This window comes from Leopardus geoffroyi, chromosome B4 (assembly GCF_018350155.1).
Source record: "Leopardus geoffroyi isolate Oge1 chromosome B4, O.geoffroyi_Oge1_pat1.0, whole genome shotgun sequence".
NCBI classification, from domain to species: Eukaryota; Metazoa; Chordata; class Mammalia; order Carnivora; family Felidae; genus Leopardus; species Leopardus geoffroyi.
The window spans coordinates 4,086,183-4,158,271 of NC_059341.1; the positions used below are offsets into that span (position 1 = coordinate 4,086,183).

General features: G+C 41.3%; 1 long non-coding RNA gene across 1 annotated transcript; it reads left to right on the forward strand.

Moving 5' to 3' along the window:
- Positions 1-23,822: 23,822 nt before the first annotated feature.
- On the forward strand, positions 23,823-32,019 carry LOC123591170. The gene is made up of 2 exons (XR_006709140.1): positions 23,823-24,004; positions 31,795-32,019. It is a non-coding gene; the product is annotated as an uncharacterized LOC123591170 (long non-coding RNA).
- The last annotated feature ends 40,070 nt before the right edge of the window (positions 32,020-72,089 follow it).

Genomic DNA, 72,089 nt, shown 5'->3' on the forward strand with positions numbered 1-72,089 from the left:
TGCCCTTGATTTTTGCTTGCCCACAATACCCTGTTCTAGTAGCAGCAAGAACTTCCTCCCTGGGAGACAGCCCGCTTCCATCCCACGTCATGCCACTGCAGTTACAGGCTGTCAAATGGAGGAACAAAAGCGTAACTAGGCTGCCACACATGCACATTCTCTGTTTTGATCCTTGTGTCTTGTCCCAAGCCTGGTTCAGAACAGTCAAAGCTGTGAAGTTCGTAAGGTATCTATCTGGGCCCCTTACTATCAGCTCAACAACTATCAATGTTGATTGGTTGGGATGTGATTTCTTTGTACTTTTGGTTTTGTCGTGATATTAGCAACAAATATCTATTGATCCCTGTTAGAATAAGGAAATTCTACAGGCAGAATTCTCACTATATATCCTAAAGTATTTATGCAATGCATGCTGTGATGGCCAGGGCTTGTGAGGAACAGACAGACTGTTTCATTCTGCTCTCCTTTACATTTTTGTGTAGTTTAAAATAATTTCAGAACAAAAGAATTTTTTAAAAATCTACCAAAGCCAAATGTATGTATTTTTGCTGGAGGAATTTCAGGGGAATGGTCCAGGGCCGAGGGACTTATACTATGACATCAATTTACTCCCTAAAGAGGCAGTTGTAAGTGAGCACTATAATTTTATGAATAGATTTATCTCATCATGCAATTTTTATTATAGTTTTAATATGTATAATGTTATATTTTTCTTTGGATGTCAGCATTATTACATGAATTTAAAAGTTTTGTGCTTTGAATTTTTAGAGTGAACATTTCAGTTCATATATTAATCTTTTTTTAATAAAGAGCTTCTTAGAAGCTTTTCTACAGCTGAAAATAATTAAATCCTCTCATAAAATTGAAGTGCACAAATTCCTCGGTAATACAAATAATTATTCTACAGACGACAATGTGTAGAATCTTGCCTTCTTAAATTCCAGGTGTTTCTGAAGTAAGCCTTACTTTAATCAGGTTAAGTTCCTCATAATTGAGAGTCAAATTTACAAAGGTAAAGTGAGTGGTCCCTCCTTGAAAAACAAGTATATAAAGAAACCCTATTTCAAATTTATATAAACGCTTTTAAGCATCTTCGAACAAAAGTGCACTATTTTTTTAATGAATCATATGAGGATAATCAAAGAATATGATTTATTTCTCTCATTAAGCACATTACTCTTTTACTACTTCAGTTGAATATTCATGAGTTCATTTTAATCACTGAATGTAAACTATAAGGAAAAAATGCCCTTTTAAAGGGCATTTATTTAAATTTTCAATAATCTATCGTGGAGATTAAAAGTATAGCATAGGGAATAAAATCAGTAATACTGTAATAATGCTATATCGTGACTGTTGGTAAGTACACTTACCGTTCTGAGCATTGAGTAATGTGTAGAATTGTTGAATGATTACCTTGTACACCTGAAACTGATGTAACATTGTATATCAACTATACTTCAATAAGAATAATTTTTCCAGTAAAATGATACCAATCCTGACATTGGTTCCCGGGTCATTTTCTTGGTTTTAAAATGGTCCCCCGTTTTTTGTTTTTTTTTTTTCAACGTTTATTTATTTTTGGGACAGAGAGAGACAGAGCATGAACGGGGGAGGGGCAGAGAGAGAGGGAGACACAGAATCGGAAACAGGCTCCAGGCTCTGAGCCATCAGCCCAGAGCCCGACGCGGGGCTCGAACTCATGGACCACGAGATCGTGACCTGGCTGAAGTCGGACGCTTAACCGACTGCGCCACCCAGGCGCCCCGACCCCCGTTTTTTTAAAAAGCTTTTTTTTTTTTTGTCCTATTTAATGTATACAGACTATCAGTGACTTAACCTGAGCGACATTGTTTCTTTTTTGTTTTTGTTTTTTGGTTGAAAAATAGATTCTGGTATAGAATTTACGTGATAGTATAAGTTAGCACTTTTTCTCATGCTTTCTTTGTTCCCTACAGCCTATGCCCACAGTTCAGAGGGGGTCTGCTTTTACCTTTTTATTTTCTTCCTTTGGGGGCATGGGGCAGGGAGCAGACTTGTATGTCTGTGTTCTCACCATAAAAGGCTCCACTTAAACTATACAGTTGAGAACATGTGATCATAATTTCTGTCATTGACAATCAACCCATGTGTCACCTTCTGATATCTTAAACCCAGCCCCTCTTTGTTTAGTCCCTTCTTCCCTGCGGGCCAAATCAGACATCCAGTGAAGGAGGCCTTGCCATAGGCTCTGTGCCCAGAGTGGATGTATTTCGATAAATATGTGAATGAATCAATGAATGAATCAATGAATGAAACAATAAATTGACGTCCAGACAGAGCACAACATGGAAAATTATCGGGGAAAAAGAAGGGCATTATGTAATGATTAAAGGGTCAGTTCTCAAAGAAAACATAGCAGTCTTTAACATGTAAGTGCATTTGACTGATGTCACAATACATGAGGCAAAAGCTGATCGAACTGGAAGGAAAAATAGGTGAAATTCTCATATGTGGAGACGTCCGCACCTCTCTCTCAGTAGTTGACAACTCCAGTAGGCAGAAGATCAGTAAGAACGTAGTTGAACTCAGAACCACTAAGGATCAACTGTATCTAATCGATAGTTCTAGAACTTCATCCAACAATAGCATATCACTTGTTCTTCTAAAGCTCTGATGGAAGACAGGTACCAGGATAGATGAGACACTGGACTATAAAATAGACCTTCAAAGGTCAAGACAATATTGATCATGTGAAGAATGCTCCCATACTAAAATGGAATTAAGCTTGAAATTAATAACAGAAAGATAATTAGAAAATCTCCCAAGTATTCGGAGACTAAAAAACATACTTGTAAATAACACATGGGGAGAAATTTGAAATGTTTTGAATTAAATGTAATAAAAAAATATAGCTTTTGAAAATTTGTGGAATGTGGCAAAAGCCTTACTTAGAGGGAAATTTTGGGCGTTGAGTGCATATATTAGAAAAGAAGATCTAAAATTCAGTGATCTAAGATTCTACTGTCAGAAAATAGAAATGGCAGAGCAAATTAAATACAAAACAAGCAGAAGAAAAAGAAAAAAATCATAGCAGAAATCAGTGGAATTGAAAACAACTTTCTTCATTTATAACAGCTTTATTTACAATTACCTAAAACATGGGAGCAAATAGGATTATTCTTATATGCATTTAGATTCACAGAGTGGTATATCCATGTAGTGGAATATTATTCAACAGTATAATAAATGAGCTATCAAGCAATGAGAAGACACACACACACACACACACACACACACACACACACACACAAACCTTAAATCCAAATTGTTACTCAAAGAATCCAGTATGAAAATCCATATATTCCATGGTTCCCAAAGTACGATTTCTGGAAAGGCAAAACTGTAAAGATCGTCTAAAGATCAGTGGTTGTTGGGGTTGGAGGAAAGGAGGGATGAATAGGCAGAGCTCTGGGGAATTTTAGGAGAATAAATCTATTCTGTATGATACTGGAAAGGTGGATAGATGACGTTTGTCAACCCCCACAACTGTACAACACAAAAGTGAACCCTAATTTATGGACTTTAGCCAATTGGCTCATTAATTTGGATAAATACACCACACCAATGCAAGATTTTCATAGAGAAGTTTTGTCAGGGATCAGGGAAATCATAGGGGACTCATTGTACTTTCTGTACTTTTTTTCTGTAAGCTTAAAATTACTCTAGAAAATAAAGTATTTAAAAAAATATTCCTTGGGGCACCTGGGTGGCTCAGTCAGTTGGGCCTCCGACTTCAGCTCAGGTCATGATCTCACAGTTCTGAGTTCGAGCATCGCTTCGGATTCTATGAAGCCTGCTTCATATTCTGTGGAGCCTGCTTCAGATTCTATGTCTTCCTCTCTCTCTTCCCCACCCCCGCTCATGCTCTGTCTCTCTCTCTCTCTCTTTCTCCAAAATAAATAAACATTAAAAACAAAATTTTTAAATATTCCTTAAACTGTATCCTTAAAGTGGGTACATTTTATATTTTTAAAGTTTTTTACCCTAAAAAAGCTGAATGAATAAACTTTGATCAACTCCGTATAGTTCCTGTCTCAAATTCCTAAATAACCACAGGCTTTTTGGTGAGGCGGAGGACAGGATATGGGAAGCTTGATATAGTTTAAAAGAAACTAGACCAAGGATGAGTAAGAAACACACAAATTCTGCAATTAAAAGTTCACCATGAGTTAAATAAAGTTAAAGACCATAAGGTTTCAAGAACTTGTCATATTTTGAAATAAAATCTCAGTGTGGAAATTTAAGGAATAATTAATACTACTAATTTAGGAAACAACTATATCAGAAGACACAGTTGAGCATTCAGAAAATAGAAACGTATCCCAAGTGAGAAAGAATCAGGATGAAGTTCTTAACTGAAGGCATTTGCAGCAACAGGGAGTGTGAGTTTTGGAGTCACGCTGTCTGGATTTCTTTCCCACATTACAGTTTACCAAACAGCTGACCTTTGAAAACTATTCAAAATCTCTAAGACTCTGTTGCTTTCCATATACAATGTGGAGAGTAGTAGTATCTTAGAGACATAAACAGTAGTACCTCCTCTTGGAGACATCAATGAAACAGTAGATTAAAATGCTTAACACATTCCTATTTTTAGTAAAACTCCATACACTGTGTTATTATTCATATTGTCATGAGTCTTCTTTTTAGTATGTCTCCTTCCCCCATAATTTCATGAGAAGAAAGGTTCAACATCTGCAGAAGAAGTGGTTGGCAAGTTTTTAGGAAATGATGATCAGTAGTGATTATAATGGAGCTGGCATATTAGGTATATAAATTTGATTTTTTTTCAAGTCAGATGTTTTATTTGAACTTTACCTACATGCTTTTTAAGAACAATGGCTTCTTAAGAAATTTCAAACATGATTTTTAATTTCTTATTATCAGTGACAGTCTAAACACTATGTTAGATAGGTACTTACATTTCTTTTTTAGTTTGGCATAATTTCAAATTTACAGAAAAGTTTCAAAAACAGTATACAGGATTTCCAAACACTTTTCAGAGTTCTCAAATGTTAGTATGTTACTACATTTGCTTTATTTACATTTACTACATTTTCCCCTTCCCTCTCCACATACGTTTTCATGTGATACTTCTGAAATTGTTCAGAGGAAATTGCATATATGATGATCCTTCCCTACAAGTCCCTGTATATTGCCTAAAAAATAGCATTCTTTCACAAAACCACAGTATAACCGTCAAACTCAGGAAATTTGCATTGATATGATACTACTCTCTAATATACAGGCCTAGTCCAGATTTTACCAGTTGTCCCTGTAATGTCACCTATAGACAATACCCAGGATGATTGCTTTCACTTGGCTATCATGTTTCTAGTTTCACTTCATTTGGAACAGTTTCTACATCTTTATAGATTTTAATATACTAATATTTTATAAAAATATTGGATACATTTTGTAATGAGTCCCTCTTGGCTTTGCCTGATGTTTTCTCATGATTAGATTTAGGTTCCATACTCTTGGCAGGAATACCACAAAAATGATACTGAGTTTTTCTTAGTGCATCCTTTCAGAAGGCAAATGCTGTCCTTTAACCCCATTACTGCAGTGTGAATTTGATTATTTGGTTAAATATTGCAGACCAGATTTCTCCACTGAAAAGTTACTATTTAGTCTTCTGTCATTAGTTACTTAGAGATACTAAAAAATCTTGTGACTCCTCTAACTTTCAGCCACTCATTTTAGCATTAATTGATGATTCTTACCAATGCCTAAATCAGTTATTATCATATTATGAATGTTTTAGTTAAATTTATCAGTCACTAAATAGCAGTGATCCCTCATAGAGGGGCGTAGCCCAAAAAGTCATCATTTCACAATGCAGTAGAAGTGGATAGGCAGACTCTTTCCATTGAGAAGGTAACTAAGCCCATCACACCTGTGTTTAAATTGTGACATTATTGGGGCGCCTGGGTGGCGCAGTCGGTTAAGCGTCCGACTTCAGCCAGGTCACGATCTCGCGGTCCGTGAGTTCGAGCCCCGCGTCGGGCTCTGGGCTGATGGCTCAGAGCCTGGAGCCTGTTTCCGATTCTGTGTCTCCCTCTCTCTCTGCCCCTCCCCCGTTCATGCTCTGTCTCTCTCTGTCCCAAAAAAAATAAATAAATGTTGAAAAATAAATAAATAAAAATAAATTGTGACATTATCATTTATTAGCCATTACCCTATATGCAAAACACTTAACCAATTCACAGGGTTGTGGTTTTTTTTTTTTTTTTCTGTTTAAGAGGAATAAAAACCTAATAGGTTTTTCTTTTCAGATGAGATACTTTAAAGAACTTGGAAGGCATTACTTATATGTAAATATGCTAGCTACTTTTTTCTTCTAGGTTTTATTTCACACTTAACAGGAATTTCGCTCTTTAACCTATCAATCACAGAGACTTTTGCATTGTATATTGCATGGGAAACTTGTTACTTTCACATTTATTTCAATTATACTGGAAGAACGTGATTATTGAGAATGAAAAAAGAAAGAAGTATGTTTCAACCCAGTTATTCCATTCAACTTCCCATTTTTCTGGACAAATTTCTCTGCTTAATTGAAGTCACAGGTTTTGAATCGAATCTAAACACTTAACTGGATCCAAAAAGATGTTTAGATATCTTTCTGTTCTTATCTGTTGTCTGGTTTCCCAAGATGTTTTAATGATATATTTTCAGAATGAAATGTAGTTAAGAAGCACTTATCCTTTGGGCTTTATGTTAATTTTATAACCGGGAAGATAAGTGAGAACCAAGAACTGTGCATGTAATCCCAGATTAGAATTTGCAATTGAAATGTAACTCTTTACAATACATTGAATCCCTTCATGATATGGATAGGCATATGAAACATCTAAATTTGTACACTACTGACATGTAAATTTGGTAAACTAACAGAGTAAACAACAAAATTCTTACACTAATGAGGTTTACAAAATTTTATGTTAATGGTACAGAAAATAAAAATTATTTTTACTATCTTTATAGTAGCAGCCCAATTAAGACATTTGAAATCAAGGAGACAATCCAGAACATTACAAGGAACATTCTTAGTGCTCAATATCTGGTTTTCAAATAAATAAGCACATGGAATAAACAAAATAGATTGCACTATTAATCATGTTTCATTGCAATTGAGCGATAACTTTTCATGAACTCTAGCCATGATAATAGTGCATGTGAATAAGTGTTGTAAATAGCACACATTTTTTTTAACATGAGCAAACTCACTAGAAACATACACTTTTAAAAACTTTTTAACTTTTAGCAGTGCCTGGGTGGCTCAGTCGGTTGAGCGTCCGACTTCGGCTCAGGTCATGATCTCATAGCTTGTGAGTTCGGGCCCCGTGTCGGGCTCTGTGCTGACAGCTCAGAGCCTGGAGACTGTTTCAGATTCTGTGTGTGTGTCTCTCTCTGCCCCTAACCTACTCACATTCTGTCTCTGTCTCTCTCAAAAATAAATAAATATTTTAAAAAAATTTTTTTAAATTAAAAAAAAACTTTTTAACTTTTAATCTTCATATTTTACATTTAGCCTATATATTCATACAAGGTACAAACACTTCTTATTCCACATTTAGAAGAGCAAATGTAGAAAGTGCGAACTTCATGTGTGTTACTATGGCCATCATATAGTATTATTTGATAGGCAGAAACTTTATACAAATATAAAACTGCACTGCTAGGCCTGGGTATTTAAACTTTGACATTTTTTAGCTTTCTGGTTTTTAATTCTTTAGTATTTTTTAAAATTAGCTTCTGCTGTGATCACAACACTACTAATTTGGGCAATGCACATCCATGTTTCTACTTTATCTGTGTATGTATCAGTACTTACTATCAATGTGGATATCTCTTGTATCTGGCAAACACTGAAATCCAAATGGGGCTTGCTTTTTGAGTTGGAATGACATTAAGTCTGACCAAGTTCTTCGTTTTCTCAGTGTGAGTCAAACACAACTGTTTTGTTGGAAAACAATTTTAAGTTTCTAAGTTTACCTTTTACTCTTAAAAATATATATAAAACAATAGAAAAATACTTTTCCCTGCCTGCTCTTTTGGGCTTCCCTGGAATAGCCTTCCGGTTCTGGCCATAGATGAAACCAGGAGACTCCCATTAACTTTCAGTCACTAACCTGTGAAATTGAAGACAGAAGCCCAACATTCATTCATGTTTCCGGTGGCAAGTTCTGTCTTCAATAGCTTCAACTTCTTCTTTACTCGTGACTAAATATTCAAGTTATATGCCATACTTCCTAAATGTAAATTTCTGCAGTCATTGTATCTTAAAATATTTTTATAGGTTTAAAAAGTCTGTATAGTATGGAGAAAGTCACCATCATGTTTTGACAAGAAACTAATAAAATAATGTAACTATTTGGTGTGGTTGATTCATCGAGGAAATCAAACCACTGGCAGGCTTTTCATAGTCAGTTAAATGCCACAACACATGAAATTGTCTGAAATTTGGACATCATGTCTAAGACTCAGTTTTTATATGTATTTTCTCCAATTCCATCTCTCATTCTGTTTCTTACAAATTGATAAGCTTGTATTTAAATGGGCTTCATTTTCAAACTCTGTGGGAATTATGAATCACTATTGAATGTTTTTCTTCTCAGAGCACCAAAGTAGTTGATCATAAATATACCCAATCTCCAGTCCATAAATTAGACAAGAGTCACATGACAGGAAGTATCCTCAAATAAGTGTATTTATCTATCTGCTTTCAAACAAGTGTAAAGCCAAATTTACAGAAAGATGGCAAGCTAATCTTCACACTTATTTACGAAAAAGAAAAATTTCCATTAGACTGTTTTGAGCTAATAACCATCATATATCATAGTTTGGATGAATTTTTACCTCAACCAGTGTACTCTCTTAAAAATTTAACATTTTGGCCTGGCCTTCTCTTGATTTCTCTCCACATTTTTAGCATCGTCCAAAACCAAGTATCTTATCTTCCCTTTGAAGACATGTTTCCAACTATGCTGATGAACCCTTTCACATCATATCACCGCAAGTCCTTGGAAATCAGACACAAGCTTCATGGCCCCTCCTAGTTTTGTTTGTGGTTTTGAATGGCACAGTACTAGGGAGAATTAGATTAGTCTTACAGAGTTTTTTTTCATAGAGCTACACTAATACACACCTACACATTAGAGTCAAAATCCATATAAATTGGTTCCTGAGTTTTACTCAACATAGACTTCACATACATGCCAGTAAAAACTCTGTTGTGGGAGCACACAGGTGGCTCAGTTGGTTAAGCATCCAACTCTTGATTTTGGCACAGGTCATGATCTCGCGGCTTCGTGGGTTTGAGCCCCGCATCAGGCTCTGAGCTGGCAGTGGGGAGCCTGCTTGAGATCTTCTCTCTCTCCTCTCTCTCTGCCCCTCCCCCATTCACACTGTCTCTGTCTCTCTCAAAATAAATAAATAAACTTAAAACAAAAAAACTCTGGTGTTAGAAGTAATCACTAATTTATATATGACAGGAAATTGTCAAATGTTGTTTTACAGAGAAAGCACAATTATAGGATACTCTTTAGACCATGCTCAAAACCGTTTACTTTGAATCAATAATCGAACACAAAGTGTTTCTTGCTCTTGAATAAAATAAGTGTGCTGTCTTAGAAGGATACTACATGAATGAAACAAACCATGAATGTTTGCACCCACGGATTTGACTGCCCATAGTTTCTTATGTATGTTTGCTTCATTTGAGTATTTTGATTCTTAGTTCTCAGGTAATCCTAGATACACTTCTACTAAAATGAGATGGATTTGAAAGAATGAACCACCTCCAGTTCACCTGCCACCCCTTGGTAGATAGCCCAGCACTTGAGCTGCTAGCCAGTGGATAATCCATATCTGCTCCTTGTATGAGTAAAACAGAATTTAAATACATCCTAAATGTCTTGTTTTCCTAAAAATATGATCAAAGGCTCTCAATTCTTTAAAAATGTCATCCTTTATTTTTTGTAAAGCATGTCACATAAAATGCATGCATGATGTGTGAATTCCATTTGTTTATTTATAAGCATCAGAGTCTTGAAAAGCCTGCTTTAGATTTCCATAGTCTTCAGTTAGACTTTTGGCACACAACCTCGAGTGTCTGCATTCGGAGGTGATCATAAATTTTCTGTTCACACCTTCAAGCAGCAGGGCCTTCAGCTAATTGCTGCTTCAGTCGGCCACCTGTGCCCCCAGAAGCTGAGCCGGCCCAAATGGACGCTGGCGAATAAACCATGAAATTGCCGAAAGAGGCACGGCAAACAGGAAACATCTCTGTGGACCCAAATCATGTGGGTCTTCTCAAAGCACAGCGTGGAAACATGGGACGGTAATCATAATGCCACATTTAGCCCTGAAGTCTAAATACCCTCCATTGTATACCAGATAGTCACGTAATTTAAAACACAGTATTTTTGTTAAATAAATACCAAACGACAACAAGGTAAAATTGGCAAATTGAAAATCAAATAACGATTTTTAAACAGAGTTTTCTTGGAAATATTAAATTTATATTTTAAGGAATGGGTGAATAAATGCAAACATGTAAAATATGAGGGAAAAAATGAATCCTATCATATGAGTACTGAATGTATGCCCAGAATGTAGAACATAATGCCTTCTATTTCAAGGTATTATTTAGTAGCTCTTTTAATGTTTTCTGTAACTAACAAATCTGTTACCCTGTATGAACTGTACAGACAATTAAAATAAACTTTGTCCTACTAGCAAGAGGAAACTTTAGATTTTAAAACCACTTCTACTTCCTGAGTCAAGATCTTACTGTTATCATAAAGGAACAATGGTTTAAGTGATCAGTTACCCGCTTGTAGAATTTTTCTTTTTTCCACTCACCAACTCAAACTTTGGTGTTCCAAAAGAATACTTCACAGAATGCAACACCCAAATGAGATATTTTGACTATGTTTCGGGGCCGCCTATGGCTTTGTGAAGAGTAATTTTGACTTTGGACTGTTTAATCCTTTTTAAGATGAAAAATAACTCTATTTAAAAAAATACCCAACAGATACATGAAGAAATGCTTGACATCGTTCATCATCAGGGAAATATATATCAAAACCACAATGAGATACCACCTCACACCTGTCAGAATGGCTAAAGTTACTGACTCAGATAATAATAGATGTTGCCGAGGATGCGGAGAAAGGGGAACCCTCTTGCACTGCTGGTGGGAATGCAAACTGGTACAGCCACTCTGGAGAACAGTATGCAGGTTCCTCAAAAAGTTAAAAATAAAACTACCCTATGACCCGCCAACTAGGTATTTATCCAAAGGCTACAAAAATACTGATTCTAATGGGTACATGTACCCTGATGTTTATAGCAGCACCAGCAACAATAGCCAGTTATCGAAAGAGCCCAAATGTCCGTCAACCGATGAATGAAGAAAGATGTGGTATATATATACAATGGAATATTACTCAGTGATCAAAAAGAATGAAATCTTGCCATTTGCCATAACGTGGATGGTAAGAAGTCAGTCAGAGAAAGACACCATATGATCTCACTCAATGTGGAATTTAAGAAACCAAACAGAAGAACAGAGGGGACAGCAAAGAAAAATAAAGCAAGATAAAAACAGAGAGAAAGGCAAATCATAGGAAACTCTTTTTTTTTTTTTTTTTAATTTTTTTTTTCAACGTTTATTTATTTTTGGGACAGAGAGAGACAGAGCATGAACGGGGGAGGGGCAGAGAGAGAGGGAGACACAGAATCGGAAACAGGCTCCAGGCTCTGAGCCATCAGCCCAGAGCCTGACGCGGGGCTCGAACTCACGGACCGCGAGATCGTGACCTGGCTGAAGTCGGACGCTCAACCGACTGCGCCACCCAGGCGCCCCTGGAAACTCTTAACTACAGAGAACAAACCGAGGGTTGCTGGAGAGGAGATGGGTGGGGGATGGGCTAAATGGGTGATGGGCATTAACAAGGGCACTTGGGATGAGCACCGAGTGTTACATGCAAGTGATGAATCTGAATTCTACTCCCGAAACCAATACTACATTATATGTTAACCTACTTGAATTTAAATAAAATTTTGGAAGAAAAAAAAGAATATTAAGTCTTCCAATCTATTAGAAAAAAAGGCCCTATTGAATTTTTACCAGTGAAAGTCATAAGAATATAGAGTCAATTCTTTTAATAGTTTAAATTTAATTTTATTTATTTCATTTAAAAATGTGCCAAATATTATATATACGTGGTAGTTAAATGGATGATTGAGAATGTTCTTTTAATTTAGCTTTGACAAGCATGTTTTAGAATATCTAACTTTTTTTTCCTCTGGAACTACAGAATTTTAGCTCTCTTTATACAGTATTTGTATTGTATTTAATCTTAGTATACAGCGTGTACATTACCCCTCATGAGTTGCATATTCTTTATTGCTTTATGTAAAAATGGGACTAAAAGTACCTCCATCATACGATGTGGAGATACTTAAATAGGAACAAAAAAAGGGTAAAACAGCTAACTGTACTATGTTCAGAAGTTTCAATTTCCTACTCCCTTCTTTTAAAGATGTATATTGAGAGTCTGCATAGGTGAACTCTTTCTAGGATAGCCTCATATTTAAAAACAACAGCCAAAAAGCAACTTCCCTAATATGAATAAGTACCAATGGAGTGCTTACTTTTTACCCACTGTTTCTGATGTTTTATATTAAGTCATCTTCTTTAGCCCTCAAAGTATCCCTCTGAGATAGATGTTAATCCTGTACTGTTTTGCAGAAGAGCCTTAAGAGGTGTGCGTCAGGATGGGCACTCAACCCCAGCGGCTTGCATGCAGGGGCCATGCTCTTAATCTGCGACGCTGTCCTGCCTCGCTGTCCAAGCTGAGGAAAATAAAGTCTGTTTCCAAATGTTGGGGAAAAAAAAATCTTGAGAATCGAAATCAGTGTTTTCTTCTCTGCAGTTTACCATTCCAGTATGATTTCTTTTAGACTAATCCATGCAGCAGGGCCTCACAGGGAGCATCGTGTCACAGATTCTGACAGATCAAAGCATTTCAGAAATTCTGAAGCCCCACAGCAATGTAATCCCTTCTGAGAGGGATGGCTATAGCTGGCCCATAAATTCAGGCAATTCTACTGGGAAAGAATGAGAAATGATTCCATTGGGCATGGGGGAAATGCCTTTAGCTCAAAGTCTAGGCTTTCTGTGTATATACAAAGTGCAGATTAAACCTCCTTTCGCTCTGTCCAAAAGAAGCACTTGCGTCGACACTCAGCTTTTCCACTTCGACAAGATGAAGAGCTAAACGAATACAGCTGGAAGCTAAACCGTTTGCTCCAGATGGTGTAGATATTTCAGACCTGTCGTTCCAAGGCAGTGGCAGCACACAGGATTTTACTCGAGGAGGAAGCAGTAACGTGTTTGCGAGGGCGACATTTACTTCTTTTTTTTTTTTTTTTTTTTTTATTTTATTTTTTTTTTTTTTTAATTTTTTTTTTAACGTTTATTTATTTTTGAGACAGAGAGAGACAAAGCATGAACGGGGGAGGGTCAGAGAGAGGGAGACACAGAATCTGAAACAGGCTCCAGGCTCTGAGCTGTCAGCACAGAGCCCGACGTGGGGCTTGAACTCACTGACCGCGAGATCATGACCTGAGCCAAAGTCGGCCGCTTAACCGACTGAGCCACCCAGGTGCCCCCATTTACTTCTTTGGTGTACGAATGAAAAGCACGTCGACTTTGGGAAATACATGAGCTCACAAAGCAGAGCACAGAACGGGGCAATGAAAAAGCGTGCCTTTGATAGGATTACGCTGAGCCCCTCCCCCATTGTTTGGTTTTGTTTGGTTTTTGGCTTTAATAATTTGCTTTTCGATTGCTTATTTCACGTCTCTTACGTAGAACAAGCATTACGGAAATACTCGCTGACCTGTGTGTCTGTGCCTGATTTTAGCCGTGTCCGTGTTCTGTATTTTGGGTACAGCGTGAGAACGAAAGGGTCCCATCTTTGTGCCCCGGCTGTCAGGGCTGCAAATCACTGAAGACACATCCACATGCCTGCAGTGAGATGGCCGTGTTGCCCCCACGTGGTTTTGCTCCCACAGCCACCGCCACCAGTGGAACTGCCTCCTGGCGTCACATAGTTATAACCACTGTGCGGGGGCCGTTAGCTGTTTGTTTGCAGCTTTTGTTTGTTTTATGTTTCTTTCAGATTTTTTGAGGTGGAACTGACAAAACTATAATACATTTAAAATGTACATCATGGGGGAAATCTGGGTGGCTCAGTGGGTTAAGCATCTGACTCTTGATTTCAGCTCAGGTCATGATCTCGCCGTTCGTGAGTTTGAGCCCCGTGTTGGGCTCTGTGCTGACAGTGCAGAGCCTGCTTGGGATTCTCTCTCTCTCCATCTCTGTCTGCCCCTCCCCCCCACTCTAAAAATAAATAAACTTAAAAAAATTTTGTTTAAATAAAATGTACATCATGATGATTTGATACACGTAACATGAAAGGAATCCTACCATCCAGTTTATGAACACATCTGTCACCTCAGATTTCTCTCTCTCTGTCTCTCTGATGAGAACATTTAAGTTCTGCTACTCTCGCTAAATTTCAGCTTTACAATCCATTGTTATCAACTATCGTCCCCTATTGTAGATCCTCAGACCTTACTCATCTTACAGCTGAAAGTTTGTACCTTTTTACCAGCCTCTCCCTATTTTCCCCACCCACTGGACTCTGGCAACCATTTTAGTTTCTGTTTCTATGAATTTGAAATTTTTTTTCCCCTTTAGATTCCCCATGTCAGTGACACCACACAGCATTTGTCTCTCTCTGTCTGACTTGTCTCACTTAGCATGATGCCCCTTCCCCCAGTTCATCCCTGTCATCACAAATGACAGGATTTCCTTCCTGCCCTCGGCTGAATAATATTCCTTCTTCTGTATGGATCCACCATTGTTGAAGTCCCTTGGGCATCGTCTCCATGTGCGCGGCTTCCTTCTGCTGGAGCCCTGCCTCCGGGATGCTGGGTAGCTGTGCGGCATCCTGAGTCTCACCCGCTCCACCTCCACTAGAGGTGGGTGGGACTCTTGTGCTTCTCCAAGTGTCTGTGGATCAGATCACATCTGGATTACTGCTCAACAGTGACCTGTAGGGGCAATGTCCACAAGCTGGGGACACTGAGTCACCAGTCGTAGAAAGCTCAAGGTCGCATTGCGTGCAGAACGACAGAACACGGTGAAGACTCTTAAGACAACGTGAGCCCTTCTGGTGTGTTGTTTCCCTCGAAGGTACTCAGGGTGAAAGTTCCCACCTCTCTCCTGGCAATTCACACGGAGCCTGGAGGAGGGGATGACGTGGCCAGAAATGCTTTCCCAGTCCTTCCTCCTTTCTTTGTCCTAAGCCTGAGAGTGACTTCCCAACCCCCTTTCCATGCCCCTTCCTATCAGGCAGAGTTGCACGTGGCTTAATGTAACAGAGAAGCCCCAAACAGCAGTGATTCTGAAAAGATGGATGTTTCCATCTCTCACAAGAAAGGACGCCCATCGGAGCCACCTGGGTGGCTCAGTCGGTTAAGCTTCCGACTTTGACTCAGGTCATGATCTCATGGCTCGTGAGTCCGAGCCCCCTGTCAAGTTCTGTGCTGACGGCTTAGAGCCCGGAACCTACCTCAGATTCTGTGTCTCCCTCTCTCTCGGCCCCTCCCCTGCTCGTGCTCTGTCTCTCACTCTGTCTCAAAAATAAATAAACATTGAAAAAAAAAAAAAAGCCCTTCATCTGGCAGTTTAGAGATGGTATGGCTGCTCCCCAAGCCTTGAAGTCTCCGTGCTTTCTGGGCTTCGGTCCGTAAGTGTGGGCCTCATGGCTCAGTGTGGCTGCTGGCCTTCGTCCGGGCAGCCAGGGTGGAGGAAGGAGAAGGTTGATCCCCTCCCTTTATAGAGTCTTCCTGAAACTCCCACACATTTCTGCTTGCACCTTGTTGGCCAGAGTGTAGCCACATGCCGTGACGAGACGAAAAAGAGACGGAACGTTTAATCTTCTGGATGTGTGTATCCTGCCCTGAATCAATGTGAGGTTCTGTGGAGGAAGAGAATAGATACTGTGTAGGGAACATTTACCTTCTGCCTCACCATCTTGACCACAGGAGGTCAGTGCCCCTCGTAACTGCAGCGAGGGCTGCAGGCCATGGCCCCACATCACTTAATCACAGGTTTGGAAACATATGCTATTCGCAGCACGATAAAACGTTATTGTGGTTTCTTAAATCATTCTCAGCCTTAGTTGGCCTCTCCAATCCCTCTTACCTCTTTTTCCAAACCTGTAAATGAAGAAAATAGTAACAAATGACTGAACTTACTTTAGTTGTGCTGACCCTCTAACTTGCCTTCACAGTGGGCTGGAGTGGCTCCTATCCTTTTGGAATTAGCCAATTTGGGCTCATGCAACCCATCCTTCCTCCGACCCACACCATGGTAACATCTATTATGAAACTTCCAATCTGGTCCCTTTGCTGTGGTAGGTCTTCTGGAACTTCCCTGAGTATCCCAAAGACAAAAGAATTGTCAATATAAAGATCTGTATTATTATTAGTATTAATTATTTTAATTCCGATATAGTTATCATACAGTGCCATGTTAGTCTTCGGTATAAAATATAATGATTCAACAATCTATACATTACTCAGTGCTCATCATAAGTGTACTCTTAATCCCCACCACCCCCAAACCACCCACCCCCAAACCACCAGTTTGTTCTCTATAGTTAAGAGTCTGTTTTTTGGTTTGTCTCTTTTTCATTTTTTTTTAATGTTTATTTATTTTTGAGAGAGAGAAACAGAGTGTGAGTGGGGGAGGGGCAGAGAGAGAGGGAGACACAGAATCTGAAACAGGCTCCAGGCTCCGAGCTGTCAGCACAGAGCCCGATTTGGGGCTTGAACTCATGAACCTTGAGATCATGACCTGAGCCAAAGTCAGAAGCTTAGCCGACTGAGCCACCCAGGCACCCCAATAATATGGTATTTCTGATTGCAAATGCATGCTGTCTGTGCATATACACAAAATAGTTCTTGCTAATGGCTTTGGGGTTGTTTCAGCCATTCCCAAGGTTTGCCACATTGTCATTCGATGTGTATTTTGTGTTTATTTACTGGCTTTGTGAATTGAGTTATTGAATATTCATGATCTCTGTTTCCTTGAGCATGAGCCAGGGTAAAGATGCCTGCTGCAGAGACATCCTGAACATCCCAAGTTTTGTCTGTGTCCCCAACACGTCCAAGCATGTTACCTCTCAGATACACGCAGTGCATGTATGCGAGTTGTTGATATCTTTCTGAACTAATAACACTGTACCTGTGTATGATTGTCTTCAAACTCATCATCTGCTCCTAGCTGAGCACTGTAAAAATGAGGCAGTGTCTTAAGTGCTCTGCTTTGAATTATAACTCAGTATATTTTAATATAATTGTACTTTTCCATTCAAAATAATCTCCTTTGGTTTATTTCATTTTATTTTCTAGTACCTAAACTCATTTGCTTTTCAAATGTTATATTCACAAGTATTTCTTTGTATTTTCCATTAGTTAGCAGAACGCTATGTATATTTTGAGAAAATACTATTTGTGGGCAAAATATTGAGGTTACTACTTTTTTCCCCTATTTTAAATTTAAAAAATATTAATATCTTTTTTTTAACATTTATTTATTTTTGAGACAGAGAGAGACAGAGCACGAACAGGGGAGGGGCAGAGAGAGAGGGAGACACAGAATCTGAAACAGGCTCCAGGCTCTGAGCTGTCAGCACAGAGCCTGACACGGGGCCCGAACTCACGGACCGTGAGATCATGACCTGAGCCAAAGTCGGACGCTTAACCAACCGAGCCACCCAGGCGCCCCAAGTATTTATATCTGTTTGATTGCATGCAACTGTTAAGGACTTATGTGACGTTTCTGCTTATTGTTGAAAATTTTTTCAGTTGGTATGCCCTCCTTATGATTCATTTTCTTAGGCAGATTCCAAATTTGTTAAATTATGACCACTTTTTCTACATATGATACTAATTGCCAGCCATTAAGATCCTAGAGGTGGTGAGAATTATGATTTAATATCTATCCTTTTATTTTTAGTTTTGCTGTGAGATATGATATTTACTATTTTCATTATGCAGCTAGAAATTTACTTTTGAAAATATAATCATTTATTTCCTTTGATCTCCTTCTAAATGGACCATTGAGAACCTCAGGGTATTTTTTTTTCTCATTCTGTTTCCCTTAAAAGATATTATATCCATTAGAACCACATCTCAGTATCTACCAGGATCTCAATTCTACAGATTCCTTTTCATTGAGCAAAAGATCAAATCTTTCCTTTCCTGTGTGATGATTTAAATTCTGCAATGAATTCCATACCATTATTTTCTTTGCTTTTATGTACTCATAGTGCTAAAAAATGGGGAAATAAGGACAATTCCTTGCAAAAACTTATGATAACAAGTATTAACCAGTCCTTACAAAATCAGTGAGAAAAGGGAAGCACCTCTTGCTTCTCACAACGGCGGGGACTGGGGAGTTGGACTCCCAGATAATTGCACGTCTCCTCTCCAGTCCTTTCTCTTAAACTGATGCTCCGGAGATGAGCTCGTCCTGGAACACTGCAAATCTAAATTAGCCTGAAATACCACAGGGGTTTCAGGGTTACATCATGAGTCTAGAGGAGAACTCGAAAATATCTCTATTTCAGGAAGCCTTATCTTAATTATTTTTCTTATCAATGTAAGCATAACATTTTCAAACAACGCACAACAAGCCTGAAACTTAAATACAGATCAGCCTGCTGCCTCTGTTGTCCACTGAGCTGCCTCCACAAAATCGTAGACACCTCCCCACCCCCCATGCCTGCCACAAGGAGATTTCTTTCACTGGTGTTTTGTTTTTCTGTGAATGGCCTGACCGTGTCTACAACCACAAATCTAACAGAAAATGATCGGAACTATTCCTTTATGATGAAATACTGCAAACTCATGGGTTGGAAAAAGGAGATGATTCAGTTCACTGTTGGGCTCATTGGTGAAACACAGAACATGCAGTCATGGCTGTCAAGGCAAAATGAACAAATTAAAAAAATATAACCATGAATGCAGGTGTATGAACTCCTTCTGGGAAGGTAATGCTGTCTGTGCTAGTTCAGAGGCCGAAAGTAGTACAGGGAGCTACCCAATCCTATTCGGAAAAGAAAAAGTGTCACGCACGTAGTTTCACTGGATCTACTGGGTGGATGAGTAGGCTAATTATTATTGCTGTATGCAGAGGCACCCAGGGGTGTTGTGAGGGATTCCCAATGCTCCCCGGATCCTGAAGACAGTGGGTGTTCTTCTCTCTCCTGTGGTCAGAGCACTGAATGGAAAGTAAAACATGAAACTGAAAATTGTCTTTAATCCATGACTTTCGTACATGGCACACATGAAATGACCTCTTAGCCAATCTATTCTCCCAATTTAAAATGAAGGCGATAAGACTTCCATTCGCTCCCTCGCCTTTCAGCTAAATAGAAGGCAGCCAGGGGCAGCGGACCCAATGGCATAGTCAAGAGCCAAGGAAGAGTGAATGTCACCAGCATATTGGTATTACTGATAGCAGATAGTGTGACCTTTTGCTTACAAGGTTAGTCTAATCACACACATGTAGAATAAAAAAAAACAGAAATGCACTTCAATTTGTAACTCACATTAATAGAAGAAATACAAGCACATACTTAAAAGCCATCAGCAGTACCATGATATTGGTTTAATTTTACTGCCTTTGACCCTCTTCCTCCCAGTAAATATTGCTTTTGCATAATATGTTAAATTTGATTACAAAAAACAAAAAAAAGCAAAAACAAAAACAACAAAACAAAAGAAGACAGGCCACAAACTGGAAGAACACACTTGGCAAAAGACACATTTGATGAAGGACCATCATCCAATCTAGAAAAAGAACTCTTAAAACTCACCAATAAGAAAACAAAACAAAACGGTTAAAAATGGGCAGAAGACCTGAGCAGATCCCTCGCCGAAGAAAGGATACAGATGGCAGATAAGCACACGGAAAGATGCTCCATGTCCTGTGCCGTCGGGGAACTGCAGTGAGAACAGCAGTGAGGAAAGACTGCGCACCTGCGGAATGATGAAATCCAAACCACGGAGGGCACCAGACAGGGGCGCGCTCCTGGGGCAGCAGGGACGCTCGTTCACCCCTGCTGCAAATGCAGAACAGGACAGCCACTCTGGGAGCCAGTTTGCTGGGATTGCTGGACCATATAGCAAATCTGTTTTTGATTTGTTGGGAACCACCGCGCTGTTCTCCATAGTTGCTGCATCACTTTACAGCCCTGCCAGCAGCGCCAGGATTTTAATTCCTCCACATTCTTGTTAACACTTGTTATTTTCTGGTTTCGTTTCTTTTGTTTCCCACAAGAACCATTCCAGTGGGTGTGAGCAACTCAGTATATTGCGGGGATTCTCAAACAACAGATTCTCTTATAACTATCCTTGTCTTTTTGAAGAGATTTTTTTAATGTAGAAATTCCACGTTAACTTATTATTTCCAGGTATTTAAAACGTAATTCATTTATCCAGTGAGTGCTTTGTAAACCGACCCAAGTGCATATGGAAACACATATAGTGGCCATAATATTTTTAGCACATTTCTAGGTCTTTTAAAAATGGTGTGCATGATAAATTCTTCCAATTACAGAAGTGGAAACCAATGAAATTAAAAGCAGATTTATCTTCTAAGCCCAGGTTAGGCAGTTCTGAGTCTCATGACAATTTTGAAAGAGGATGAGAATAGGAATTTTCATTTATCTTTGGTTATAATTGAAGCATTTCTCATTACTTTTAGTTTCCCGTCAGTTTTTGACAATGAAGTGATACCAAGGTCTGAGATTTTGGGTCATCGGGGAAATCCAGTGGGTATTCCTGTGTTGAATGCTTTTAGGACTTGCATGATCTCCTTAGGAGTCTTCAATTCCAGATTGATTGCCATTTTGCAAATTCATATTTTTATTATAAGCCCATATGTGAGTTTTATTCATATTTGGTAGATAGTCGAGATGAAACTGAAATATTTTTTACTTAAATTATGTTTTTAATTTTTTAACGTTTATGTATTTACTTTTGAGAGACAGAGAGAGATAGAGACGGACAACACAAGCAGGAGAGGGACAGAGAGAGACACACACACAGAATCCGAATCAGGCTCCAGGCTCTGAGCTGTCAGCACAGAGCACAACACGGGGCTTGAACTCAGGAACCGTGAGATCATGACATGAGCTGAAGTCGGATGCTTCACCAATTGAGCCATCCAGGAGCCCGTTTGTTAAATTTTTTAATGTTTATTTATTTTTGAGAGAGCGAGAACACAAGAGGGGGAGGGGCAGGGAGAGACAGGGACGGGGGATTCAAAGAAGGCTCTGAACTGTCAGCACAGAGCCCGACTTGGGGTTCAAGCTCATAAACCATGAGATTATGACCTGAGCTGAAGTCAGACGCTTAACCGACTGAGCCACCCAGGTGCTCCTTATCTAAAATTATTTTATGATTTTTCATCTTGGAAGCAAGAAAAGGGAAAAAGGAAAGCAGTAAGTGAGAAGTCTACCATTTCTTTCGCGATTCCACCAGAGACGCTTGTAATTCAAGGAGATTTGTGGAAATAACTGTCATGTACTCTTCAAATGTTCAAGGTCAGGAAGGACACAGAAAGTCTGAGGCACTCATCCAGATCAGGGGAGACTACGAGGCAGAACAGTTGAGTACAACATGCCTTCTGAATTAGATCTTCTGCCTTCCCAGAGGGTATTATTGGAACAATTGGCAAGATTTGAATGAGTAGATTAGATGGTGATGATGTATAATATTAATTTCCTGATTTTGACATTTGCATTTTGGTTACGTAAGAGAATGTTCTAGTGTGTGAGCATTACACACCGAAATGTTTACAAGTGATGGAGCATCGTGCTGACAGCTTATTTCCAAATGGTTCAGGAAAAACAAAGAGATTCTCTGCTGTAGTCTTGCAAATATCTTTACATTGAAAGTTATTTCTAGGTTACAAATTATCTAGACAAGAAATTAAAGATAAAATAAAGATCTTTTATTGGACAAGTAAATATTTTTGAAAACAGTGGAAATTTTTGTTTATCAAAAATTTCAGGGGCGCCTGGGTGGCGCAGTCGGTTAAGCATCCGACTTCAGCCAGGTCACGATCTCGCGGTCCGTGAGTTCAAGCCCCGCGTCGGGCTCTGGGCTGATGGCTCAGAGCCTGGAGCCTGTTTCCGATTCTGTGTCTCCCTGTCTCTCTGCCCCTCCCCCGTTCATGCTCTGTCTCTCTCTGTCCCAAAAATAAATAAACGTTGAAAAAAAAAAAATTTCATTTAGGGGCTCATCCTAAATGTGACTTGGTTGATTGAGCATCCGACTCTTGATTTCAGCTCAGGTCATGACCCCAGGGTCGTGTGATCACACGCTGCACTCCCTGCAGAGCATGGAGCCTTCTTCATTAAGATTCTCTCCCCCTCTGTCTGCCCCTCCCTTGTGCGCATGCCCACTAGCTCTGTCTCTCCAAAAAACATTTTTTTTTATTTAAAAAGCAAACTGATTTATTTTATTCCAAGACAACTAACCCAAAGTAATAATATTAGGTAACCTTATTTTAGACTTTGTATTTCATAACGGTCTGGAGATGGCCTGGGTGAGAGCTGTATGATCAAGCACAGACAAGATTAGACCTATGTCTGGTAGGCCCTTGTTACATGATAATAAAAAAATAATTGACTATTCTGTTAGAAGTTCTTTAACAGGAAGCTAGATAGAATATCTTGTCATTTTTGTCCCTTAAGAGCATCTTGTGTGAACGCTTCAACATGCAAAACTCACATGTGCCAAGGGAGCAAGATATAAAAAGGCATATTAATGCATTTAAAACTTGTGAGCAACAGAAGTGTCCTGTAGTCTGTCACAGATAATAGGGAAAAATGTGGTGGCTTCATGGTGCATCAGATTAATATAAGTGAGCAATTTCCCATAGCTTGGGGATACGCATGATAAAACCTTTCGTGACAAGTACATACTTCCCTTCTCACCTACCACCAAATGCGAATTCACAGTCACTATTAGACAGGGAAAATTATTTGATAAAGACGTTGCTAAGCCCACCAGGAATGCGTCACTTGATTTCCTAAAGCTGTTAGTGCTTTGAGTGAAAGGAGGGAAATGCTTCCTGCATAAACCCTGAAACCTCTTCCACCGTCCCCTGTCCTGTGAGTATATTTATGTCATATTTGAATTACTTTTAGCTTTGATGTTTTCGTCTCTTACAAATTCGCATTCCTGAACATTTGTTGTTGTGCTGTTCATTAAGACATAATGTGAATTTTTTGAGGATAGTTTACAATGAGGCATTACTTCCAGATTGCTCTAATGGTAATTTGCACTCATGAGTCTCTGATAATTCTTTATGTCACAAAACCCTTTTGTATCATACCTAACACACTTTATCTTTTTTTTAATGTTTATTTTTAAGAGAGGAAGAGAGAGAGAGAGAGAGAGAGAGAGAGACTGGAGGAGGGGCAAAGAGAGAGAGGGACAGAGGATTCAAAGCAAGCTCCATGATGTTAGCGCAGAGCCTGATGAAGGGCTTGAACTCATGAACTGTGAGATCATGACCTGAGCAGAAGTTGGATGTTTAACTGATTGAGCCACCCAAGTGCCCCATACTTACACATTTTTAAAACATATTTATTTATTTTCAGAATGAAACACTTGGAGAAGAAGAAAGGCAACCTGAATGGCAGATGCTTTGAGTTATTTTAAAGACCCATCTGGAATGAAAGGTCCTGGCAAAGACATCCTCTGTGGGTCGGCGTCATGCTTGTGTCTTTGCCACTGTCTTCACTCATCCACATGGTAGAGATCAAAGCTTCCAGAAGCTTCAAACATGGTAAGGATCCAGCATATGGTAAAGAAATCAGATAAGCCTCTTAGCCCCAATTGTGATTCCTTGGAAATGAACCTGTCGGTGGCCTGGTCTAATTAGGTGGGCCCCGTTTGAGGTGATTTTTGCCTAAACACAAGACCATCACAGGTGCTGGGAGTCACCCATGTGACCATGTGGATTTGTGCAAGGATCGTTTCCCAGTAAGAGGCGCGGTGTGGGGAGTAGACACATAATCCAATACTCTCGCTGTAATTATAGTGGAAAACAACATTAACGATTATGAAAACATGTCTGATTAATTAAAACACCTTTTTAATAGCATATTCAAAATATTCAAAAAATATGTTATTTGTATTAAAAGTAGTTTCTTATGGGGACATAAGATCTCCAAGTTTACATTTCTTCAGAGCTAACGTTAGTTTGAATTTCAAGTATACTTGTGGTACGACCTCAAAAATCTGCAAGAAATTAAACAAATATTGGATTTGGTGACCCAGAAGTTCATACCATAAAACTTAGTTCTCTCTTTCTATTCCTCTCCCATCTCAACAGAAAGTAACGTCTCGATCGAACTTTTGCCATAGACGTGTATGTGGTGGGAGCCGGAAGAAAGATAGTCCTGTGGGGGGGCCTTAGGAAATAAACCATGTCAGAACTGGTCTGGATTTGACAAGCAGTGCTAGATATCTGAGTCTTCTAAAATCTCAGCATGTACACTCATAGCAGTCTCGGCAATTCATTCTAGAGTTGAGCCGCCACCTCGTGAAGTCTGGCGTTATTTCTTAAAGAGCTTCCTTAGTACAAGAGTGACTTGGTCAATTGTGAGTGATGTTTTTGAGCTGCACACCCTTGCTTTCAACAAGACCATACATCTCGAGTGTTTATAGGCACAACTCATCTCCACCACATTAGAAACTGGATTCTTTCAGGGCGCCTGGGTGGCTCAGTCGGTTAAGCGTCCGACTCTTGATTTCAGCAAAGGTCATGATCTCACATGCCGTTGAGTTTGAACCCCACATCAGACTCTGCGCCGACAGCATGAACATTGCTTGGAATTCTCTGTCTCCCCCTCTCTCTCCCCCTCCCCCACTTGCCGTCTCTCTCTTAACAATAAATAAATACATACATACATACGTGCATACATACATACAAAAACTCGATTCTTTCTAGACCTCAGACATAGAGCTAATGGGCCTAATCCAGTAGCACCTAGGCAAGGGTGCCACGTCGGTGCTAATACAGCTGTGGTGTTGCTGTGAGTGGGGTTTGTTAACAGAAGAGTTAAAGGCATTTCCCAGGTGGATACAGTTCAGCATCAGCTCTGGCTCACCGTGTTCTCTTGGGCTCGGAAATCCTACTGATCCGCAGCCATTTCCTGGTTTTTCGTACTCAGTGAAATGGGGACGGGAGGGTAAGTGAAGTCAAGGCAACAGAGTAAGAAAAGAGAACTTCCCCTGAAAGTAATGCTAGCTGTTATTGCTAAAATCAATACTCTACGTTTATTTTCATCTGTATAATTTTGATTTGCTTATTTCCAAATTGGAGCACATATTTCATTATATTGGTATTTCAGCTAAAAAAAAAAATTTGTTTCCTTATTGTATTAAGAAGCAATATTGGGTTTCTGGAAATGTCAAATTATTTTCCAGGGCTTGATAGAAAGCTGTTAAATAAGAGATTATGCAAAAAAGTGTCAGATTATAGTACTTTCAGCTATTGAAATAAATGTGTGGATCTCCAGAATTGCTAAACTACAGAGTCATCTGTCCTGATCCTTTTGACCTGAAGCCTTGAATTTTGAGCTATATCTTCAAAGCAAGAGCTCCTTTTGAAAGATTCTGTGTGGAAGAAATTTCTAGAAATTTTACTAAATTCCTGGCAAAACCCTGGGCTTACAAAGCATCGACAGAACATACCCTTCATTATATAGCTTGTGTGATTTCTATTCCAAGATAAACTTATTTTTTCCTTTCTACATCCAAAGTGAAGACAAAATAATAGCTTGTTACCCTATCCATAGATAAACTTTCTGAAACTAAGAGGACTCTGGGTAAATTTTAATTTTTTTAAATTATATTCTTATAGTCCCTATGTTCCATTTCTGTGTACCCCTAATTTTGTTTATTTCACATATATTTTAAGGACTTCAACTGGGAACAGTTTTATTTTTTCTTTAATTTTTTTTCATGTGTATTTATTTCTGAGAGACAGGGAAACAGAGCAAGAGAGGGTAGGGAGGGAGAGAGGGAGACACAGAATCCGAAGCAGGCTCCAGGTTCTGGGCCATCAGCACAGAGCCTGACACAGGGCTCGAACCCACGAACCGTGAGATCGTGACCTGAGCCGAAGTCGGACGCCCAACCGATTGAGCCACCCAGGTGCCCCAACTGGAAATAGTTTTAAAACATAGTTTGGCAACAGTCAAATTAAGTCATGGTGTGTTGAGTACATTAGGACCTTCAAGACATTTGCAAATAGCTGAGTAGTTTCCCGATTAATAGTAAAATTGAGTAACAAGAAGTGTATGGGATGATACGGTTTGGAGAGTGAGCTCTGATACGCTCCATGACTCTTAGCTGTACATGGCAGCTTTGGTCTTCAGAGTCCAGACGAGGTGATTGTTTAGGTGCGGAGGGTGGCCCAGGATGTCCTCTGAGGTGTGGGAGGTGAGGGCACCTTCCAGTGTAGTAATGGACTCAGGATCTCAGCTTTCAGGGTGACAGCCTGACAAGTTCCAGCTCCAAAATGAGCCTATTTTAGGCAAGTTGCAGGGCTTCTCCTTCAGTTTCCTCATCTATAAAGGGGAGATTACAGTGGCGCTGGCTTTGCAGTATCATTCCAAAGAAACAGTGCATCTCCCAAATTTTTGACTTAGTCAGGAAACAAATAAGGAAGGATAAAGAGGGGATGACTGTGGAGCTCACTTCCAATCTCAAAGGAACAACCAAGCTCAGATAGCAAGACTCAACCACTTTATTGCTCTTCAAAAACGACACATCCTGGGAAGGTAGACTTTGCTAAACTGTTGAAGGTCTCTAGGCTCAAGTGTCCTAGTCCTTGCAGTGACCTGACTTCAGAAAATCTGCCCCTTCTCCGTCTGTCTTCCCATAACCTTTCTGAATTTCTCTTTAACAAAAAGATTTTTCGTCTTGGTGGGGAGGTGATCTTTTCCTATACTCAGGACGAGATTAATAATCCCCTCGATGTGTCACATCTCATCCAGCCTTGTCTAGGCATCTGCAAAACAGGTTTTCTCGCTCAGGCTTGCCCTGGAAGCCTGGGGGGCAGGGCAGGGGTAGGGTTTGGAGGGGAGTGTGAACTTGCCTTGGTGTTCGTTCCTTGGTGGCGAGCAGCCTTGGCCTTGGCGGGCTCTGTGGGACTGTGGGATAAATTCCTATTCTGTAGGCCCCCCGCCCACGGCTCCTGGCCATCTTGAATTCCTGCATCGGAACAAAAGGAATAGGAAAATGCGTCTCATCTTCTGATCAGGATAGTTCAGTTCGCTGCCGTCCTGCCACCTGCAGAGAGAAAATGGTGGAGTCAGACCCCCATTCACTGGAACCCCAGCACATACACTGGTGTCTCCCTGTTAAAATAAGCAAATTCTTATCAGCCAGCATCTGTTTCCCGTTCCCTCCCCCGACCCCCACCAAGAGCCTGTCTACCAGATTTTTCATTGAGAGACTTCCCCATGGAGTATAATTCACTTCGTTTTTGCTCATTCATAAGATTTTTTTTTACATCTCCCAGCTGCAAGTATTTTAGGCAAATTTCTGAGGACTTAGAGTTGAATGAGACTTGTTTGAATAAGATGGACCCACAGCACAAAGCGGTCAGAGGTCTTTGGAAATAGGAATTCACACAACGTGCGATTTTTGGTGTCAGCATGTGATTCCTCCATGAAGAAGCCCGGCAGGAACGTGTGTGCCCTGTCTCTTCGAAAATGACGTGGATTGTTTTTTAATATGCAAATGTCCGGAAAAGACTATTGTTTCTCTCTCTCTTTTTCTCCCCCCTCCAGAAGTTGCCAGTGCGAAGCACGTAATCCAGACAAAGTAAACTCATCACTTTCATACAACACAAAATCCAATCGCTATTCCCGGGCGTTCCCATGGCAACTGCCTTTCTAAGCAAACTTCTCTACAAAATATACAGCTGTTACTTTATCTCGTTGCTAAGTTCCCCTGACAGAGCCCCACTGTAACAGCCACTCACATATATGTGCTTAAAGGGGAGGAAGCTCCCACGGGCCTCACACAGCTTATCTTCTAAATGATAACTGAGGAATTCACCCTTCCACCTTCAGCAACAGATGGGGTTTTCTCTTCTCTGCTTTTGAAACTGCGCCGTGTTAGGAAAAGTCCCTGCAAGTCTTCAGTACACATTACTGTTAGTTATGTGAGTAGAACTTCTAGGTTTTCTTTTCATTATCTGACAGTGAACAGTATGTTACATTGCACAGATTTCTGTTCTGAAATTTCATATTCCCATAGTAAATACGTCTTATGTCATTGTTGATTTTAATTTCTTTTGGCATAACTGTGACTGCAGTAGTCTTTGGGTGCCAGTTACCCTGTGCTGAAAACAGGTAGGCGCTGCCTGCCTCTCGAGAGAAACCAGTAGGAAAATTGAACTCATTTTATCAGACTCAAGCCCTGGGAAAGACTGCTTTCCCTACTCTATGTCCAACCTGAAACGTATTTTATCACCAGCGAAAGCTGTAAAGAAACCGGAAGAAAAATAGGACCAAGCCATAAAGGAGAGTCAGATTCCTATGAAATATTCACAGTGAGGATCCATTGTCTCCAAAGTGAAGGGACCAGAGCAGGGAGGGAGGCAGGTTGTTTATCCCAGAGGAGGAGGCAGTCAGTGCAACCTGTCCCCCAAAACGATGGAGTTTGGTTTCGTCTCACTGTTAGCCTGCTGCATTCCTCCATCGCTTTCCCTTAAAAGAGAGGATTTTTTTTTCAGTTTAATTTCAGCGAATTTGACAAGAAAACTGGTTGCCCGTGACCCTTAAGATGATAGTTTTCAGAAAGATTCATTGCTGGCAATGTTAAAGTGTATTTTTTTTTTTTATTTTTTATGAGAGTCAAAAATGGCTCATTCCTGCAGTATTTTTCATAGAAGTGAAGGGCAAGGAGAGTCCTGGCCGCCGTTCATTGCCCACATCAGGAGTGGGCGTGCGTCAGCCGGCACACGGGCACCGTGGAGATGGACGGGGAGAGCCGTGTTGGGCTCTAGCAGGGGCCATGCGACGCCTTCATTTATAAATTGAAAAGAACCCATTGACTTGATTTTCCTGAAAAAAAAAAAAAAGTCCACAAGCATTAGCTTTGTCATAGTCTCACATGGATTACACCGACATCCGGGTTTATATGGAGGACACATCCGCCTTCAAATTCACATTCACTTTAGTGTTTTTTCAGATCCTTATTATTAAGCCATATAATCTTTCAAGCGCTTCAGTGACATCGATGATTTGACGAGAAGAACCCCTCATCTTGATGAGGATCAGAATCCTATTGGGGCGCCTGGGTGGCTCAGTCTCGGTCGGTTGAGCAACCGACTTCAGCTCAGGTCATGATCTCACGGTGTGTGGGTTCGAGCCCCACATCGGGCTCTGTGCTGACAGCTGGGAGCCTGGAGCCTGCTTTGGATTCTGTGTCTCCCCCTCTCTCTGCCCCTCCCCTGCTGTCCTCTGTGTCTGTCTCTCAATAATAAATAAACGTTAAAAAAAAAAAAAAAAGAAAGAAAAAGGAATCCTATCAGGAAGCAGAAGATGCCCAGGAAGGGGCAGAAGGAAAAAAGTTTCCCTGAGACAGCAGTGATTATGGGTGTACATATTTATATATATTCTTTGTTATCCTGGGATGCTTCTAACTCCACTGTATGTGGGGTTTTTTCCTTGGAGCCCATTAATTGTTTGCTCTGGATGTGTGGGAAGATCTTTATTAATGAGATTGATTCTACTTACGAATTGAAAAACACGTGTGTCCTGTGGGACACATCACCCCTCCCCCAACTCCAGTGCATTGGCGCCTTGACCATCAGCAACCTCATCGGCGCCCAAGGAACCGTGAGCCCCGTGACTGGCGCTCCAGACCGAGCCCCGCCTCACCCAGAGCCTGCCTGCCTCTCTCTCCGTTTCTCTTTTCTTTTCTTTTTTCTTTTTTTATGTGCAGAGTTTTCCATTTTTAGTGTTCAGTTAAATAAAATAAATCTTTGGTGAACAAACCCAGCACAAGGCCAACAACAATAAAGGAATAAAAAGCACGATAAACAGAGAGTCTAAGGTTACACCCTGTTGGGCATCATGGTCAGACATGCCCCTTCCTTAAGGGAAGTGGGGTTTTTGCCCTCGGGCGTCAGTATCTGTCCCTGTCTGTCAGCACCAGAGCTGAATAAAAACCATGAAACCAGCCCCGAAAAATGCTGAAGCATCTCTGCATATCCTTTTGGCTCATGGACTCCCGAGTGCATGGGGACTCCTTTGAAGGCAGCCTCTTCTCTTCTTCCCAGGACGTGGTTTCCTGTCACCGACAGGGTCCTGCTTGTGACACTTGGAGGTTGACCTGTGGCTGCTGGTGGTTGTGATATCACCGTGCAGGGGTCGAGAACAAGCCTGGCTTAGAAAACGGCGCAGGAGAGAGGGAGGCCAGTTGTGAGAGGGCGGAATGCTGTAGTGGCTTGCCGGCCTTGTTGGATTGATTGTGTGGGCAGAAAAAGTGTGGGTGTAAATGTGCACGCTAGTCACAACGGAGGGAAAGCCTCAGCCTCATCCCATGAGGTTTCCTCAGGCTTAACACGCGAAGCCAGTGTCGGCTTTGCTGCGGGGGAGAAGCTGGCCGGGGGCTCAGCTCTACGCAGGCCATCCCTGCCTGCCTGCCTGCCTGCCTTGAGGCCACCACAACCCCTTAATAACAATATTGTTAAGTATAAACAGAGTATACCCTTCATAATACAAATATGTGTATACACATTTATGTACGTTTGTGTACTGATTTGTACATACATTTATTTATATATACCTTCTACATATATAGCTTGAAACTCAGCTGGATTTTTTGGGTGGGGGTGGGGGTGGGGGTTTTGTTTTTCTTTTCTTCTTCTTCTTTTATTCACCACAGGAAGCAGCCTAATTAGTGAGATCTCCCCAGAAACCAGAAGGACTGTATACTCAGGTTCCATTGTCCCCCTATCCCTCCAGGATCTCACTTTGCTTCACCTTGAGAAAGGGGATGATTGTTTCTTGATGTTCCAACGCCCAGGTCCTTCCCCCCACCCCATCCTGTGTAGGCTTACTTAGAAATTCAGTAGCGATGTTGTTGTTGTTTATTGTTACTGATTTTTAGAAGTGCATGCTGTAGCTATTAATAACAGTTACTGGTAGAGGGGTGTGTGGGGAGATATATGCCTGTATGTTATTCCTCATGGCCTGTATCAGTTAGAAAGCTCTTGGTCATGCTACAGTGTAGCAGAGAGCCCCAAACAAGAGTAGGCTAAATAGTGAAGGTTATTTCTTCCCTTCCTCACCCAAATTCTCCCGCAAGTCCAGATGACACAAATTTGTTCATGACAAAATTTAAGCCTCGTCTTTGACCCGCTTTCTTCCCTCTACCCTTAATATGAAAATCGGTAGCCACCTCTGCTTGAATCTAAACCCTTTACTATCTCTCAACTCTATTAACTGCTTTCTGTCACTGTCACTATTTTGGGTCAGCACCCTATGCCAACCAGGTTACTGTCCCCTGACCCCCCATGAATAGCACCTGCCCCTAATCTTTCCACAGTACACCCCCAGGGAATTTACTTATACGCCACTGGCCCGTGTCTTCAGGATGGTGTCTTCGCTACTTACCCACAAGTTGTACCAGTTCTGAACAAGCTTGCTGCCCAGTGTTCTTTTGAACTCATATCCGTCCCTCTACGCAAAACTGATCGTTGCTCTGTTTGTTCATAGCGTTTCCCGTTCGGTCTCAACCTCAGGCCCCCATAAAGACTGTTTCTTCTCTGGAGTGTTATTTGCTGCTCATTAATATCATTAAACTCCTAATCTTTTCACTATCTTAGATATCACTTCCTCCAGAAATCCTGCCCTACCTCCCTGAACTCTAGTGTTTATTACAGCATTTGTAAGAATGGACGATAAGAGTCTGCACCTGTAATTCCTGAAGGCCAGGATAGAGCCGGAGCTCTGCCTTGATTGTCACCGGATTGCTCTGCCCAGCACCGTGCCTTAGCCTTAGTAGATAGTCAGTGAATGTTCATTGATATTTAAAAAAATGGGATATCCTAACCCTAACTCAGATAAAATGTGGTGTAGAAGAAATTTTTTTGCCTTTATGAAACACCGTATCTTGGTGAGCAGAACCACAATAACATCTACCAAGTTCTGCAGGGAAAATGTAAAAGAAATATTCTGGAATTATGTCTGTTCACCTCTATTATTTCTCAAATGCAACCACTTTTCAATTGCGGAAATTAGGAATTTACATACTTATGAGAGTTATGATATTTCAGAGCATCTCATAAATCTGTTTCTACCACAATGTTATTATTATCAATGGAGTCTAGAATTTATTATCAATTTAATCTATAATTTGACCATTTGTTTTCCAAATGACCACATCATACAATTTTCAAAACTATAAACTGGCTCAGGGTTTTCTCAGGTATTTGTACGCCCTTCATTATTGTCAATAACAATGTAATCTTTTATTCATTCATTTATTCATATGTCCATCCAATATAAAGTAGGAACTATGGGCAATAAGAATGAGAATATGGGGCGCCTGGGTGGCGCAGTCGGTTAAGCGTCTGACTTCAGCCAGGTCACGATCTCGCGGTCCCGTGAGTTCGAGCCCCGCGTCAGGCTCTGGGCTGATGGCTCAGAGCCTGGAGCCTGTTTCCGATTCTGTGTCTCCCTCTCTCTCTGACCCTCCCCCGTTCATGCTCTGTCTCTCTCTGTCCCAAAAATAAATAAACGTTGAAAAAAAAAAATTTAAAAAAAAAAAAAAAAAAAAAAAAGAATGAGAATAATGCTCGGTCTTTGCCTAAAATTATGATTTAGCTGAAGAAGCAGCCATGGCTCAGCAAAATGCAGAGAGGAAAATATTCTCACAAAGTGATAAACACGGTACTGGAGAATGCCAGAGGAGAGATTGTAAAAACATTCATGGAAGCTGACTTCTAAACTGGAGTGTGATGATTAAGTCAGATTTCAATACACAGAAAGAGAAGATGGTGCTTCAAGGGTGAGGGAATGGGGTGAGAAAAAAAGCAAGGTGGTCCCAAATACTCGGGCAGAGGAATGGAGGCCAGTGTGGCAGAATCATAAGGTGTATGATGTTATGGTAGAAAACCAGGGGAAGCTAAAAATCCAGTTCTTTTTTTTTAATATTGTCTCAAGGTTTTTTATTTTATTTTATTTTTTTCAATATATGAAATTTATTGTCAAATTGGTTTCCATACAACACCCAGTGCTCATCCCAGCAGGTGCCCTCCTCAATGCCCGTCACCCACCTTCCCCTCCCTCCCACCCCCCATCCACCCTCAGTTTGTTCTCAGTTTTTAACAGTCTCTTATGCTTTGGCTCTCTCCCACTCTAACCTCTTTTTTTTTTTTCCATCCCCTCCCCCATGGGTTCCTGTTAAGTTTCTCAGGATCCACATAAGAGTGAAACCATATGGTGTCTGTCTTTCTCTGTATGGCTTATTTCACTTAGCATCACGCTCTCCAGTTCCATCCACGTTGCTACAAAGGGCCAGATTTCATTCTTTCTCATTGCCACATAGTATTCCATTGTGTATACAAACCACAATTTCTTTATCCGTTCATCAGTTGATGGACATTTAGGCTCTTTCTGTAATTTGGCTATTGTTGAGAGTGCTGCTATAAACATTGGGGTACAAGTGCCCCTATGCATCAGTACTCCTGTATCCCTTGGGTAAATTCCTAGCAGTGCTATTGCTGGGTCATAGGGTAGGTCTATTTTTAATTTTCTGAGGAACCTCCACACTGCTTTCCAGAGCGGCTGCACCAATTTGCATTCCCACCAACAGTGCAAGAGGGTTCCCATTTCTTCACATCCTCGCCAGCATCTATAGTCTCCTGATTTGTTCATTTTGGCCACTCTGACTGGCATGAGGTGATACCTGAGTGTGGTTTTGATTTGTATTTCCCTGATAAGGAGCGACGTTGAGCATCTTTTCATGTGCCTGTTGGCCATCCGGATGTCTTCTTTAGAGAAGTGTCTATTCATGTTTTCTGCCCATTTCTTCACTGGGTTATTTGTTTTTCGGGTGTGGAGTTTGGTGAGCTCTTTATAGATTTTGGATACGAGCCCTTTGTCCGATATGTCATTTGCAAATATCTTTTCCCATTCTGTTAGTTGCCTTAAAAAGCCAGTTCTAAATTAGGGAATGACAGAAACGCCAAATGAATAATTTGTCCTTATCATATATTCAACGGGAATCCATTGAAGATTTTTGAAGCATGAAATGTCCTGAAATTGACAAACATAAATGCAATACGGAGATGAATGACAGAGCCTGAACTCGAGGCCAAGACCGTGGAACTCACGGACGCCAAGAATGATGAAGGACTAGAGTGTGGGACTAGCACTGGGACCACCCAGGGGAGTTCAGATTAGAATATGGCAACTGTAAGCCCGTTGGGTCTGAAACCCACAAAGATTTGTTACTCATGGAGCTGGAATAGAGAATGAAGGAGTCAGAAATGTAAAAATACCCTGAGTTTTGGTATTTCTGAATTGTCCTTCCTAGATATAGTATACACTCGTTGTGAGAGCATAGACACAGAAATGAAATGAAGCATTGGACTGTGTTCCACCAGTCATCTTCTCACAGACCACAGCTGGTATGCATGCCAGCCCTTCAGAGACAGTCGAATACTGTTTTCTTGTACTGAAGTTTATGCCGAATAGTTTTTTATGTGCGTATGTGCTATTTTCCCCAAATAAACGATTTCTTTCCAAAGAAGATAAGTGTTCTAACTGGGAATGATCACTTGGAACCTCAATTCCACAAGTTAAGTTTTTGGGTTTTTTTTTAATGTTTATTTATTTTTGAGAGCAAGAGACAGAGCGTGAGCAGGGGAGGGGCAGAGAGAGAGGGAGACACAGAATCCAGAGCAGGCTCCAGGCTCGGAGCTGTCAGCACTGAGCCCGACACAGGTCTCGAACTCACAAGCTGTGAGATCATGACCTGAGCCGAAGTCAGACGCTCAGCCGACTGAGCCACCCAGGTGCCCCCACAAGTTAAGTTTTAAGGAGTGTATTAGTGAGTTCAGAATTGGAAATACTGAGCTTTGTCATATAGGCAAGAGAAACATACGGAGATTTTCATGAGAGAGTCAGATATTTGAACCTAGATTCACAGAATGAATATGGTTAAGAATATAGGTCACCAGTTTCTATAAATTTATTTATTACCTAATGTAATGCCTCATAAATAGGTCATCATTAAATGCTTTGACTGCTAATAACATCAATAAAAACTTGAGGTAGTAGAGATCTTCTAAAATCTTGTGGTTCTCAAAGTCAGTTTTAAGCATTGATGTTTTATTGATTCCAGAAAAACGTCATGTAAAATCTCTGTTCTATGCCACAGGACTCAAGATGTAGACATTTACAACTTTAGAATAGTACCCTAGAGAGAAATTTGCCAAGAACTAATAATCGAGATGTTATACAGTCAGCCCACTGTGATCTTTATTAGACTGCAGGATCATGAACGATATTTCCTACTTCAGGACCTACAATAAAGATTTTTTTTCAAAATTGTAATAGGAAATAATTTTGTTCACTCCATAGCATGTTGTGAGAAAATTTATTTTAAAAAATATTTCACATCCTGTGTATTTTGAAGCCCATCTAAATTGCCATTTAAGGCATTGGAAATGTACGGTGTAAGAAAAAATAATACATTCATGCAAGCTATAGTGTTTCTTTTCTCCTGAGAGAAATTCAATACATGTAGAAGGAGTAATAGAGAACCATACATGTTATCTGTACTGTTAATTAAATTGGTTGAAGAGCAAATCACTGGGACTTTTTAGTGTAATAGATATATTCATGTGTTGTCAATAATTTTTAAACATGGAGCGCCTGGGTAGCTCAGTCGGTTAAACATCTGATTCTTGGTCTTGGCTCAGGTCTTGATGTCAGGGGTGTGAGTTCATGCCCCGCGTTGGATTCCGCACTGGACGTGAAGCCTCCTCAAAAAAACAAAACAAGCTTATAAATATTTTTGAAACATGATGAGTGCAAGAAATCATTTAGGTGCAGTTGGTTATGGATCCAGGAAAAAAAAAAAAAAGATTCTCGAGTTAGTGTAGAAAATAAGAAAGTGGATGGACGTTTGGAATAAATTGAGAAACTTAGAGACAATCTGGTTTCTAAAAGTAAATTAACTTAGTGATAATTGTAACCTTATGGGATATATATATATATATAGAGAGAGAGAGAGAGAGAGAGGGGCTTGCACGCGGGGAAACCAAATCCTTGGCAGCCCACCTCACGAGTGCACACCCAAGGACATGAAAGCATCTATCTGCCTCCATGTTTCCCAGTCCACAACCTTCACTGTTTAGAAGTAGGAAAACAAATGGCCTGGATCCGTCAGAAATTACTCCCACCTGAAGCCTGGTTGGCCTCTCCTTCCTGCTGTGTATCAGGTTAAGTTCAGCCTGACTTTCTTGAGGGGTGGGGACAGCCTTGAACATGTGTTAAAACTGAGACATGCTGATTAAGCATAGTTTATCTCCGTTCAACTTGCCGGCACCTCTAGGAGTTCCATTCAGTTTCTACTGTCCTTTTTTTTTTTTTTTTTTTTTCCTCCTCTGAACTTAATTCCCAAGGCGTATATTTAAAGTAGATTGCCAATATGTTCAGGTTTGGCGATGAGAATGCGTAGAGAGTATTATAGTTATAAAATAAAATAAAAACATAAGCAGTGGATCCTCATTAGCAAGTGGAAGATTGGCAAGAGGTCCAGAGCAGCCCTTGTCGTGATAATTAATTAAACAAATACATGTACTTGACGAAAGAAATGCTTACAGTATGTCAAAATGAATGGCAAAAGGAAGTGAATCAGCAGGCAGAAACGCAGGTGCCTGCCCACCATCCTGCAGCCTTAGCAGACAGCCCTCCCGCCTGCTTCCTCCTCCCGAGCCTGCCCCCTGCTCAGCTCAGAACCTCCCTGCTCCTCCTAGCCTCCTACCTTGGAACCAGTCTATCAGCCTTCCAGCCAGAAAACTGACAAGTCTTTGTCCACCACTCTTTGAAAACACGACTCTTCCCGGTTGAAGACACCTCACTGGACCCTCTCCCTCCTCAGGAGAGAACCCATTCTGTGGCTCGGGGGGGATTTTCATAATCTGATGCCTGGAATTCTTGCCACTCCAGACAGAGACCACATTCCCCAGCCTCCCTGAACTAATTACATTTCGTGGAATCTACCATAGTCTGACATGCCTGTTTTCTCCCACTGGTGTTTACTCTCCTTCTCCATCACCGCTGTCTCCAAATCAAGACTCAGTTCATGAGTCCCGCCATTCAGGAAGCCTTCTCAGGCTTGAGACCCACTGCCCATGCCCATGCCCTGCCTGTGCCGCTCGTGTCCTGGGCACATTCAAAGGGTGTGTTTGCCTCATTAGTTCATTCAAATACTTTTTAGCAGACTTGATGTACATGTGTATCAGATTTATCCGGAGTCAGCATCGCTCTCCACGGTTGGTGATCACAAGGGTAAAATTAGGCGGGCTTCATACATAGGCTGCAAAATGTAGTTGTGTTGTCTGATGACTGCTATTTGAACTTGATTCGTGATCTACCGTTTAAGCCTCTGGATCCACCTCAAAATTGTGTTATAGATTTTGAAATACTTTGTTGTCATGTTTTTACTGTTATGAATGATTATAACTTAGTACCTGGAAATTACCTCTCTTTGAAGAACTGTATCTGAACAAAATATGTGAGTTATTTGTTTCGGGATAACAAGTCTGAGGGGAGTGTGTTTAAACAATATAAAAATAAATAATTTGGGGGATTTATTTGGGGAAAAAAGGAGCGATTACATGAAAGATGGACAAGAAGTAGATCAAAGCAGTTTTCAAGAATACATAAACAAAAGAAGACAAAGAAAATTGGTAAAATAACAGGGTTATATAAGAAATAGGGAAAAGACTAATATAACTAGAAAAGAACAGACATAAGATAGTTGATATAAGGAGAAAATCTGAACTGGATTGTCATCCAAGCAAATTGGATGACAAAACTTAGAAAAGAAAATATTGTTAACATAACAGTGACAAAATCCTGTTCTCTCTTACAGAATAATATATAAAATATTTGGCAGATATTTTCTTATAGTAATAGAAAGTGAGAAATAAAACAAAATTTTTGTCTGGCTTATTTTTACAGAAAGTTTGAATGTTACATGACAAGTATCCTCCTTCTTCTTTCTTCTTTTTTTGAAGTTTATTTATTTTTGAGAGAGAGCACGTGTGTGTGTGTGAGCTGGGGAGGGGCAGAGAGAGAGGGAGACACAGAATCCTAAGCAGGCTCCATGCTGTCAGCACAGAACCCGATGTGGGGCATGAACTTACGAACTTCGAGATTGTGACCTGAGCTGAAAGCAGGAGTCCGACGCTCAGCCACCCAAGCGCCCCGCCAAATTTTCTTCTACTAATTGTTTTCTAGACTATCTAGCCTTCATGGTGAGGGGTAAATTGCAATTGGTTCAAACTGTTGTTGATTTTAAATGTCTTATAATTTATATTTTCTCCAAAATATCTAAATGTCTTTTAATGTTCCTATGACATGAGTTTTATGTGACCCAGTTTAACACCCATGACCATATATATTTTTGACAGTTTTATTCATTGATAGATCTCTAGACACAAGAAGAAAGTAGGGCACAAATTGGGTGCTTAATTAATATCTTTTTATTAAGCGAATTTTATTTTATTGCCATACTCATTTAATCTTTGACATTAACTGTAGTAAAGGCAACTACTCCCAGAAAGAAAAAGAAAAAAAAAAAAAAAAGTAATGAAACCACACTTCTTTGTACTTCTTTAACAGAAATGAGATGGTTAGATTGTTTTATGTCTGTAGTGATAAAGCAAAAATGCTACCATAAGCATGCTCAGATTTTCCTATTATTAGTCACTCTAATGACATGGGATTCCACCTTTAAGTAACTGATTAGTACGGATTGCTTCAAAAAGACAGTCTGGTCTTCATTAGGGCGTCTGCCACTGTGTCGGGGTTTTACAATTGCTGCCTCCTACGGCGTGTTGTCAAGCTATGCGGCTGCTCGTTCGTAAGGCACACGTTCCGTGTTTCTGTGAGAGTAGAGCTAGAGCTGGTTTGGTTAGTTAGCCTGCATTTATTTATTTATGTGTATTTATTACGTCTTGCTCGGTATAACTTAGATATATTGAGTTTTTTGCTTTGGATGCGTATGACACGTAGACACTCAAACTAGCTCAGATAAAAAGTGGGTTTAATGCAACAATGCATAAAGAGCACAACTCTCAGGAGAGACAAATGCGACTCCTGAGCCACATTTCCAATTTCCAATTCTCAGAAACAAAACAAAACAAAACCCACAAATGTGTAATGGGTCCTGTGATCTGGTTCCTCTTTATGCCTGCGGTCCTCGTGCTCTGGCTGGTCTGCTTACTGGCTGCTGTTGAGCTGGGTGCCCACTCCTACTCCCCTAACTGTACCTGGGGTGAATTTGTTCCTGGTACATCGACTAGGGCTGTGAAACAGGCATTGCACGAGCGGGTCTGCCCTGGAGAGGAAAATGCGGACGTTTCACTGGCAGCGCATGTTGGATGCTAGGGGTGGTGCTGCTAATACTCGCTGAGCACAGGTTGACGAGAGGCATACTCGTTTACTCCTCCATCGATTCCACAAATACTGGTCGAGTTCCGCTCTCAACAGGCATTGGATTAGGCATTAAAGACACATAACTGATTAAAAGCAGGCTAGTAACCTAATTCCAGAACTCTCCAGTGCCGGGTAGTAGGGACAGGTACTTACCAGCTGAACTATGAACAAGACCATTGCAGATGATGATGAGTTATATGAGGAAACAAAGAGATAAATAAAGAGAATAAAGCAGGGGCCAGCAAATTTTTTTCTTTTAAGGACAAGATGGAAAATACGTTAGGCATTGCAAGATATACTGTCACAACTGCTCCACTTTGCCATTTTCGGATGATACCAAACAAATGGGTACAGCTGCATTGCAATAAAATTTTATTTAAAAAAAAAAAAACCCCTGGGGCACCTGGGTGGCTCAGTCGGTTAAGCGTCCTACTTCGGCTCAGGTCATGATCTCGTGGTTCATGAGTTCGAGCCCCGCATCAGACTGTGCTGACAGCTCAAAGCCTAGAGCCCGCTTCAGATTCTGTGTCTCCCTCTCCCTCTGCTCTTCCCCTTCTCATGCTCTGCCTCTCTCTCCTTCAAAAATAAATAAACATTAAAAAAAATTTAAAAAGACTCCCCCACTTGTGCTCTCTCAAAAATAAATAAAAACATTAAAAAACAACAGTAACAACAGGCGGTGAGCTTGATTTCATCTGAGGGCCATAATGTGCTGAGCCATCACAGAGAGTAACAGTGACGGTGGCCTGGGAAGCACATTGCTGTATAATATAATGAGAAGAGGCGTCTCTGAAGGAATAATGTTTGAACTAGGGAGCAAAGGACAAGAAGGAGCCGTGACAGCTGGCACAGCAGGCATTGTTCTCGGGAAGGACCAAGTGCAAAGGCCCTGTGGGGACGGAATAGGAGACTAAGATGGCTGAAGTTTAATGAGAAACGGAGTAGACATTGTAATTAAGTTTTGAGAGGCAGACAGATGTCAGCTTATGTAGCTCATCTAATTGAAGACAAACCCGACTAACTGGAAGAATCAGAACCAGGTCAGCCAGAACCGATGGGCAGCCTTAGTGGGGCACTGCTAGGAATCAGTCACCTGTCACTCCCTGCATTCCTCCATGGGATTCAGATTCCTTGGAAAAGAATCAGATGGCTGCGGACTCTACATGGTGATTGAGTGTGTAAGATGGCACAAAACGGAGGAAAGGACACTCCCCAGAGCAAGATGGAGATTCCGTGACCAAAAGGAGGAAGGATGTATGGTAGAGTCACAAGAACCTTTATTTGCAAATGGCAGCTCCTAGGTCACATCGTGCCTTTTCACGAATCCAGCAATCTGAAAAGTTTGAAGAGTTGCTCAGAGATCTCCAGAGGCACTCTGAGACCAGGATTTAGATTCCAAGAGGAAATGAAGGGAGAAAAATATTTACTGATGGGTTTGCAAAAACTATCACCTCTAGGTTAAGCAAACTTTTTGTTTTAATAAAGGAGCAAGGATCTTAAAAATGTAGATGTCACTAATGATTTCTATAATGCCTGCTTGAATAATTTATTTAATATTTCTTTTGGGGCTTTTACGCCAGCTTGTATAGATGACAATTTTGTTTTAAAAATAGGACCTCCCTGGGCCAATGTTTGTAAATGGATGGCATTTTTATTATACACGTTTTCATCAGATAACCCAAATTGATAGTGAATAAAGATAGACGTTTTATTAGAGTCAACTCAGTGTCTCAAAACCCCTTCCTTTCCATCCCTTCTGACTAAGAGCATGAAGTGGGTAAATGCCTTCTCCACGGAAGAATAAAGCTCATTTTTCATGGTCAGTCTCAAAAAGAGACATCTGAAATAGTTGAATAGATTTTAGACTGTTAGAACGAGAAGGTATGCCAGACAATCTAGCCTGGGTCATCGATTGTGATTATTTTACCCAGAAAACTTATTAGCCACATTGCAGATTTTAATAATAAAGCATCTGTGCTAAAGGGAACTTACTTATTCAGTGTATTTTACCAAATGTAAAATCTATCATGCATCTATAGAAGTTATTGAACATCTACAGGAATGGAGGTTTTAATAAATTATGTTCAAGGATACCATAGAAGTGTCATTGTAGTAAATAAATAAAAATGTTCAACGCAAATGAAAACAAATTTAAAAATTTTGTGCTTTTTTGCAAACAACATATTTTTTTAGTAACAAAGTGATACTGATCAAAGAGCTCTATTTTTGAATTATCCTTATTTGTATTGAATACATTTAGTGCTTTCATCATTTATGTGTTCTTTTATATGTATATGCATGTTTTTTAGGACATTAGAATCAAATTACCTTGTTATTTTGCAATATTTTACTACTTTCACGTATTATATTGGATTTCTAAGTATATTACATATAACGTTTATCCCAGTGCTAATGCATATTCATCTACATTTTCACGTTAAGTAAATGCATTTTATGTATTCATTTATCTTACGCAACTTCTAGATTCATTAACCTCATAGCATTGGATCTTTACCTAAGAATCATTCAACCATTGCCATAAAATGCCTTTTCACAAGCCAGCCCCACATTTGCTGTGCACAAGAGTCCCGTGCTGTCACATACCTCTGCATCAGCTGAGGCTGACAAGACATGCCAGGCTTGGCCACGTGGGTCTGCTGATCTTGGCTGGGCTCTGCCATGCCTCTGTCACTTAGGTATGAGTCAGCTGGTCACACAGGGCTCCTCTGGGGTGTTTCCACCCCATTCCAAGTAGCTCATTCTCCTGAAATCGGCAAGCTAGCCACATAGACTCTTCCCATGGCCATGGCGGTGATGCAAGAGAACAAGATAGTGTGTTTCTACCGTGGTCTTCCGACCGCCCCCTTCCCTGTTCTCCTTCTCCCTCCCCTCTCCTTTCTTTCTCTCCCTCTCACTTTCTCTCTCTCCTCAACAGATAGAATGCCAACATTTTATTCTTCTCCTCAGCTGACGAATTTAAATGAAGAGTGTAGTTTGGGGCCTCAGGATTCAACACTTTTCTAAACCCTCTCTCAAAGGTGTACTGAAATAACGCTTAAGCTTACTACTGCACTCTTTATTGAGGGTAGTTTGGGCTCCACTCCATTATTGAAAAATCATTGCTTAAATGAATCTTAGTTCATACCAGTGAATAAGACCTCAAACTCTCTGGTTGAGCCGCCCGTGTGCATCATGTAGCTGGGCTCACCCTAGCCCACCCAAGTGATAGATTTGGTGTCTCTGTTTTTATCTTATTTCTGGTGGATACTAACTATAGCCAACGTATATGATGTCAGATTGTTCTTTTTGAAATTGATTTCATACCTCAAAACCTAACTGGCATTGCACGGTCTCGTTCTCTTCCTGGACCTCTTCTCCACAACACCAAGTGTATACAGTCCTGCATTAGCCAGGTATCTCTCTTTGCCACTTAAACTCCATGCATTAAGATTTTAGCAAGCATTGTCCATGGTCTGTTTTCATCGCGTTAGATGTTTCACATAATTTAGTATGTACATGTGGTTATACTTTTTTAAAAAAGATTCCCCACTTTTAAAGATTTTACCAGTCTTGACTAATTTTACCTGACTAGAGAAATTAATAAGAAATTGGTATTGACAGGCTGATTTTCTTCCATCACTTAATTATCTTGACAGGTTGAAGTTAATCATTTGCTTGGCTGAAATTAATGCCATGTAGTATTGCCATCAAACTACTGAATGTGAGGACAGCTGCTTTAGCAGAAACCTTTTCAGAAGCTCATCATGATTTTCTTTCACTTCAGAAGGTATTGTGTTCGTGCCTCTGCAGTGAGGTCACTTATGATTCAGTGGCTTTGTATCCCCAGCCATCCCCACTTTTGACTAATCACAAAAGCAAAGTTGAGTAGCTAAGTGATATTTCTAAGAGCCTGTGGTATAGTGTGGACCACCGGTGCTCCGATACTAATTAATTCAATCTGGCAGAAATACAGTAAGGGACACTTTTAGCGTGTAATTATTCCATTACCCCCTTTCTAACACCAGTGCTGATAGATACGTGATATTTTAAACCTGAATAGAAGTTTTCAGATTCATTGTTTAAAAAGTTATTGCTTATGTCTCAGTGCAATATCTGTGTCTCAGACATTAGATGTGCACTGTAAGTGCAAGATGTATCTCCCTGCTAAATGGAACAAATTGGAATTAGTGTTGATTGATACCTACTAATTCACTTAATCCTTGTTATAATTCTGTGTCATACGTGTACTCCTCTTTTTTGTGGATATGACTGGAATTATTTGTCTAAACTCACACAACTAACAGGAAGCAGCAGTAGGTTTTCAATCAAATCTGACTCAGGAGTCTGTATGCTTTCTGTTCCACACTGGCACTACAGTGGTATTTGCTCTTAAATTCTTTTATGATTAAACCAAGAAAACCTCATAGAGTATGAATTTTCAGTGCCAAGATTAATGAGCTTTAACACTCTTATCTCAGCCTGAATTTTCTAGTTTTGCCCCCTGTTCTCTTATAGAACCATCAGTCACAGTCAAGGTCCTTATCCTTTCTAGACCACATCCTCGAAACCACGGACTTCTGCATGACATTTCCTTTCTTGGCCCCCTTCTGACCCACTGGGTGGGGGGAATTTCATCCACCAGGTCTCACCTAATCAACTTCTTTTCTGGTCTTCTCCTTCAGAAATGATCCACACTATGTATCCATGCCTCTTTGCTCTTGTTGTTGACAGAACATCACTCATTTGGAAGACAGTGACCAGTCCCGAAAGGTTTCTCTTAAATCTCTCTTAGCATGCACTACAATGTCTCCATGCACACAGTAAAAACATCAGAGCATGTGATGGAAGGGACTGGAGAGTTGCTTGGATCTGCACCTCAGACCTTACCGTTCAGTCAAACAGCATCATGCTACCCTCCATTCTAATACTGTCACTATAGCATAGTGTAGTTATACTTCACTGCCGTTGTAAGAAACAAATATATTTCAACATAGTATGTTATAATATGTAATACTAGACTAACACACTATGACTGCACCATGTTTTCATTTCAGCCACTCTTGTGGGCCCTGTCCACTTAGTACATACAGTACGTACTCTCTGTGCATTACAGATTCAGTCATCATGGTGCCACTGTGATGAGCGTTATTATCCCCATTTCACAGATGAACTAGAAGATTAAACGCATTAACTGGAATTGCCACTGACACAGAGCTCCTAAGTGAAGGAGCAGGGATGTCTGATTCTAAAGCTTCAATTCTACTCCACTGAGCTTTCCTGCCTTCTGGAAAAGCAAATGGGTTCAGAGACATTAAATACCAAAGAGTCAATAGCAATGATAGCAGTTTTATTCCCAGATCCTCGAAGGCCAGTGTTCATTTTATTTTATCGAGGTTGCCTTTCCTCCATGTATGTGCTTGTCAGTCATTTAGATTCGAAGATGCTTGTGGGGAATAAGCTTAGGAATTCCCTAAGCTTGCACCAATGGGTTAACAAGGCATAAAGAGATACAAAGCCATAGAATGCTCACACCCGAGTTTGGGTAAACAAGATTGGCACCCCAGAATAGAGAGGGGGTGTAGAGCCCCCGGAATAGAGGGAGGGGCAAAGGGCCCTGAAATAGAGGCACAAAGGTGCCCAATACATAGGTATATGAAATAAATAAGATTAGATATTCAGGGTGGAAGCACCCCCAATTTAGTACCATAGCTGCTTTCACAGGAGGAAAGGACCAAGTTAGGTAAACAGGTAAATTGGACTGTGGACCACTGCATTGCAGGAAAAGCAGCCCAGAGCAGAGATGGTTAACAGAAGAACAGGTGCCTTGCCAACCCTGAGGTTATTCCCCCCTGTCTCATCGCCTAGGCTAGCTAAGATAAACAGAGGTGATGCCTCATGTCCTCTGTAAACAACCCTCCTCCTGACTGCCCAGCACCCAGATTTTGTTTTGTGTTAACCTAAACCCCTAACCCCAGATATCTTCGGGATCCCCTTCCCCTCACGTCCACAGGTTAATGTTCACAAATTCATCGTATCTTTGTGCACGTCCATCGCCATGTTTGTAAGCCTTCTGATCCTGATAAAAACGGGGCAGGGACCCTTATTCAGGGCTCTTGTCTTTTCCTGGACATTAGCCATCTCTCACTTTAATCCTGCATCCCGCTCTCTTGCTGGACAAGAGAGAACTTTAGACTTAGAGTCTATGACAGATGCTGCCTTGAATTACTGTCAAAGGAAAATGGTTCTCAAAGTAGCAGGAAATCTTCCCTTTTCAACTTAGCTATCGGTATATTCAACAGTCAAAATGGTTTCAGCTAATATTGAAAATCTCCCTGTGTATTTTACTTACTTGCTTTTATATATCCTTTTGTAGACTATACCATCAGTACTAGGGAAGCCAGAACATAGGACATGTGCGTTTCAGACCTTTGAAACCTATTATTTGCCCCTGAGCCAAAAAGAACAGAGCTGTTATCATCAATCACTATTTTAATGGCTTATTTCCTGTTTGGAATTATAATATAACATAGTGTCAACTTGTCATTCTGACTTTGATTTCAGTTTTCAGTCTTAGTTTTGGAAAGTTGCTTTGACGGAGGGCTCAAGCCTTCTAGTTGTAGAAAGAAGAACCTATAATTTCTCTGATAAAACAACTTCAAATGAATCACATTTCTTGTGGCCATGACACCTTGGCCGTAACTCAGAACATAGCCCAGGGCTTTCACATGTCTTTAAGGTTAACTGTGTCTTCAAATGTCTGACCCAAAAAACAGTGAGGGCCATTAAGGGATGAGGATGAACATGCCCATTTAGGTAAGTAGGCAAAGTTTTTATACAGAATTGGTCACTGCTAGTGATCAGTGATTAATATGTGCATCGACTTTGTGATAAACCTTGGTCTTGCTTTGCTAACACGTGACAAGTCATTTTAGATATAGCGTAGATATTAAAAATAGCTGCTGTGTCCATTACAACGTCCATACTCTCCCTGACATTTGATTATAAGTCTTTTGTCTTTTTTCACAGCAATCACTTCAGAGTATTTTTAGAATTTTTTTTTTCTGTGTGTGTATTTCTTTGTAATGTTCACTAAGAAAGTTTTAGATTGCACCAGCTTGTTTCTTACAGCATTTTAGGTCTGAATAAAGAACTGTCTCCGTTAGGAATGCTTTGTTCCTGGGGCACCTGGGTGGCTCAGTCGGTTAAGCGGCCAACTTCGGCTCGGGTCATGATCTCATGGTCCGTGGGTTTGAGCCCCGTGTCGGGCTGTGTGCTGACAGCTCAGAACCTGGAGCCTGTTTCAGATTCTGTGTCTCCTTCTCTCCCTGACCCTTCCCCCGTTCATGGTCTGTCTCTCCCTGTCTCAAAAATAAATAAACGTTAAAAAAAAAAAAGGAATGCTTTGTTCCTAAGAGCAGTTCCCAAGAAACCACTACAGTGTGATGGCCACTATTGCTTCAGCAGCTCGACAACATGAGACCCAGTGTCTTCGTATCACTGCTTCCTGCTCACTCTCAGGCATCACCTCTCTGTTCAGGGCAGAGGGAAAGGTGAACTAGTTTTGCCAGCCTCGTCTCTAGGTCTGCAAAACACAAGAGCCCCCAATGTTTTTTCCAGCAGACTTCTGTTCTTTCTTATGACCCGAGTCAAGTTTCTCAACCACTCCTGGCTAAAATGTTTAGAGACAGTTTGCACAGTCATGATGAAAAGGATTGTTGAATCCTTTCAAATGTGTATTCAGGTCTACCACATGCCAGCCACGAGCCTGTCTGCTAGCTTCCCTAGAGGACGCGTGGAAGCTTTCGTCAGTGTAGGGGTCTGTGAAACCCTTACTGCTCTGGTTCCCGGTAGTGGAATGGAGGGTTGCGGATGGAGATCCTACGGAGGTTAAAGCAGGAGAATGAATTATTCACGGTCATGCATCAGGGCCTGGGAGGACAATGGGAGTGTTAAGTGGAGGATTTGAGATGTCGTTTTGAGTACAAAGCAAGAGTACAGGATACATGACTAAGTTAATAACCCAGTGACCCAAGATTTGTGTCCAGTTTTCCTACTCAAAAGTAAAACTGCAAAATCAGCAATTTCAGGTACGGATTTCAGACTTCCTGTTCATTACTCTGACTCCCTGATGAACCTCACTGTTAATACATTTTACTTAAATATTTATAAAGTAATATAGAAGAGTCAGAGTGAGCTCATGAAGTCACCAGAAGCATTATTAGACTGTATTATGGATGAATGTTGGTGTCCCCTGAAAATTCCCGTGTTGAAGCCCTAACCCTGAATGTGGTGGTGTCAGGAGGTGCGGCCTTTGGGGGGTGATGAAGTCCTGAGTGCTGAGCCCTCAAGGTAGCATTAGTGCAGACACTTTGGTCTTGGAGTTCCTGCCCCCAGAAGTGTGAGGAATGATGTCCTGTTGTTCGAAGCCGTCCAGCCGGGGTATTCTGTGATGGCCGCGTCAGCTGGCTAATGGAGGCTTGGTTGGGTACTCTCTAAGAAGACATGTAAAAACCGCTCTGGTTTGTTCCTGAGCTTTTTTGTTGTGGCTGCTCTTGATCTTTTAGTCAACTGTTTAAAAGCAAATGTACGTGACTTAACGTGTAGTCACATAAAAATGAAGCCTCTGTCAGTTTGGGCTCTAACCTTCAAGAGAAGCTGCTGGTTAAGGAAGCCGACTGTGAGGCCTGGCACGTGCTTCATAGGTACACGGTGGAGATTAAAGTGTGTTGATCCCTGAGTGTGCCCTGATTTAAATAGTGAAAGATGATAGGAGGTTCAGGGAAAGTCTGGGATAAATTAGGAAGGGAGAATACATTTTTTTAAATGGTTTTATTTCAGATATTAATTGTAGACTTATCTTTGAAAAAGAATCATTTATCATTCATTTAATCAATATTTATTAAGCACCATTTATGCACCGCGGCAATGCCTGCATATATCATAAAATAAAGTACAAATCTAGCTGAGGGAGACAGATGATAAATAATAAATATGGAAGTAAGTAAATTATGTAGTATGTTAGAAATTAAGGAAAAAATGGTAAAGCATGATAAGAGATTAACATTCTTCGGTAGGGATGGTGTTTGAAGAGAATGGTCTTAATGAGAAGGTGAGATTTGAGCCAGGCCTTGAAAGGCAAGGAATTTCCAGCCAGATATCCTGGGGGAGAGTCATGGGACAAAGTACAGTTATCATATGCAGTATATGAGTTATTCAAACACGTCTATGTCATGTACAGTCTCGTGAGAGCCCCGCTAGAAACCTATAAAAAGCACAACAGCAGCAGAATTTAATTTTCAGAAATGTTAATTTGATTAGGAAAATAGATCTCAGAGTTAAATGTGAAATGACGTCTGAGAAATATGGTGTGGGTGTTTCAATTTCTGCTCCCCTCAGGTTCTAGCATGTAGGAGAAGTCGGTATATTGGTAACGCTCGTGACCCATAACTGTTCTCTATTTTGTGCTTCAGAGAGTATACTGGAGACGTCATTGGCATTACGACATTTGCTTAAGGCAGAATCATAGGATCTTGGAAAAGAATCCGGTTCGGTAGTTGTGCTTACTCTACAAGGACAGACTTGTTACCTGCCTTTGTGAAGAACATTCTAGTGGAGAGGACTGACATTATTCATACAGTTCCCGCCCAGGCTGTATAAATACAAGGTGAAGCAACAATTATTGTAGGGAGAGGACAATTATTGTATGAAATTGTATGGTGATGAAGAAAACTTACCAAGACAGGAAAGGCTTCCCCGGGTGTATATCTGTCCTAAAATCTGAAGGACAAGTGGGGAACAGCCAGCTAAAGGTTTCAGGACAGCACCTGCAGAGGGAAGAATGGCAGAAGCAAGCAGGGTGTGCCTGGGGCACTGAGAAGGCCAGCGCTGGGAGGCTCGGTCGGTTAAGTGTCTGACTTTTGATTTCAGCTCAGGTCCTGATCTCACGGTTCGTAGGTTTGAGCCCTGCATCGAGCTCTGCACTGGCAGAGCGGAGCCTGCTTGGGATTCTCTCTCTCTCTCTCTCTCTCTCTCTCTCTCTCTCTCTCTCCCTCTCTCTCTCAAAATAAATAAAAATAAAAAATTTTAAAAAAAAGGCCAGCACTGCAGTAGTGCAGGAGTGAGGGGAGCGGAGACGTCAGCCGAGGCCAAAAGGCAAAGGGACAGAAGTTAAGAATTTTGCTTTATTTCTCTCTAAAAGCAATGAAGAGCCATGAAAGGTTGTGCTCAGTGGAGAAGAGTGTCTTAAACAAATCTGCCTTTGGGACAGATGCTCCGATTGTAAGTGAGGGAAGTTTTCAGCACGGTCATGGATTAGCGATGGAGAAACTAGAGCTGAAGGCTTAAAAGCAGGTAGCAGTGGAAGAAATGGAGAACAGTTGATGGAATTGAGAGTTTGTGTAGGAGAAATAAATCAGGAGAGCTTTCATACATGTGGGACGCAAGGGGAAAAGGAACAGCTTAAGATGATTCCAGGTTTCTAGCCTGTGGAGAAGGATAAAGGGCCATGCTGTTAGCGGGGATTCCTTGCAGCTGATGGCGGTGGCCTTGGCCAGCTAGACTGTAAACCTGGTTTACTGGGTGGAGAAGATGGCTAGCACATGTAGATGTGCCTCCACAACCTCGAGAACACACCCAGAGCACTTGCGTGAGCCACAGTGCCACAGCTCATCAGGCAAGGATCAGACAAGGTTGCAGAAAATGGACGGGTTTTGCTGGAATCACCCCAGGTGTGCTGCACTAAGTATTCCAGTTATCTGTCTGCTTTCCACCCTAGAGCTAGCCTTAAATACTCCTCAGGGGACCAACTCCCCGGGAGACAAAGTGACACTTAAAAAAAATCTAAGACCTTGAAGCCTGTGGAAGATCTCGTGGGAGCAACACGTACTTCTTTGTAAGCACATGTCTGAAAACAAGTGGAAACCATGCTGTCGATTTTCTCTTCATTATCAGATACTTGGACCAGTGGTCTCTGGTTTCTTTCATTAGGAAAAAGAAAGAGCTTCTTAAAGTCCCGTTGGTCTTCCGTTGACGTAGGACGCAACCCAGTTAAGCTCACTGGTTAGGTATTGGGGAGCACAGAGGTCCGCAGAAAGCCACACGCACTGATGCCGCTGGGTCAAGGCCTCGGGAACAGAGAAGAGAGCTTGTCTCTGTTGTGACAGAGAGATAACTTGTCTTGTCCTATCTGTATAAAACAGCTCTGGTGGAAAAGGTCTTTTCCTTTCTCCTGTTGTTTGTTTTAATTTTTTAACGTGTATTCATTTTTGAGAGATGAAGAGACAGAGTGTGAGCAGGGGAGGGGCAGAGAGAGAGGAAGACACGGAATCCAAAGCAGGCTCCAGGCCCTGAGCCGTCAGCACAGAGCCCAACACGGGGCTGGAACCCATGAACTGGGAGATCATGACCTGAGCCGAAGTAGGAGGCTCAACTGACTGAGCCACCCAGGTACCTCCCCTCCTCTCTTTCTCCTTTTGAGCAATATGTTGGGAAGCCTGGATAAACTGCCTGCGTATAAATTGCACTCTGAAAACGTGGCAGGACCAATCAGATGATTCACCAAAAGAACTTACTGCTGATAAGGATCTCACGGGAAGAGGTGCCTCTCCACCCCCGAGCTCAGTTGAGCGCAATCAGGAATGACAGACACGGCGCTCCCAGGCAGGACCTGAGAAGGGCGCTCCCAGGCACCCTTCTGACCCGCAGAAGTCATCGAGGGAACCAATTTCTGATTCATAAGATGAGGAAAGTGGCGATCCACAGTTTAAGCTGGGCTGACAGGCGTTAACCTCGTCTGCAGTGACTATGAGCTTGTAGTCCCCCCAAAGCAGGTGCTGACTGCACGTGAGAGAAATGACCAGGGTCCAGTAGTGGAAAACGGGCCCAAAGCACCTGAGGGAACAGTGACTCTTAGAAGAGGCCAACTGAGGAGAAATGGGCCAAATATCCAGATTCTTGATGCTTCGGGAATGCCACAGAAAGATGTCATCCACACAGATGGTTCTGGCAGAAAGTGTCTACAGAGGACAGATAAATCCTTCTTCCGCCATCTGTGAAAGGAGGCTTAGAGCGATGGCATCTCAGAGCAGCCTCACCGCTCTGCTGTTCATTGGATCATGGTCACAATGTGAGTGTAGCTAAGGCTGATCTTATTCTAGGGCGGCCTTCGGGAGTCAGCCTCTACTGGGAGGTCAACATCCAAGGTATGATATCATTTAAGTCATTCATCGACGCACCTGAATCACCCACTGCCAAGTGATTATGAGTTTGTCTGCTTTAGATTTGTTTCCTTAGGAAACAATGTCTGAAATTTGTTTACAGCCTTCTATTGGGAAGGACTGTTAGGAGTAACATGTGTGAAGAAATTAAGGAAGAGCAGAGAGAAAAATCGATGTGCAGGGCAACCACAGGACCTTGGCCCATCCCACCCGTGTTCTGGAGCTCAAAACGCCACTGAGTGTCCCTCAAAGAGGTGAGGGAACGTAGGCTCCAGTGAGGGCAGGTTCTTGCAGCCAGGGCCTTCCGGGAAGAACCTCGGCAGGGAGTACTCAGCAGGCGGCACCTCCGTGGCAGGCCCAGCAGATGTGGGAGGAACTGTCTTCTCGGGTCCAGTGAGCCAGGCCATACTTGTCAGCGCGAGGGTTCTTCCGAAGGGAAGGGACATCCTGTCCCCAGTCGTTCTGGGAAGCGGTTAATCTGGGAGAGACGGGGAGCAGTCTTTAAGGATGGTGTGTTGGTGGAGGGAGTTAAGCGTCCAGCACTCTCACCAGCGTGAAGCAGGACCTGAGGAATTGTGAAACTGCACAGGTACCTCGTACAGCACGTGACTCGCGTCTGTGTTGTGTGGTTCTGATGTCAGCAATCAGACCCAATTATCCTGGTATAGGAAGTATGCTGCCGCACGACAGCTACACGACTGAAGCGATCGCGGCGTTGATGACAGTGCCTTGGCGTTACTCAGCGTTGGAGCCCAGGAGCCACAGGGTCCAGAGCTCGATGGTGGAGCCCCTCCCTCGGGACAGCAGGGACCACGCGATCTGCAATAGCCTGTCTCGTGAGCTTGTTTGCGAAACAGTGAGGGAAGCACTCCAGCGGCCCCGTCCCATAGAGATACGATGGCAGCCACATTCACGAGCTGAAACTTTCTAGGAAGCATGTGAAAAACAGGAGAGGGGCGTCTGGGTGGCTCAGTCGGTTCAGCATCCAACTTCGGCTCGGGTCATGATCTTGTCGTTCATGAGTTCGAGCCCCACGTCGGGCTCTGTGCCTGGAGCCTGCTTCAGAGTCTGTGTCTCCCTCTCTCTCTGTCCCTCCCCCACTTGCATTCTGTCTCTCTCTCTCTCTTTCTCTCTCAAATATAAATAAACATTAAAAAAAATTTTTTTACAGGAGAAAAGACACCAAACGAGATTAAGTGTATTTGGCTTATTTAACTCAATGTGTATTATCATTCGCTATGCAATGAAAATTAAAACTGTTGATGTATTTTACTTTTTTCATTACACGTTTTCCAAATCTAGTGTGTGTCTTACAATGACAGCACATTTCAATTTGAACTAGCCACATTTCCACACTCTGTTGCCGCATGCAACACAGGTGGGTACTACCATGATACAGACTAGGCATTATGCCTGGTGCTTGGAAAAAATCAGCTGTAAGTATTTTAAATGTATTTACTGTTAGTATGTCCCTGCCTAAGTCTTCTTGTGCCCTAAACCTGCAGTGTAAATACTATATGTTTTTAAAATGTCTCTGCCACCTTCTCCTCTATGTAAACACACACGTGCACTCACATGTTTTAAATAAAAGGGATTTTTATTATTTGCTTCCTTGTTAGTATTTTCTCGAAGAGAGAATAAAACTGACTAGATTCATATAAACTAATTTGTCAGAATACCGATGTTGAATTTTCGTCACAACTGGAACTGTGGGTTAGCAGCTTAGAAACAACTAGCATTTCAGCTGGAGGGGGTTTTAGGTCCTCATTTTGAAGAAGTAAGTGTTTGTATAGAGTAATTATAATTGGCTGAAATTTCAGTAGATAAATTTAGCATTTATATGTTAGTTTGGAAGTGTTTTATTCTAGAGGAATTAAAATGTGCTTATGTTACTTTTGAATGAAAATATCAAATGGGTTGTCTTTTCATTCCATACATGTATGTAGAAAATAATTTTTCTTACCGCAAAAGGTATTTTTGTCATTGTTGAGAAGATCCGTGGCCACGGATACTGGTCAAAGGAAATAAACACAGAGCTTATTAGTAGTATTATTTTTTTCTACTGCTGCCTTTTAGCAGTCAGGACCTGTCCAACTTAAATCCAAAGGGCTATCAGAATGCCAGGAGCATTTCATTTATCCTTATCTGAAGGCTGCCCAGCCTTAAAGTTCTGGAAAGGCAAATGCTCTGCTTGGATACATGCAAATTCAGTTGAATAGCATTTTTCAGAGTAAGGAAAGGAAGGATGTTTGGGAACAACCAACAATAATGTCCTGTTGCTCACATCATCATGGAGAAGCTTCCCTGGGTCCCTGACTTGCCTGTCATTCCTGTGTCTGCACCAGTGGGCTCTTAACCACAGTTTCGGATTTGCAATTTGAAGTAAGATCACTGGATGCTAATGCCTCCGTCAAACTAGCACGTTCACTAATGAGTGTTGGGGCAGCGGATGGTGATGCGGAGATTCCAGCCCTCGTCTTCTCTGTCTCCGTGAGGTGTTGCTTTCTCCACCGTCCACTTCTTCCTCACATGTCCTGGGCTGGGGTTGCACTGTTTGAAGGAAATGTGATGTGGCTTAGGCCGCGCACACGTGTGTGTGTGTGTGTGTGTGTGTGTGTGTGTGTGTGTGTCTGGGGACTGCGATGGCGTGGGGGTTCCTTTGGGTTGCTGTGACAAAGCACCCCAGCCTGGAGGCTGGAAATCTGAGACCAGAGTGCAAGTATGGGCAGGTTCTGGGGATGACACTCTTCAGAGATGCAGACCGCCATGTTCTCACTGTGTTCTCACATGGTGGGAAGGGGCAAGGGGGCTCTCCGAGGCCTCTTCTGTAAGGGCTCTGATCCCTCGTAGCCTCATCACCTCCCAAAGGACACCATAACTTCCGGAATTAAGTTTCAACACATAAATGGCAGGGGCAGAGTACAGACGTGCAGTCCGTAGCAGGATGAGAGCAAGGATGTGAAGAGATAAGATGTGCTTCAAAATAAAAGGAATAGTGTATGTCAGCAAATGGTTAAGCAAGGAGTTTCCTGTAGCTGTGACAGACCCTTGGGTTTAGAATTATTCTGGCTTTTATGTGGCTGTAAACTTGGTTTTATCAAAAATATTACTGGCTCCAAAAAGTAATATAAAAACTTGTCATTTTCATAATCTTTTGGTTCTGTTAAATTTACCTAGATATTTTCAAGTGATTCCACTTACTAAAAAAGTATCAATGTATATATATTTTTATGGATTGAAATGAACGCAAGTACAATAGAAATTGTCTCTAGCCATAATACCCGAGCCTTGGCTTATGTTTGAGCATCTTTATCTCTAAACTGGGAATAGAAGCGCTTGCCTGTCTAACCAACCATGTGATTGTGGGGAATTAAAAGTCTCATAGGTGACAGGATGGTAGACTGTTTCCAGGGAGTTCATGAAATGTAAAAACTGGAACCACAAGACCATCACCTTGAGTGAAGAAAAAATCAAAGCAGCTTCCCAGTGAATCCGGTGTGCCCATCTATCAGGGTATTTATTTGGCCTTTGGATGCCTAATTGTGTGCGCAAGACATGCAGAGACCTGACGGGAGTTTAGGGAAAAGCAATGAAGATGATGAAGGGGCTGTTTGCATTGATTTATGAAGACATTTTAAATGAATGCAGTATGAATAACTCTCCTAAGTGACGACCGGGGAAAGACATAATAAATGTCTACAAATATCTGTTGGGTGTGAATGCTGGAAAGGGAGATAGATGAGGGGCAGAAGGATATGATAAGGAATAATGAGACAGAATTGGAAGAGTTTATACGAGAAAAAAAACTGTAGTCCTTTGATTCCGCTGAGAAGTGTCCATCAGCGAAAAAGCTCGATCCCGTGATTAGAAGCGCTGAGACTACGGGGTCAAGGCTGAGGAAGCGTGCTGCTAAAAATGCACGCGAGCGAGCTGGGGTGTGCAACGTGTTCGCAGCGGAGCGGGGCTGGGGTGGCCGGTGCTCAAGGTGGAGCCCTGTCCGTGTCTTTGTGTTCTTGTCTTGGGGGGAAAGCAGGCAGGGGCCCGGAACTCCTCCGTCTCCGTTCTGTGCCCGCCCCGTTGTCCACCTCCCTCTTCTGTATTCCTGGGAAGAAACCTGGAGAAGAGGGTCTGCTAAGTTAGCAGCTTTGGGTAAAAGGCCGTGTTTGGAAGATCGCTTCTGTGACCAAGGGCACAAGGCGCAATATCACAAGGTCGGCCTGTGTCCGCACACGGTATGCTACCGTCGTGGTCTTTATTTTCCCAGCCCGGGACCCTCTGTCACCCTCCCTCCCCACCCTGAGGTCTGAGACTGTAAGCCAGACAGAGAACCAAGGACAGAGGGCGGGCACCGGCTCCAGGTCCCCCACTAAATAGAGATTCTCTCTTCAAAAATGGGAAGCGAGATGGCTAATAATTAATGAGCTCAGCTGAGGCAAATAACAATTAAGTTCGAATAAGGCCTTAACAATTAGCATTTCAACCATTATTGCATGGGAAGCGAAACATTAGATTAGTTATGCTTGTAGGAAGTAATCAGCGAAGAATTACTCCGCTCATTTTTAAGTAATATAATTACTGTTCGTTTCTATTGAGACTTTCCACTGAGGCTCTCAGCCTGAGTCCATGCCGCGGCCAAAAAAAGGATACACGTGGCTAACTTAGAAGGCGTAGTCGTGCAGACTCAAGTTTATTTCTAAAAGAAGTGCATGGGGACTTAAAAAGAAGCTTCACTAGTGTCTATTTAAATGACTGTAGCTTATGAGGAAAGCAGATTACAAGGCACGGTAGGAATCAGGTAAACATTGGGAGCCAGGAGGATTTGTAGATTTTAGATGAAGTCACAGTAATGCTTTGTCACATGTCATCAGTCATGACTGCCTGAAGGAAATTTGGAGCAAGTAAACAGATAAAATGCATCATTTATCAAATGGTTTATATGAGCCATGCTGAAAATGGGAGATTCCCTAGCCAGTGGGATAATAATCATCTGCATATTTCAGAGTTCCTGGATTTTGTATCTTTTTTATATTTACCACTTATATCTTCCTACCGTTATGATTCTATATTTACCATTTTTTATTCCTAATCATGTGTTTCTAGTATTTTGTCCTGCTGGTGAGATAGTAGAATGCATATGGGTCATTGTTGTCCTTTGATGTTTACTTATTTCTGAGAGAGAGGGTGTGTGAGCAGGGGAGGGGCAGAGAGAGAGGGAGAGAATCCCAAGCAGGCTCCGCGCTATCAGCGGAGAGCCCGACGTGGGGCCCAAACTCATCAACCAGGAGATCATGACCCAAGCTGCAATCGGGTGCTTAACTGACTGAGCCACCCAGGCACCCCACAACAGTGTCCTCTAAAATCTAGCTTTAGTGATTACAGATAAGCTATGTTAAAGTGAACAAGGGGACCATTAGTCAGAGGTGGCTCGCATGCTGTGGTGGCCTAGGACAACAAACCAGTACCTAAACCTGGAGATGCATCAGAGTTAGAGTCACAATACTCAGGGCCTAGTCACAAACAGACAGTACTAAGCTTTTGGTTACAGCCGATCAATAATTTCCTTGCTTTGTTTCACACTTTCTGTTAAGTCTCTCCCGGGCTCCTGCTGGAAGAACACCCCTAACAGCTTCCTGTTTGGTTCTGCCTGATTAGAATTGATTTTTGCTCAAATAAACTGAAACATTGTTTAAAATATGCCTCAGTTAATCTTTTAAGAGCTACAAGAACAGATTATGAGTGAAACACAAGCAAAGAAAAAATAAAGGATATTTTAGAATCCACTGTGAAAACAGGGAAACCTAGGAAATCACTTGTACAGTTAATCCCAAGGACAAAGGCTTTAGGAAATTGGAAGGAAACAGATTCTAACATGTGTAACACGAAACAAAAATCGAACAACATTTTGCTATTTTTCTGTCTCCCCATAATTTATCTTCAGTGATCATCATAATGGTTAAAGCTATTGGTTACCAATTGCTCTGAAGTCCATACGACACTAATTTTGACCTTTTAAGTCAGGAAGCATTTCCCTTGCATGCCAAAAGAACTCTAATTTCATTTGAAGTCTTGGAGGAGCCCATGTGCTTATGCAGAAACGATCCCTTAATTTCCCATGACAATCTAATTAAAATGAATGACCTACAATTAAATTGAACCACATCTACCTTCCAGTGAGTGACGTGAAATCCTGCTCCAAGCCCCTGAACTTCAGTTCAATATCTGGCTATATTTAGGCCTCTGGTATGACTCTCTCTTCTGCGTACATGTCTAGGCTGATGACGTTAATACACAAAAAGAGGCTCTTGTTTCTATAGGAAACAAGTGAGGAATTAATTTCTTAATGCCTTGAAAATTACCGTTCTGATATTTGTGAGCCCTTGTAATCGTCCTTAAGTCGATGGCTCATCGACGGTGTGGTACTTCAGATTATAAAATTTTCTTGCCATAACTTGTTTACAGTGATGTTTCCGTCCAAGTAAAGCGGTCATCCAGGATGTCATGTGCATAATGCAGGAGGAGATGATGTGCAGAAACAAATGCTTTTCGTCCCCAAAGCCTCTCTATTCCTGTTATCTTGATTCTTTCTTTTCTGTTCTCATCTCTTCTGGAACATTCGCCGAAAATCAAAGCACTTAAAGTTTGTAAGTGCACATGTCGAGATATTTGCAGTTTGCAAAAAGAGTGACTCATGGGGCATTGGCTTTTGGGTTTTATTAATAATGAATAATCGGTTCTGTCTTACAAGGTGCTTTTTTTTTCCTTCTGTTAACTTTGCCAGAGTCCTTTGGAGGGAAGAAGAAAAGGAAATGAATTTTAGCTGCTGTAAAACACAGTTTATAAATGAGCATAAGCATGTGTCAGCAATTTTGTTATCATGAAAAATTTTCTGTACAAGACATTCCGGCATGTCAGTGAAACACCTTCTTGGTTCAACCTCTTCTCAGGCTCTACCTTTACAAGAGGCACAGGATTTGCTTATGGAATTTTGAGACTGACCTAATAGTGACTTTTGCAAAGTCACTGTTACAAAACAGTCATAAAGTAGAAAAACCATTCCTTGGCATCACAAGTATAGGGTTCTGTGTCCAGCCCCATGAGGTCATGAAGATAACATTTCTGCATTCGAAGAGGGGCCCTAGTGTGAGTAAGGCTGAGGGGCCACATGTGTAAAAGCATCAGGTGAGGACACCATGTACCTGGGGAAAGAGCCCTCTGTAGTGGCTAGCATAGTTCAGCAGCAGGGTCATAGTTACTGTTAAATGCCTACAAAGCTGAGGCATTGCCTACAAAGCTGAGAATGTGATACGCATTCTCTATGTGTACAGACAATTCATTTCTGCTTCCTGTGTAGCACGTATTCTGAGAATTGGTGAATTGGAGGGCTGCAGAGAGGCAATACGGTTCAGGTGTTTACTCGCAAGACAAGGTGAATGAGTGCGCTCAGGGTTTATCTTTGTATTTGCCTTGGGAACTCTGTTTTGCTTTTCACAGGATCCTCCTCAGAGGCTTCTTCAATTCTTGAAAAGGTTCAGATAAGAACCCAAAACCCACGGAATGGCTGGTTTCCTCAAATCAAATGCTAGGACACTCTTAGAGCTTTGGGTCAATGGGTTCTCTTTATCAAGGGTCGGTGTATTATCCTGGAAATCAAGCAGCCAAGGCCAAATTAGTGACCAAAAGCTGCTGCGGTGAAGGCCAGGGGTTTTGATGCCTGAGTCTAACGGCCCCAGAACCACTTACCCCAAGTAGCTGACCACCTGGTCACGGGTTCACACAAAGGAGATCACGGAGACACTAAAAGCAAGACCTGTGTAATGGATACAAGGCACCTAAACGATTCTTGCTGGTATAAGACAGAAGTAACTGGAAAGAAAAAGATCATCTTCCTGGATAAAAGATTTTTCTTTTCACCTCTGTGCCAGCCATATGGAATCTCTTTCACGTGGCCCTTGATGATGTCGTCCATCTGGACCAGCTGTCCCTTCATTCCTGAAGAGCCTTTCAGTCTTATGTTCCGTGTTTTCTGATCTCAGTACCATTTTCAGGTTGGTTTTTACTCACCAAACAACATTGCAACAATAATGCATGTTCCTTCTGCTGTATTCACTTCTGCAGTGATAGCTCTTGGGACCTGAATAAGAGCTAACAAGGCCTCTCTAAAGCCACTGAACCCTAGAGATGAAGGAGGTTGGCATCCTAGAGAGGAAGGAAAAACAAACACTGTCTTCTGTCCCCCTGCCAGTGTGGTAACAAAATGAGGTCACATCTCTTCTTTCTTTTAGAAAGGAGAAACCTTTTCTTGGAATCAGTCCTCACCGCACTGTGTCAACTCAGGCAAAAATTCAAAGCAAAAGCAGGTATTGTTTAATGTGTGTTACTCATTTGGAGACAGGGAAAATGGAGAATTGTATGCCTTGCCTGTTGGAATACAGCATAAAAAGGAAAAAATGGGCAACATTAAAAGGGCGCCAAAGTATAAGTAATAACAACAATAATGATGACAAATGTATGTGATTAAAATAGTGTCTCTGCTAAACTTCCACGCAGCTTTGCAGTGGAGTTTTAATATTGACAGTGTGCACTACAGGAGTAAAGAGCTAATATGCCATGTCTGTCTGCCTAGAGTTTAAAAGAAACAACGGCTTCCATGAGTGCAACGTTTTTAGGGCCGACACAGAAGTGAGATCAGGCGGTGGTCGTCTTTCTGTGTCTGGCTTATTTCACTCATCATAATGCCCTCCAGGTTCATCCATGTGGTCACAAATGGCAGGATTTTCTTCTTATTTTATTTTATTTTATTTTACTTTATATTTTAGAGAGAGAGCATGAGCAGGGGAGAGGACAGAGGGAGAGCTAGAGAATCCTAAGCAGGTTCCACAATCAACGCAGAGCCCAACGTGGGGCTCGATCCCACAAGCCAAAATCAAGAGTTGGACGTTCAACCAAGTAAGCCACCTAGGTGCCCCAAAGGATTCCTTCTTTTTTAAGGTGCATAATTTTCTGATGTGTGTATGTATATACATCACATAGAATGGTGGTTGCTGAGAGTAGATGTTGGTCAAAGGATATAAAGTTTCAGTTATCAAATGAGTTAGCCCTGGAGATCCAATGAACAGCGCAATGACGATATTTAACAATATCGTGTTGTGCCCTTGAACTTTGCTAAGAGGTTGGATCTCAAGTGTTCTCACCACGAAAAGAAAATACTAAGTATGTGAGGTAACAAGTATGTTAATTAGCATGGTTGTAGTAATCATTGCACAGTGTACATGCATATTAAACATACGTTTTACACCTTAAAGGTATACAGCTTTTGTCAATTATATCTGATAAAGCTCGGTGGGGGGGTGGGGGGGAAGAAATGCTAGCACACAGGTATTGAGCTGGAGATACTAGCACGGCCTCGGCGAAGTTAGGAGCGAGGCGTAAGACAGCTCCAGGAGGTGGTCACCTTAGGAAGGATTAATTACACAAAGACAGAGAACTTGCCAGCTGTTCTGTGTCCCTGGAGGGCCCTGGGTCATTTCCGCCCCAGACACAGTGAAGTTCCCCAGGGGCCGTGCGTCCATTTGTAGACCATCTCAGAGTCAGCTCTCCATAGGCTGGCAGGGCAGCAGAGAGTGAGCCGCCCAGCACCCCCAGGAGTGGCAGGATTCTGAAGTGGCAGATGCCAGGTGGCAGCTAGGGGGTCTGTGGCCCGGGTGACAGGCAAGGTGCTCATGGGTATGAGCTAGAGGGACAGCCATAAGGGTATTGCTTGACGCATCTAGAGAAAGTCAATACAGAGTGGGTGAGCAGTTACCACGAAGACAAATAATGACGTCGTAAGTTAGGACGTCTCGTTCCGGACCGGACGATACAGTAGAGTAACACAAGATGAACAGAAGAAAAACGAAGAAACATTTATTAACACGTGCATCATGCCTACACAGGCGCATTCAGTGATGAGTCACCCAAAGGGGTGGTTAGAACTCGGGCTTACAGAGCATCTTAGCCAAAGAACAACAAATTTGCAGAGCAGTGACGAGACAAAGGAATAGAACTTTGAGTTCCCAGGGCAGCAAACTGTAGGGCGACAAGTCTCTGGGGGAACAGTGGGAGATAAGGCCTAGTTTGTGCGGTTTGCTGTGTAGACTCCTCTGGTGTCATCTCTGGGCTCATAAGGATCTAGAGGTGTCTCCAGTGATTAACTTCTGTCCTTCCTGGTAGAGAAGAGGGGAGGGGGACACTTTGACAGATTTGTAGGGGAAAGCAGAAAGCTTTGTTCTGTTTCTTCTCAGTTGTGGTCCACTTAAAACAATCCTTCTGCCAAAGTGGCATATTTTGGAGACCCATATTCTGCGACCCTATGGTGGGAAGTAAGTTCCACTAAAGATTAAGGGTCCCAGGTACTGGTAAAGAGTTCGTGGGCCTAGTGCACAGAACATTCTGTGACATCACTTACTTAAAAAAAATTTATTTTCTTTTCTTTTTTATTTGAGCATAGTTGACACACAGTGTCGCATTGGTTCCGGTGTGACACCCTCTTGAAAGGAAAGAACACATCTATGTCTGGCATCTCCTAACACAAAGAATGAAGCACGCAGCTCTTGGGGTGAGGCTCTTTGGTTTGCAGCCAGTACAGTCTGAACCCAGAAATACTACTCCCCAACCTGTTTTCAGTTGCCTGGGAGAGGAGCCTAGATGAGAGATAATTTTGAAGCAGGTTCAACGTGCACTTAAAGGGACCCTCCGGCATGAGCCATATGGTACCCGGGGTCGTCAGACTGCTGTATAGACCTCTACTAAGCTTCAGTCAGAGGGTTACAGTGTAGACCTCCAGGGTCTTGGAGCCTGATTTACTTTCTGCAGTAGAGAACCTGTGTTTTCTGGGTACCATAGAAGAGGCAGCAACAGTGACTTTCAGAGTCCTGTCCTGGGGTGTCCTGTCTAAGCCATGCTGTGAGACTGGAACCCACCTGAAAACTCTATGGACTATCCAGTATTTGTACAAGAAATTCCTTCACAGCTGGGACCATCAGAGATGGTACCTGTCACAAAGAATTAAAACATTGAGCGCTGGTAACCATTACCCCAGCTGTGTTGCTATGAGAGCTTTCTTGGGGTGCAGGAACACAAGCTGCTCCAGGATTGGGTCAATGTCTACTGGTGCTTTAGAAATCATACTGTGCACTGCCCTCATTTTTCCCATCAAGGAAGGAGTGTCCCAGAGAGATTAACTGCTTGCTCAAGTTCGCGTGAGTGCGCAGGGTCTTGGTAAAAGAACCCAAGCCAGGGCCCCCTCGCGTCAGTGCTGTTTCTTTACCTCTGTAAACACACGAACTGCAACGACTTTCCCTTGTTCATTTTGTTAACCTCCCGGGACCACGTTGGATATTATCCAAATGGAGCTCATTCCCCTCATGTCTGAAAAGTAATGGTGCCGTGTGTTCCTTGGTGGCCATCGAACTCTATAGATTACTTGTACAATATGATGAAGGACTTTAAAAACTTTGCAGTAATGATAATTGGGTCAAGGATATATCAAGGAGTTAATCAGAAGGGTTTATTAATTAGCATATCTCTAGTGGAGCCATTACAACTGATTAATAACTTGGTAGGTGTGAAAGGGAATGTGAAGTTTAAAAAAATCAATGACCCAATCGACAGCATTGTGTCCTCCATATCAGTTGCACCGAAGCTTTTTTAGAGAAATCTCAGGTTATTAATCATCAGCCCAATAGCCCTTTGTGGAAATTGACCAAGGTAATGTGTGCATAGGGAAAAGCAGCTAGAATCTCCTTAGGAAACTTCCTAGGAATTTATTTATGTTAGAGCATAAGTCTTGCCGTTCAAACTGAAATAGCTGTGCTGTTTAATTTTGGTTTTAAATACAACAGAAATTAGTCCACTAAAAGAACTAATTGCTTGCGAATTTTCATATTTAAACACAAAGCCATTTCTTAAATGACAGTCCTGAATAACATTTCAAAGTCTAGGCAAACAATGGTTTTTAAAGTCTTGAGTTATGCATAATTTCACAGGATTTTTTACTAATTATAAAACAGTAAAGTGACGGTTTCGAGAAATTCAAGGAAAGATCAGAAGTAATTATTACTTTTTTAAATTACTTGTTTTTGTAAATAAGAGGACGTTTATAAAGGGTATGACTAACATCACTGCCTATTTTAAACAACATACTCCTATAAACAGGCGTGCCAGCTCACAAGAGACTTGTAATGCAGTCCACCCCTCAAGATTACCATTGTTTTCAGAGCTGCAAAACGGTCAACTTCTTTTTCCCTTCTCATTCAAACCCGCTTCACAACCACCCTCCTTTTGAAAATACCTCGGGTGTTCAGTGCACAGAAATAGAATGAATGACCATCCACAGTACTTGCTTTCAGAGGCTTGCCAACGTTTTAGAATTCTCAGAATTAAAATGGGCCTTTGGGGTGGAAAGCTGTTCTTCGAAGGCCCTTCTGTCTCCTTAATCTTCTTTCAGTGCTTATGACCAAGAACTTTGGAGCTAGCCAGCCTGGGTCAGATCTGACGCTGCCTCTAATTACCTGTAACCGCAGACAAATAAGCACGCAGAGCAATTACTCAATAAAAATGTGCTCAGTTTTTGTATTAGTGTCTTATCATCATGAATAAAATAACCATACATTATAGAAATTAGACACAGGAAAGGTGTTCTGTGAACCCCTACTCCGTGATAATGGCAAAAATGAGGTAACAAAGAAGAGAGCTAACAGGAGACAGGATGGGCACCCAGACTGGGCAACTATTGTGCATGCACGCCATCCTGAGATTTCAGGGCATCTGGGCAGAGATAAAGGGTAGTAGGAAGCAGAGTAACTCAAGCAGACACTCAATCTACTCCACTGTTTTGTCAAAGCCTGCTTATAGAGAGTTTAATTTGGTAGCTATGATTAAATATTTTGTGACATTCAGCCAAATTAAATAAAAGATTGAGTCAGTTAATATACAGCTAAAACATGGAAGAAACCTGTGTCCACCCACAGAGGAATAAATAAGCAAAATGTGATATAGAGAGAGACTATTAATCCCTTATCAGATACACAAATTGCAAGTATTTTTTCCCATTCTGTGGGTTGCCCTTTTACTCTGTTGATTTTTTCCTTTGATGCAAAAACCTTTAAAATTTTCATAAAGTTCAATTTGTCTATTTCTTCTTGTGGTATCATATCCAAGAAGTCAAGCCAGATCCAGAGTCATGAAATGTTTGCCCTACGTTTGGCATTTTCTTACCATATTATCTAGTAATGACACTTCTAGGTTTTTTCTCAATTGAGCTGAAAACATATTCCCACACAAACCTGCACAAAAATGTTTACAGCAGCTTTAACCACAACTCACAAAAACTAGAAACAACCAACTTCAGTGTCATAAAGCTTTTGCGCTACGTTTTCCTTCTAACAGTTTTATAGTCTTAGGTCTTACATTTAGGTCTTTGATGCATTTTAAGTTAATTTTTGTATTTGGTGTCAGATAAGGATCCAACTTCATTATTTTATATGTGGATACTTAGTTGTCCCAGAACCATTTGTTAAAAAGATTGCCCTTTCCACATTAAATGGTACTGACACCGTTGTCAACAATTGTCTGATCATACATGTGAGGGTTTATTTCTGGAATCCCTGTTCTGTGAGGTTGGCCTGTATATATCTGCCTTTGTGCGAGGACCACACTATTTTGATTCCTGTAGTAATCAAAAATCAAATTACTGGAGTAATGTTTGAACTCAGAAAGTATGAGTCCTCCAGCTTTGTTCTTTTTTGTTTAAGTTTATTTATTTATTTTGAGAGAGAGAGAGAGAGAGAGAGAGAGAGCGCACATGCACAACCAGAGGAGGGGCAGAGAGGTAGAGGGACAGAGAGAGAGATTCCCATGTAGGTTCCACAGTGCCAGAACAGAGCCTGATGCGGGGCTCAATCTCACAAACCGTGAGATCATGACCTAAGCCAAAGTGGGATGCTTAGCCAACTGAGCCACCCAGGCGCTCCTGTTCTTTTTTAAGATTTGGATGCTTGGTGTCCCTGGAGATTCTCTATGAATTTTGGAATGGGTTTTTGCATTTCTGCAAAAAATACCATGAGATTCTTTTTTTTTTTTTTTTAATTTTTTTTTTTCAACCTTTATTTATTTTTGGGACAGAGAGAGACAGAGCATGAATGGGGGAGGGGCAGAGAGAGAGGGAGACACAGAATCAGAAACAGGCTCCAGGCTCCGAGCCATCAGCCCAGAGCCTGATGCGGGGCTCGAACTCACGGACCGCGAGATCGTGACCTGGCTGAAGTCGGGCGCTTAACCGACTGCGCCACCCAGGCGCCCCAATACCATGAGATTCTGATAGGGGTTGCATTGAACCTGCAGATTGCCTTGGGTAGGGCTCACATCGTGGCAATGCAGAGTCCTTCAGTCTGTGATGAGCGTGCTTCCCTTTATTTCTGCCTTCTTTAATCTCTTTCACCTGCCTTCTGTAGTTTGTTTGGTAGTCTTTCACCTCGTTGGCTAATTCCTAAGTATCTTACTCTTTTTGATGCTATTATAGTTTCAGTGGTTTCATAATTTCTCTCTTAGATGGTTTGCTGTCAGTGTAGAGAAATTCAACTGAGTTGTGTGTTGACTTTGTATCTTGTACTTTTGAATTTATTTACCAGTTCCTAAAGATGTTTGTGGAGTCTTCAGAGTTTCAACAGATACGATCATAACATCTGTGAGCAAAGATAATTTTACTTCTTCTCTCCAATTTATATGTCTTTAATTTCCTTTTCTTGCTCTGGCCAGGACCCCCAGAACTATGTTGAAACGAAGAGGGAAAATCTTGTTTCCTTGTCTTGCTCCCGACTCTGCAGGAAAAGCTTCCAAGCTTTCACCATTGAGTACGATGTTCGCTGTGGGTTTTTCATATACTCAAAGAAAGGCCTCTCACACAGAGATAAGAATTTATGAAAATGTAAAAACATCTAATAGTCCTAGAGACTAGAGAGGAGTGAACAATTTGAGAAATCTGATGTTTCAAAAATGTAAGGAAAACATAGCTGGACGTGGGACTTTAAAACGGTTAAAATGAAAATGTCAGATAATAAAGGACAGGTGTATCTCATACTGGGTGGGGTGATGGTATCTTGACCTTTGGTCCTATGGTTTTCAAATCCATGTGCAAAATAAGGCAGTTTTCCATGCATTTTCATTTTGAGATTTCAAAAGAAACATTACTTTCGATAAGAAGAAGCCAGCAGAGTTTTTAAATCAGTGAACTGTGTGAAATTCTGTAGGCCAAAATGTACTTGTGCTGATATGATTATAAGCTATAAAAGAAAGTCTAAAACTTTGCCTCTAATAGAGTACAAGCAAAAATTAGTTAGATGGCCTGGGAGGGAGAAATAGAAAGTTCAAGCAAAACAGATTAAATTATAAGAGGAACTTTTATTTTTAATGTTTACTTATTTTTAACACAGAGAGAGACAGAACATGAGTAGTGGAGGAGGGGAGGGGGCAGAGAGAGGGAGACACAATCCGAATCCGATCAGCAGGCATCAGTCTCCGAGCTGTCAGCACAGAGCCCAGTGCAGGGCTAGAAGCCACAAATTTTGAGATTATGACCTGAGCCGAAGTCGGACGCTTAACTGACTGAGCCACCCAGGCGCCCCAAGAGGAACTTTTAATAAACCATACATTTATAAATAAAATTAACAATTGGCCAACAGACAAAACTAACAGAGAGTTCAAATAGAAATTCTCTGGCTAGCCGGAGTTCTGGAGCCTGAGTTCTCAGGGTATCTGGCCACCTGAAAGAAAACCGCATGAAAGCATAGAATGTCAGCCGACCCAATGTCTTCATCTCAGAAACATGAGAATTTTGCTTTGTAAGTCTTAAAAATCTACATTACTGTATGGTTTTGTATAAGTCAATTTGCCAGAGATTTTTTTACCTCCCCTAAATCAGAGATCCCGGAGTATAAAATAAGGATTTTCACTTCAGAAGAACAAATTGGCTTTGGAGAACACATGGATGAAAGCACTCTGTTCCAAATTTGGGGATCACCACCAACTAAAAGGAAGCATATAGACGTTGCAGTTGCTCTATAAACTTACCTACGTAGCAATTTTATTAAACATCACTGAGCAAACATATTCCAGGTAAATGCATTTCCTCCTATAGGTAAACTTACTCTCCCCTTTACATTTTTTTAAAATTGGTTTATTCATTTTGAGAGAGAGTGTGGGGGCGGGGGAGGGCAGAGAGAGAGGGAGAGAGAGAATCCCAAGCAAGCTCCATGCTGTCTGTGCAGAGCCCGACACAGGGCTGCATCTCACAAACCGCAAGGTCATGACCCAAGCCAAAATCAGGAGTTGGATGCTCAATTGATTGAGCCAGCCGGGTGCCCCTCTACCCTTTTTATTCCAATGAAAAGTGATGGTATCTTCTTGTACTGACCTCTTAAGATAGACTTGAAGGAGTCCTTGAGTTTTTTGTCTCCCCAGCTTCATCCCATCAGAGTGACCATGACTTCCTTTGATTCTGTTAGCAAAATAGTCATGGATTTACTCTCTTCTCCAAATCAACTGTGCTGTTTTACTAGTCATTTATTTCAACCATAATCATTAGTTGGGGACTGAGTCCCTTCCCCTGCAGCCACTTTTCACATTTCTGCCACACTTCACTTCCTTTAAAAGTCATGATGCCCTCCCTTGTTAGGACAGTTGTGTTATTTGGAACATAACAAGAGTGTGGCCAGTTGTGAAGCAACTTGAAATGGGAGTATATGAGGAAGGGTAGATGAACTGAAGTTTTCCACCTGGAGAAGAGAAGACTGGGACGCCAGGGGATAGGAAGCCAAGAGGGAAGATATGTAGTGGTTATCACCAAGTATTTAAAAAAAAAAAGTCCTAGGAAAGAGTTATCAATCCGTGTGTGCAAAGGAGTAAATCTGGAAGTAATTGGGAGGCAATAGCAAAAAGGAGTTTGGTTTTGTGCCAAGGAAGCTATCAGTCAGAGCTAGCAAAAGGGGGAAGGGGATAGGAGCACCTTGTCAGGGAAGATATTTAGGTGCTGGGTTGTCACCTAGGAAACCATAATTCCATGTATTTTGAAAGGAATTCTAACAGTCAAGGAGTGTTGGGCTGGAAGACCTCTAAGCCCCATTTGATGCAGATCTCTGTGATTATCTGTAGTCCGTTTTCTCGACAAACTCACTGTCCTTCCATGATGGATAGATTTGTGTTATTTCCAAACATGTTAAGAAAAGAGTGCGTTTTGTGAGCCAGTCACACTAAGTAAGGAACATTAATATTCTCTTTGGCAATAGATTTATGTCGAATAAAAGTGCCTTGATGCTAATGGAGAGAATATGTGCTTTCCAGTCTGGTACATACAGAGAGCTCATTAGTTCTAAATATAGATGTAAGCTTTAGTGTTGGAGGGACTCCAAGTTTGACTAATACATCTGAACATGTCCCTGTTAGAAAAAAAAATGATGGAGAATTCTATTTTTCTACTTTGTGTGTGGGGTGGTGGAGAGGGAAAAACACATGCTCTTTTATATCAGCTAATGCCATCTGGTCGCAATTATTGAGGAGGTATGTCAACCTGATGATCCTACTGTGTGAAACACACAGTAGGTACGTAACTGATGCTTTTAGTTGGATAGAATAGCTCTCATTTGACGGAGGTAAGCCAGTTAGCAAATTCTTAGAGTATCTTGATTTAAATCAACTGATGTACATTTTTCCTCGGCAAACTCCCCCAAAATGAGGCAGTGGCCAATGGCAAGATGTTGTTTTACTTCATTGAACTTTTATTGAACACCTACCCAGTTTAAAGATGAGTAGACAAAGGTAACCAGGTTGATGCATTCAAAATTCCACTCTCAAGTAACTCCGTCTTGAAGAGAGATGAATTTCAATAAGTATCAAACATGTCACCACCTGTGCTTAAAAAACCTGTTATTTAGCATAACTTCTCCCAGCACTCTTAAAAGATAACTACATGGATAGCTCAAAATTCTCTAAACTTCATTGCCTAAAAGCATTCGATAGTTCTAAATAAAATAGTTCAGTGTAGAGTAGTACTTTCCCAAATATTCCCTCTCCGTTAGTATTAGAATAAGTTATAAAAATAATTTGTCACAAGTTTTGTATATTTTCATTAATAATAAATAATTTCAAATATGAATTTTAAATAGTTTAAAATATTTAGTTAACATTTTTATACAAGAAAAAAGAGAGAGAGTTACTTATAGGGAATCCCAAACCTCAGCAAGGTTCCCATCATAATACACCTACAGGTAGATTATGTTATCGCTGTTATCAACAACTAGAAAACGACACCATCAGATCTGCCAGCAGGAAAAGTGCCACAGTGAGAGACCAACCACACTTCCACCTGGAGAACCAGCTGAAGGACCCTCGGATCAGGAGCAGTTGGGGAAAACAATGCACAGTTGACGTTTAATTACCATGTGAGTGACAGCTGATACTACGTGGGGATGCCACTGCCAAACATGACTGTTTCCTTCCTCCCAGTGTTTCCTTAATGACCCCACCGGAAATGGATCGCCCTCATATTAGAACCCAAATTTACAAGCCTACATCGACAAACACCTTTTCACATCATGCTTCCTCAAAAATGCACTGGTGATCGTTTCTAGATATTGTTAATATGTTAGGAAGAAGGTGGCCATGCTGGTTACCACTGAAGTAACTCAAGAATGGAAACGATACCTAGAGATGGGCATGAGGGGAAAAAACACTTATATACAGTATTTTTTCCTTAAAAAAAAAACCTACCTGGAGTTTAATGGAACAACATCATCAACTATAGATAAAATTAATACATAAGGACTACTTCATCAAACAACAGCAGAATCCACACTCTTCTCAAGCTCATATGGGATGTTCACCAAAATACGTCACATTCTGGGCCATAAACTTACCTTCAAAAATTCAAAAGACCAGAACTCACGCAATGTCTGCTCTTAGATCACAACACAATTAAGCCAGAAATCAGGAACAGAAAAATATCTGCAAAAAAACAAAATACATGGAGATTAAGCAACACATTTCTAACTAACACATGGGTCAAAGAAAAAACCACAAGAGAAAATAAATGGACATTAAAACACAATTTATCAAAATTTGTGGTGTGTAATAAAAGCAATGACTGGAGGAAAATTTTAAATGTTGAATGCATATTATAAAAGAAGAAAGATATAAAGTGAGTAGCCTAAGTTTATGTTTAGGAAACTAGAAAAAGAAGAGCTAATTAAATCCAAAGTAAGCAGAAGAAAGAAATAATATGAAGTAGAGCAGCAATCAGTGAAGTGGAAAGGCAATGAATAAAACAAAAAAGCTGGTTCTTTAAAAATACAATCAAGGGGCGCCTGGGTGGCGCAGTCGGTTAAGCGTCCGACTTCAGCCAGGTCACGATCTCGCGGTCCGTGAGTTCGAGCCCCGCGTCAGGCTCTGGGCTGATGGCTCAGAGCCTGGAGCCTGTTTCCGATTCTGTGTCTCCCTCTCTCTCTGCCCCTCCCCCGTTCATGCTCTGTCTCTCTCTGTCCCAAAAATAAATAAACGTTGAAAAAAAAAAAATTAAAAAAAAAAAAAAAAAATACAATCAAATTGATAAGGATCTGAGCAGGCTAACTAAGAAAAAAAGAGGACACAAATCACTAGTGTTATAAATGAAAAAGGAGACATCACTGTAGGCCCCATGGACAGTAAAAGGATAATAAAGGAATATCGTAAACAACTCTTTGACCACAAATTTGATGACCAGGATGAAATGGACCAATTCTTTGAAAGACAAGATCTCCTAAAACTCAAATAAAGAAGAAATAGACAATCTGAAAAGTCCTCTATCCGTTACATTGATAGTAATGTAGATATATAATAGATTAAATACCTGTTAAAGAAATTGAGTCAATAATTAATAAATCTT